Genomic DNA, 72,089 nt, shown 5'->3' on the forward strand with positions numbered 1-72,089 from the left:
AGTCATTGCATGATGCTTCTTATCCTCCTCTAAATGTGTTTCACGTTTGCCTGGTCAACTTACAAGCACTATGTGCATAGAACGACCAGAAGACTTTTGTGTAACAATTAGTGGGAATGAATTGTGATTTTATTTGATAAACTCTTCCCCGCCGAAAAATTCTTTTGTTCGGAACTGCTGGGGATGACTTCCTATTGCGTCAACGCTATTGATATGCAAATGGGCTGAGAAAATATTTTTCCAAATTATCGATTGCCTTAAGCTTTCGAAGTATTTTTAAGCAATGCAAGTGAATTTACTACGAATTCCTGACACCTGCAGTTTGTTAAAGAAAATCGTGTGATTTACGCAATAAATGGCCTTTCTAAAATCAAGAAAAAGTCACGAAGTAAATATTATTGTTCAATATGAATTCTTTAGTAGGTAATATATCTGTGTCAGTAGATTTACCAGGTCTGAAGCCAGCTTTCAGATTAGATATAATTTTTTACCACAAACCTCAGTGACAAATAAAAATGTAATCGTTTTCAGTTTTTCGAGAATACGGGGAGCACGGAATTACGTTTTAAATTTGGTGGTATTTTTCTGTCAGCTCCTTTAGTGCTTAGATACATCTGGCGTTTTCATTGTACTGGGGAAAACCCCACATTCAAATCCAAAATTTTACATAGCAGTAAGTATTGCCGAAATTAATCGTAAGTCGTACTTTGATACTTTTATCTCCATAGCGCTGATATGTAATGCTTTGTTGTTGTTTATCCCTATTTACACGTTATAAACTTCATTAGCAGTAGGCTAAAAAGTATACTCCCGCAGTCCACTGCCGGATAAAATAATCTACCACTGCTCTACCTGCCATACTGATGCCACTTACTTGTATAGTTTTCGTAACAAACGCAGTCCCGTGACATCTTAGGGTGTTGTTTACTGGATTGCGAGCAATATCAACCACACTTAACGTGCGCCGGTAAAGTTTTGCTGATAATATAATGTTATACGTCTCCGTCGGTCGCAGTTTCATCAGTCTCTTAACTTTTTTTAAAGGATGGAGCGCTTCTGTGGGTGTTGGAAGAGCTGGCGCTGTCGTTTTCTTCCTTTCACCAAGCAAGGTGATAAGATTCACACCTACCAGTAGGACGAGTTCTTGATAAGTAATTTTTTTTATTTTTAGTTTCTCTTCGTCTCGGGATACAAAGAAGACGGCTTTTATTGCCAAATCAGCTATGCATATCACTTATTAGTGACTCAGCACGAATGCTTTCCTGTGAGGAGAACTCACTGACAGGTGTTTTTTGCCGCTTATCGGTATTAGGGTCCGGCGACTATGTTGCTTCATGAGAATCTTGTCCTGACTAACTCTGCCCTCTTAATATACGGCATATAACTTGAGACTTGGAAAGAAGTAGGAGGGCGGGGGGGGGGGGGGAGGTGTAGCGATATCTTTGTTCCTCCTTCGGCGCAAAAGTAAACCGAAGGCATTCGACACGAGTTCAGCGTTATTGGTTTTTTTTCTCATGAGCACCGAGTCGCACCTTATATACTTATACACTGTGGTTGCAGTTTGTAAGGACAAACTGCAAAGCGTACATGTGCAAGCACGGCTGCGTGAACGAATTAATCGCACGTGAAAAAGGAACAGTGTGTAGTGCCCTTCCAAACCCTATTGCAGCCCCTGATGAAACAAAGGAATGTGAAGACAGAAATACTCAGAGTACTTGTTTATTACAGCCTCCCGAATTCTTGAGAGGTAAGCGATTAGTGCAGTAGAACAATGTTTAGGACCAAATTTGTGCTAGAATAACTCCGACCGCCGTTCAACTGCAGCAGGTAAACTCTTGGTCACAGAACTTCAGACCCAGGCCACAAGGTTTCCTTGTGAGCAGTTAGTGCACGCATTACGGCATATCTGCAGTTCACCAACCTCAGGAGCGGACGGAAAACTCACTTGCTCACTCATTAGACCATTTCCTGCGTAAAGGTTGTCTACTTTCTGGACTAGATGAGTCAGAATCAGACCCTCTCTCCTGTTAAGTTGCGACCGAGAAAGGAAAAGATTGGTAGGGGTTTAACGTAGTTAAACCTACTAGTGCGAAAGCAGGTGTTCATTATTCAATATGAGTGGACACTTAAGCTCCCCTATAAGGGTATGACGCGATATATTAAGTGGGTTAACGATCATGCATGCAGGATGTGCCATTCTGTAGTTAACATGCATAGATGGCGGCGAGTCTTCATGGCACGATGAGCGCAGTACCGGCACGCTTAAAAGATGCGCCGCTGCACCGGCTGGCGGCTGTTTCTGTCACAGCCATAGTAGGGATTGTGGGACACATTTTACTCTTCCCGAGCAACCTCTCGCGCATCCGGCACGACGCTGCTCTCAAACTTACCCGAACTTACCCAAGTAACTTCGGTAAGCTCGGGTAGCAACTCGCGTTGCTAAGCAACGCCACAAGATCGTACGTACGGTGAAAAGATTCTTGGTCGGTGCTGGTGACCGTTTTGACACTAATACCAGCGTTATCGCGATGCGTCACTTGGCACAAGAATAGACCCGAAGCTGGTGCCTCTAACTGTGGAAGGCAACTCACTCACATCGCTTTCCATCACATTGCATACTAGCCGGCAGTTTCGAGTGCATTGAGGGTGAGGAAATCTTGCATACGAGGAAGTAGGGATAGCCTGAAGTGAAGCGTCTATAATGCGATTACACTTGTCCACCTTCGGACCTGATATTGGCGTATGTACACCTCTCTTTCTCCTGCCACAGACAAAGAGATAGCATTGTAATATTCCCTTTGCTAAACTTCTCCGTGGGCGGGCACCATCTTTCTGATAAGGTCTTATGGTCGCAACCATTTTCACCGGAGTGTTCAAGTGCTATTGTCATTAAAACCATTGTTCATGCTCACCGGCAACGCCCCCGCCGTGTTTTTCCGAGAGACTTGACCAATCCAGTGGTTTCACCCTTTTAAAAGGGAAGGTGTTCTACAGTCGCTCTCATTCCTTCTTGAGTATCACTCAAAGAAGCGTCGCTGCCGCCGCCATGAGCATCACACTGTACAACCTCCACGGAAGCCCACCCTGCGGATTCATTCAGGCCCTTGCTCAGCTACTGGGCATCGTGCTGAACGTCAAGGATCTTAACTTTGCAGAGAGGGAGCACTTCAGCCCTGAATATCTCAAGGTACGTTCCTGAACTGTTGCATTCATGCCAAAAAACAGCATTTGTTTTCTTGTTTTGTGTGTGTTTGTGTGCGCGCGTGCGTTCGTGCGTGTGTGTGTGTGTGCGTGTTCGTGCGTGCGTGCGTGTTTCAGTGTTTCAGTTAGTTCTCCTGGTTACGCCAACATTTCTTTGCTTCAATGTTAACCCTTCAATTGCAAATAAAACGTACCTTCTGTTTTCCTCCCAATAGTCATCTTGATTACAAAATAAAAGTTAAAATTAAATATCGAGTTCCTAAAATTTAACTGGAAGTCTCTTTCTTAGAAACCCTGCTGCTCCGCGAATGAGGACGCCATTCCACTCCGACACGCCACAACGCTGCACACGTCGAGATTGCGACTGCTTTATGAATATCCATGTTTAAAAAATGCAACCGAGATGCCGCTTGTTAAAACTGCGTTCGACCAGTTGTTGGATTCTTATGCAAAGCCCCTTATTGAGCTTGGCCTCCATACTTTAGCCTTACATTCATTGAAAGTTGAAACCTCTCGTCCACACACCACGTTCGACATTACTTTCAATCGGCCTTGTGTTTAGTCGGTCGCTTGAAGGCAGATGCATATTAAAGCAACTCTATAGCATCTCTCTTTATAAATACTTTGACCGATTTCTTTTTTCAGGCTTTTAAGTTATAATAATTTCAGTTGGAAATGATAGTTGCTAGGTTTCCAAAAATCGGCTGTGTCCTGCAAAATGTCCAGTGTCGAGAAAATTATGCAGTTTCGCAAGCACCGAGCAAAATGAAAATGAAAGCTACTGATCACTCGAACGTACGCTCCATGTGTTGACTGTACTGTCACGGTTGCTGATAAGTGCATGAAGGTAGTTTAATGGCTGCTAAAAGGCAGACGAATACGTTATCGTTGCTTTGACCGCCATGGCAAAAAGTGCACGCTATGTCCCTCACATTGTTGCGAGCCCTCATTTTGTTGAGAAGAATGGGATACTATTTCATTGTGCTCGCACTAGATAGCAGAAGGTGGAATATGACTTGATGAGAGCAAACTTTATAAGGGACCAAGCTTTCTTCTTGCTGCAGTGCATGAACTTCCTTTGTCCAGCAACGTCATTATATTACAGCCAGCGTAAAGCGTGAATAGATTTACTCTATACAATTCCTAGTTACCTGTGCTTTATATAACACTTTTTCTTCACTTTCTGGTTTGTTTTCGTTTATGGGGTTTAACGTGTCAATGCAACTCAGGCTATGAGGGACGCCGTAGTGAAGGGCTCCGGAAATTTCGACCACCTGGGGTTCTTTAACGTGCACTGACATTGCACAGTACACGGGCCTCTAGAATTTCGCCTCCATCGAAATTCGACCGCCGCGACCGGAATCGATTATCACTTTCTGCGTTTGCCTTATAAAATGAATGTGGATGAAGCCCAGGATACACGTATACTCTGAGTCCGAACAATGGAAAATCAAATATTTCATTGTCCAGCCTCAGGGTATAAGTCTATGCTGGAGTTCATCGGCATTCATATCATAAAATAAAACGCATAAAGCGATGAGAAATTCTCTATAAAAGACATATTACTTTGATTTTTCATTCTGGCTTCAACACATTTCATCATGCTGGGCTTCATCCGCATCGATGTTATAAAGCAAAACGCATAAAGGGATGAGAAATTTTCTATAAAGGACATATAACTATGAATCGTATGCAGTAAATATATTAACTCTTTATGCTGGCTTGTATATAAGGACGTAAAGCGAATGCTTTTGCACAAATGCAATGAGAGTAAAGAATCCTATGCTTCTTTTTTAGAGCTGGCACTTAGTCTTTTTTGCTTTATTTCTCTAGGATGAAGGGCTTGGCGGAAAATGGCAAAGGGTTGTTTGGCGAAGATGACACTCTTGTTTTATTGCTGTTTGCTGCAGCAACAACTCCTTTTAATTGTGTACTGGAATGGTATTCAAAACTAGTACCGCCTATGCAAAAGTTGCTAAAGCAATCAGGATCGCAGCGGAAATGCGGTCGCTCGTACATATCTGTGAACAGCTTCACGAGTATGTCCACGCACGCTGTAACCGGTAGCAAAACATGTACTTACCTCATATTTTTGCGCCAACTGATTTCGAATTGCAGCCACCACTGCGTCGCTGTGTGGCCTCGTACACGCTGTATATACGGCACTCACAACGGAGGCTCTTGTCCCGCTGACTCTCCCAATGAAATATGCGGAACGCCTGTAACAGCGAGCGTTGGATTTTTGCTGTGGAATGGATAGCCTCATACACAAACAAACGCAAGAAAAAAACAAAAAATTGGCCTGTAATAAGCATGTCTTACCGCAGGAATTAAAAGAAACTAGTTTTTAGTAAGGAGCGGCCTGTGCTCGCTACTTTCAAACGGTGTCATGTCATGGTTGCAAGAGCAAGCACGACCGTCCACGCGCCTGTAGCGCTTTCTCTTGATTTGATGCGCACCTACTGCACAGAATTGGTCCCTCACGCCACCTCCCGCTCCATTCTCACCTCGTGGACGCTTTCTGACCGCAGATTAACCCCTTCCACAAGGTACCTGCCATCGACGACGATGGGTTCATCCTGTACGAGAGGTAAGCGTATTTGTTGTAATTTTGGCTCTTTGTGTCTTTACTTGCTCCCCACAGGCAGCGCACTATTTTTCGAATTCGCAAAGGCAGCAGCAATATTTGCTGGTAAAACTGAGGCATACATTGGCTGGGGCTATGACAAAAAAAAAAGATATTAAGACCAGCTCACACGCGACTACACTGGCTTTATTTGAGAGGCCTCTGAGATTTATTGGGCGTAGAGAATTTGTTTATACTAGGAAGTTCAAGCGCCCTTGAAGGGGGTTGAGCGAAATGGGGCGTAAGGGGATAAAGACTACGGGCGAAAATACAACGCCCCAGCTTATAATATGCGCTAATACGCGCACTAAGTGAAAATAAGTTAACATAACACAACAAAAGAGTCAATTCCTTTACAGAAATAAATTTATCTACCATTTTTGAAAATGGGGCATGGAAACAAAGAGAGGATTTGATTTGAAGGAGTTTTTGTTGCCAACGCTCGAAAAACACAAAAGCATTCATTCCGAAAACAGCATGAGAAGAAATGAATCCCGGGAGAAAAAGAGCGTTTGCAGTGTCCGCGGAAAAACCTGTATCGAGTCGCAACCAAAAGGTTTGCATATTTCACCACGTCTAGTTTTTAGCACCTGATTATGAATCCTTCTTTTTAAATAAATACGACCCTGGGCAGGTTTTGAGGGCTTTGAAAGGATTCGCGCATGTCCAATGCGCTTTGGGATACGTCATTCGTGTGTGAAAATTTTCGTGTACGCTCGTTCATCATGTAAACAAAACTCCATTCAGTGCGTAACAAATAGGCTTCACGTGAGCGCACACTGAGCCGCCGCGGAGGCTTATTGGTTACGGTGCTCGGCTGCTGACCCGAAAGATGCGGGTTCGATCCCGGCCGCGGTGGTCACCTTTAGGCGAAATGCTAGAGGCCCGTGTACTGCGCGATTGTAGTGCACACTAAAGAACCTCGGGTGGTCGACATTATCCTCAGCATTTCACTACGGCATCCCTCATAGCCTGAGTCGGTTCGGGACGTTAAGCCCTGTAAAACCCGGCCAAATAAGTGAACGCTTGGGCCTCAGTTGTTTCGAAGGAGGTGTGTACTTTGTCACCCAGCATAATAATTATTCTGTTTATTACACGTGCTGCCAGCCTCATGCATAAACTTGGGTGGAGATGACAGAGAAACAATATTTAGAGCTCAACTTCAACTAATCGTACTGGAAGAAAACGGGAGGGGTGATAAAATATTGAAGCGGGTAGACGACGATGACAATGAGCCATTTAACGAGTGGAAGGTGACGAAGATGACAACGAAGTTCTGGCTGTGTTCGCGGTGCCGCTCGTAGCTGTTCCCTTCGCTTGTGTAAAAAACTGTAAATATATTCTTTCCCGCAACATAGTTGGCAGAGGGGCGGCTTTCTCTTACGCCTGCCGGCGACGGACCTTCGCAGCGGCCACCAGATGCCTTCGCTAACCATGACCATGACGCCTCCCAGCAAACATCATTACCAGCCACGCCATCGCCCGTTTTGTTTTCACCTGGGACATTTTCTGGCACCAACAACGTTGACGTCGACGACTTGATCCACAGATACGAACGCGTGAGTACATATAACCGCCGGGATCCGACCCTTATGCTCACAAATGCCACCTTCTATCTAAAAGACACCACCTGAGCCTGGTACGAAACTCCCGAAAATGATTTAACCAGCTGGGACGTCTGCAAGCAGAAACTGCGAGAACTGTTTGGACGGCCGCTCGGCCGAACACTTGCACTAAGAGGGACCTTGCATCCCGAGTTCACACTTCTACGGAATCCTATATCTTTCGTACATTTAGGACGTGTTCGCCCTCTGCCAAAAAGTTGACAATGGCATGCCCGAATCTGACACAGTGGGTCACGTGCTGAAGCGGATCGCCGATGATACCTGCAACTTGCTCGTCTACAAAGTCTGCCCTACAGTCGACGGCATTATTAAGGAATCTCGCCGCTTCGAGGAAGCTAAAAGCAGGCCTATTAGCCGGCCGTACACACGCCTTCTCAACACGCATTTATGTGACGGCGACAACCACTTGCCCACCATCTCTCTGGTACAAGCCCTCGTCCGTCAAGAGCTTGCTAACCTTGGTCTCCAGCACGTCCGCGCCCTATGTCCTTCACCACCTCCCGAAATCACTGCGATTACTCCTGGACGACTTTTGTACTTCACTCCACGTCGACGTAAGCCTAACGACTGGCGGACAACCGATGACAGGCCCATTTGTTTCCTTTGCCACCGCACTGGCCACATCTCCCGTCGCTCTCGTAATTATTGGTCCCGTCGTATCTCATACAGTCCTCTAAGCTTTCACCGCAACGACGAACAGCCCAGCCACTTCACGCCCCCTCATGCCCAGCACAGTGCTACCGTCGACGGCCAGGTTCCCCGCTCCAGCCGCTCCCCGTCCCCCCTGCGTCGGCAGTCTCGTTCGCACCAACGCCGTCGTTCCTCTCCTGGCCCCTATGGACGCCCGCAGGCGGAAAACTAGACATTGCAGTGTCGGGAGGTGCTGCTGCAGTACAGCTCCAGTCCCAAAATCCTCGCTTAGCCCTTCGCGCACACCGTAATTTGCTCGCCGTTCATGTCGATGGAGTGCCTGTGAGAGCCCTGATGTATACGGACGCGCACGTGTCTGTCATGAGTTCAACCCTACGACGCCGCCTCAGAAAAATACTGTCCCGTGCACCCACAGCCGTTCTCCGCGTTGCCGACCGACGGCGAAACGCCTCCTGTTGTTGGACTATGCACAGCCCGTGTGACCATATCCGGCGGCCATACATCCGTTCAATTCTCTGTTCTGGACCAGTGCCCTAATGAAGTCATTCCTTGCCTCGACTTCCTGTCTGAGAATTCAGCCCTCATCAACTGCGCCACCAGTTTTGTTCAGCATGACCATCTCCTAAATGGTGAGTCGCCGTCGCCAGTTGTACCTCGTCTTTGGGCTGTCGACTTCGTCCGTCTACCGCCTCAAGCCGCAACTTATGATTCTTTCTGATCTGTTCCCTCTGTCCCTGATGGTGATTACGTAGTCGTTCCGGAACTTGACGTCGCCCTCACGCGAAGCATTGTGCTTTCGCACACTGGCTTTACAATGTCGGCGAACCGAGCGTGCCTTCCGGTCCTGAACTTTGGCTAGTCCATATAACCGCTCTCACAAGGCATCTCACTCGCCACGCTGTGCCCTGCTACCGAATGTGGCATATCCGTGGTGGGCAGCTGCTTACCTTCCACTCATCAATGAGTGCAGCCGGATCAACATAGAAACCAAATGAAGACTACGCCGACATGATCGCTTTTGACCTACCGCCGATGCACGCTCACTATCTTAGCTGCCTCTTATCATCTTTTCGCGATCTCTTCGACTTTGATGCCCGTGTTTTGGCCCGTACCTCTGTGGTCACTAATCGCATAAAGACAGGTGATGCCGTTCCTCTCCAGAGACGACCGTACCGAGTATCCCGCGCTAAACGCACAGTCATAAATCAAGAGGTGGACAATATGCTCGCAAAAGACATCATCGGGCCCTCGTAAAGCTCTTGCGCTTCACCAGTCGTCGTGGTAAAAAAAAAAAGGGCGGCAGCTGGCGCTTCTGCGTTAATTACCGGCACTTCAACCGCATTACAAAAAAGGACATATAAACTCTCCCAAGGATCAATGATCCATTAGATTGCCTCCACGTCGCCAAATATTTCTATTCAATTGATCTTCAATCGCGGTACTGGAAAACTGCCGTTTATGAAAAGGACCGCGAAAAGACCGCCTTTGTGACGCCTGATGGCTTATAGCTGTTTAAAGTAATGCTGTTCGAAATCTGTAATGCGCCGGCTACCTTTGAACGAATGACGGACTCCCTTCTTCGCGGCTTTAAGTGGTCCACCTGCCTCGGTTACCTAGACGATTTTGGGGTTTTCTCTCCTACGTTTGCCACGCACCTCGAACGCCTCTACAGTATTCTGAGAGTTCCGTAACCTCGGACTCCAGCTGAACTCATCGGAATGCAAATTTTGTCGTCGCCAACTCACTATTCTCGGAGAACTTGACGTTTCTCGTGTACCCCCAGATCCAGTCAAAATCCAGCCGTGAATGACTTTCCTCTTTCAAGGTCATCGAAAGATATGCGCAGCCTTGCCGGCTTGTGCTTGTATTTTCGCCCTTTTATCAACGATTTCTCCTGCATCGCTTGCCCCCTCACCGACCTTCTTAAGAACGACACTCGCTTTATCTGGGGCCCTGCTCGAGAGAACTCATTTTCCTCTCTCGTTCATTTGCTGACTGCTCCGCCCATCTTAGCCCATTATGACCCGTCGTCTCCAATAGAGGTTCGCACCGACGCCTCCGGAAATGGGATCAGCGCCGAGCTAGCCCAAAGCCAACAGGGTCCAGATCGGGTCATCGCTTATGCCAGCCGGCTGCTTTCCGCCGCAGAGCAAAATTACTCCATTACTGAGCGCGAATGTTTCGCTCTTGTCTGGTGAGTAACTAAATTCAGACCCTACCTGTTCGGCCGTTAATTCACTGTTGTCACTGATCATCACGCTCTCTGTTGGCTGTCTTCACTAAAAGATCCCACCGGTCGCCTTGGTCGCTGGGCTTTGCGCCTACAAGGATATTCATACTCCGTCGTACACAAGTCAGGGCTTCATCACCGGGACGCTGACAGTTTATCGCAATAACCTTGAGAGCCACCTGACCTAGAAGACGCTGAGACCCTGCCCTTCCTCTTAGCTATCTCTGATCTCACCGATATCGCGAACGAACAGCGCCACGACTCATCTTTACGACCCATATTTGATGGGCTCCGCTCTGCAAACCTATCTCCGCCTCTGAAAGTTTATGTGCTCCAGAGTGCAATTTTGTATCGCCGCACCTACGCTCCGATGGTCCTGCGCTGCTGCTCGTCATACCCTAACGTCTACGCTCTTCTGTCCTCGGAGAATTCCAGAATCTTCCAACAGCCGGCCACATTGGCGTGTCCCGCACGTACGCTCGGGTGCGGCACCGCTTCTTTCGGCGTGGTCTGTATCGTTCCGTCAAGCGTCATGTTGCCACTTGCGACCTGTGTCAACGTCGGAAAAGAACCTCTACTATGTCTGGCAGTCTTCTACAACCCATCGACGCGCCTGTGGAACCTTTTCACAGTGTTGGCCTGGACCTTCTTGACCCTGTTACGACGTCCCTCTCCGGCAACAAGTGGCTCGTTGTCACAACTGATTACACGATTCGGTACGCCATCACGCGTGCTTCGCCTACCAGCTGCGATACCGATGTCGCGCCGATTTCCTTCTACAAGACGTCATTTTTCACCATGGCGCCCCTCCTGAAGTGTTCACCGACCTCGGTCCTTATTTTTTGTTCAGAGTAGTTAATGACATTCTTCGTTCGTATGACATGCAGCACCAGCTCGCGACAGCTTATCATCCACAAGCCAACGGGCTTGCGGAAGTGTTAAATGTTAAACCGCACGCTCACCGTAATGTTAGCAATGTACGTCTCGCCATACCACCGAGATTGGGACGCAGCCTTGCCTTGTGTGAAGTTTGCTTATGCCTCTTCATGACATGGCACAACAGGCTAATCTCCTTTCCACATTTAGTTTGTTAGGCAGCCCACCTTACCTTTGGACACACTCATACCGCCTTCTTCAGTCCCCACCACTGCTTATGCTCGGGACGCCATCGCCCAGGCAACGCTGGCGCGCTAAATAGCCCGTAGTCGGCTCCAAGCCTCTCAAGCTTTACCGAAGTCCGCCTACGACCGCCGTCATCGGGCAGTCGAATATAATCCAGGATCACTCGTCCTCCTCTGACGCCGTCTCGAAGCGTCGGTCCCTCCGAGAAGCTTCTTTCTCACTTCTGTGGCCTTTACCGTGTGGTGCGTCGTGTCACCGGCGTAAACTATTAATTTGCTCCTCTTGCGTCCTCGCCATCGTTCTCTGCCCACACCACCGGCATCGTCCACGTATGCCTTTTAAACCTTAACACGATGCTCATACGTCGCCACCCCAACGTCGAGACGGCGTTTCATCAGCCGGGGGCACTGAAGCGGGTAGACAACGACGACAGAGAGCGATTGAACGTGTGGAAGGAGACGAAGATGACAACGAAGTTCTGGCTGTTTTCTCGGTGCCGCTCGCAGCTGTTCCCTTCGCTGGTGTAAATAACTTTAATTGCTTTCCTTCCCGCAACAATATACGCGCATAACAGCAGAGTGAAATAAAAGAGTGAATTAAGCCTGGCTGGGATAGCGACATACGTTGTAAAGAAGAAAAACTCGCTGCTGGGTCAGTTGGTTCATTTTTTTTTCAGGTAACGAGTTTAGCGCAACAAATTCGTACACATAGAAAACTGAGGGCAAAGCGCCGCTGACAACAGATCAGCTGCAGCTAACGTCGAACGTGGTGTAAAGGACACAAAAGCAATACATAAAAAGAATGCCTCTAGCGCACTAACGCCCGACGTTGCATGTATGATACACAGCGCAAATATTGACTCATTTTAATTTCTTCCTACGCACTTCAACTGCTAGCATACTTCAAGTAACGCTTTTCTCCAACATATTTATCAACGCAAGCCCAAATTATAAGCTGCCCGGAATGTAGGAGGTCCGCGAAAAGACAAACTCATGCAAAAGCTAGCCCTTACGCAAAACAGCCTAAAAGTTGTGCGGTTGCAAAGCTGCATTCACCGATAATAGTGCAGTTTTTAATTTTTCGCTTTAGTTCTTGCATGCGTCTGCGTGTTAGCGGATAGTTTTGTAGACCTTAGGCACTCAGACATTACAAAAATTAGCTCAAATCAACTAATATGGAATTAATTTTCTTTTAATGGGTCTCGAAGCTTTTTTTACATTTTTGCTATCATGGAGCCGTTAGGTTAACAGTAAAGAGTCGATCAGACTCGTCTAGAGGGCCTGAGTGGTGTGTAGTTGAGCAACTTAAATGTTATCGCAGCTGCTTTGCCGGGGATAAGGCACTGGTGCCTGCGCGGTTCACAAGTCTATTAGGCTGCTAACCAACGCAATTATTATCAGTGAAAGTCAATACCTACTTCAGAATTTCGCTTTATATCCACCGGGCGGCACCGCTGTAGCGCTCTAGACAAGTGTGATCTACTCTGTACGTTGTGTAGGGCAAGTTCAAAGTAATTCATATTGGGGACCAGCGCAAACGGACAACGGACCTAGAAACGAGAATACAGCGCCCATGTCGTCTTCTCTTTCCTAGATCCGTTGTCCGTTTTGCGCTGGTCCGCAATATGAGCCGTTAATGATGAAGTCCTGGAAATTCATAACTTTTACCTTTTATGCATAGGAATTAATAGGCTAACTAGGTCACAGCTTAAAAGCAAGAGAGGGGAAAAAATGATCCTTTCATGGTAATGAAGATTATATTACACACGTAGGAAAGTGGCGACAAAACATGTAGAGAAGAGTGTGAGCTTGAACCGAAGAAGCGAAATAAAACGCCATAAAAGGAGTTGTAAAGATATAAAACTTTATATAGCCATCAGATATGGCTACTTGCATTGAAGTGCTCCGGTCTGCCTAGGTACCAAGCCAAGAACATGAGTTGTTTACCTTATCACAATCCCTCTAAAGAACGGACGTCGCTCTAGCGCATACAGTCCGAACCGAAACTAACACATCCCAAGCACTTTTTTTTAGTAAAGCAAGGTTCCTTTAGATCAGGGTCAGGACGGTGACTGCTGCTGTCTAGAACAAAGGTTTCATTGATAAGAGGCGTGCAAGGGCGGCGCTCGCGATGCTTTCAACGAGGCGGTAGGTGTGATCCCCTGTCACTCGACTGAGCATTCATTTTATAATCTAAAATGCACGTGTCTTTCAGCTGAAAGAAATGAACAGTCAGTCAAGTGGAGCGCGAGATCACATGGACCTCTTCATTGAAAAGATTGCTAGGACTGCCCGGGCATTACTGTTTTCCAGGAATTGGTCGTCATAGATAGGAGGTGCATCGGTCCTTACGGTGAACAAAGAGAGCTGCTCTTTATCAAAAAAAGGGGGTGTAGTTTCTTTAAAATTTTGTGTTAAGATAAAGAACGCATGTTCTATTGGCGTCAAATGAAATGGGAACAGCGGAGCGCGTGACCACGGGCCAAGTTGCGCCGTCTGTCATTCCTGATATTGGATAGGCACGCTTATCCGGTGTGCAACAGCTTTGGCTCTGGTTTCTTTGACGTTCATTTTCATGCTTTGCCACTGGAGTTCCACATTCATACTATCCACCGATCTCAACTTGGGGAGGGTGGCTTAGCTGGCATCGGCTGTAGCCCTCGTGGGTGAAGCGTTTGATTTTGTTTCTATCATCGCCCTGCTGTCAGAGTCTGGTTGAGATGCGAACAGTGAAAAAAACCGATCGGGTGGCGGTTGGTGTCCAACACTGCTGTTACTGAATCGTTTGTTTTTAGCACGCAGAGAGGAGAGCTTGATCGGCGTACCCCCAACAGAAATCTGGCGCTCCAGTGGCAACGCAAGAAAACCAACATTACAAAACAGACGCGAAACTATCGCAAACTTGAAGAGCGCGCCTATCCCTGATGATGACAGCGAAGTGGCGTAAAATGGACCTTTCGCCACGCGCTCCACTGTTCGCATTTATGATCACTTTTCGCATTTTGTTACGCTACGTACAATCGCTGTCAAAAGTACACGGCCCAAGCGGTCTGCTTGCCAGGCCTGTTGTATGCATAGTTGTGCATCCTCAGCGACCGCAGTCTCTCTGAAAAGGAGTGGCTTCGCGCCCTCAATACCCTCAAGCTTTGGCCTGCTAGATATGCTAGGGAGCTGCGCTCAAAAGATTAGAACAGAACTCATTCGGCTGTATACTCGCGGACGGGGACTGTTCATATACGTAGGATTATTTCAGTGCACATGGCCATATCTGAAAATTTGACGTGGTTTTATACCTTATAATTGGTTTTTGGGCGGGAAAGGAAATGGCGCAGTATCTGTCTCATATATCGTTGGACACCTGAACCGCGCCGTAAGTGAAGGGATAAAGGAGGGAGTGAAAGAAGAAAGGAAGAGAGAGGTGCCGTAGTGAAGGGCTCCGGAATAATTTCGACCAACTAGAGATCTTTAACGTGCACTGACATCGCACAGCACACGGGCGCCTTAGCGTTTTTCCTCCATAAAAACGCAACCGCCGCGGTCGGGTTCGAACCCCGGAACTTTGTATCCCTTTTAGTGCATCTTCTTTATCTTCGTGTTCACGCTCTCATGCAATAAACATGGTTCTTTACTCGTTCGCCACACGTACATATTTTTTTTGGTGCCCTTCAATGCGTCACCTTTCGGTTTTGTCTCTTTTGGGCTCCTCCCTAAGTCAAACGTGTTCCTTTTTATAAACTCTTTAGCCGCCGTGGTGGCTCGGTGGTTATGGTGCTCGGCTGCTAGTAGGAAAGACGAGGGTTCGATTCGAGCCGCGGCGGTCATATTTTGATAGATGAGAAATACTGAAGACCCGCGTAGTGTGAAATGACAATGCAGCTTACAGAACCCCATGAAGGCGAAATTTTCTGCAGCCCTCCACAACAGTGTCACTTACAGCCTGAGTCGCTGCAGGACGTTGAACCCTATAAACCAAAACAACAATGTCAATGCTTTTATTGCCTTTAGAATGTGTGTGATATTTACTGCCGCAGAAAAGCATTGTTGCTGTCCGCCAGCTTATCATAAATGGATTTTAATAAAAAAATCAATTGTCAGCAGTTTCTTGTACTCTGCGTCTGATCGGAACGTCTTACGTCGAGCTAAGTTGTTCGTACCGGAAAATATTTCTGGTAAAAGTATGTTACAGCAAGGTAAGACTATGCTTTGCAAAAATTTTGTCTGAAACCACAGTTTTTTGCATATGGACACCGCTGCCACGTACCTGAAAGCGTGATTGAGGTGTCCACAGACCCAGGGAGCCAGTTATGCGCATCTTGATATTTTTCGCTGTCACTGCCAATCAACGCAATGCACGCAGGCGGCTTATGCTCCAGTGCAGCGTTTCTGCAGCAATGTTCCCAAAGCCAACGCTGTCGCTCTAGTGCCGGGCTTCTACCACAACAGTTCTCCACGCCAACGCATGCATGTGGTGCACATCTCACTGCCACAAGAACTACATAGTTCAAAGAGTGAACATTAGTTTTATAGTAGTATTAGTTGATGTAGAAGTCGATGTGCAATGCACAGGGCGAGACTGTGTTGCAGTTTACACAGGGCGTGTTCGGCTGCGGCGGTAGCCTATTGCTCTCGCAAAGTGGCCAGGGAAGCTATTCTGATCGATCTGCTGCGGTTTAGAATCCTAGTACCGGATATTTATTTATTTATTTCAATTCACCCCTTTAGCTTCGCACAAACACCGCAAGTGTAGAAACACTGCAAGATCTCCCTCAGGGTTTACACATCGGAAAAGTGCTTTTGCACAAATAAAAAAAATTGTTCTTGAGGCAACTTATTAATGGTGGGCGTCTAGAGATGGGTATAGGATAATTTCAACACAGGTGCAAAATTTTTGGCAGGAACGTCGCCAAAGTCAGACTGTTCTACGTCACATTCATAACGCTTCCTTTTATTTTCGCTGCACAGCTCTGCCATCGCCTATTACTTGCTGCGAAAGTATGCGCCCGAGTCTGAGCTGTATCCCGCCAACATCACCACCCGTGCCCGAATCGACCAGACTCTTGCCGTCCTATCCAGCAACCTGCATCCTCAGTCGGCTGTTTTCTACGTGAGTGTTCTCTCAGCAACTCTTGACACATCATTTGTTTGCAACTGCGCTGATTTTCTTATAAGATATTGAAAACATCTGAAACCCTGGTTCGCTTCTCAATGATATATGCGAACTGGAAAAGTAGAATATTTAAAAACTGGTCGTTTGAAGGGTTAGCACAATGAAGGGACCTTTTTGATATCATTAGTATTTTTTTTTACTTTTTTGCACGGATGCGCGGAGCACGCCGCCATCGAGAATATACCCGTACGCACATAAAGGGTGGCCAGGTGCTAGGCGCTGCAGCTGCGTAGGGTGAAAGTATGCTTTAGGTGTACAAGTGCTCTTTGCCTTTATGAACATCCTTGAAGTTGTACAAGTGAGCTACTCGAGGGTTCCATAAAGAACAGCTTCACGCTTAACACGTGCTGCTCCGACGGCGACTTACGCCACCAGATTTTGAAATTTATATGGTCGTAGGTGAGCTGTAAGATTCAGTGACATCAAATGGTGGTTTTCTCAATGGAGTACAATAGTATGGCGAATCTATGCGTGTTAAGGGTGCGTATATAGCGCCTGATCACAGTTTCCTTCTATGTTGAACGTTAATGCCGTAGTACCGTGGCTTGACTCATTCCAATGAATTTCCAGCCTGTTTGTGTTGCTCTGGCATGCTAGCATGGTCTTATTAGCACACTGTACCATTGTGGTGCTGTGCTCGGGCGTTTTCTAAAGCAAGGGTGCCTTAAAAGAAATTTTAACTTTAAATATATTCTGAAAAAAAATGAACGCGAGCATTTTCCGGGCAATAGAAATGCGTCACCACAAGGGGTGCAAGTGTACAAGTCACTTAGAAAAGAAGGAGCCCTTAAGGGTGAAACTTGCTTTGAAATGTACGCTACCAGGATGCTGAAAGGTTTTCTTTTGTCGTTACTTTTGGAGGTAAGTGGTACGATGTGAAAAACCGCAGGCCTTACTCAGCACGATTTCCTTGAGTTTGCATTTTTGCCTTGGTCCTCTCAGCTGTAGAGGTTCCAAGTACGATTTCAAACTTGTGGGCACTTAACTCAACTGAAGAGTAGATTGCGAGAGCATTTGAGGAACCCATTGCTGCTTGTTCCATGTTTATGTGCCATTCCTTTTGCGGTTCAAGGAATGTTCCGCAAGAGAATAAGAATATGGGTATTTTTAAGGCGGATACTTGGGCAAGCTGGTACATCTTAAAACGGAAAAGCAGCGGAGAAACAGAGGAAGAGGAAAGGAGACGTCGGCACAACCCTTTGTCGGCAAAACGCTTTTTCGGTACAATGCTTTGTGCCATCGTGTTCGGTCTTCGTCCTCTGTTTCTCCGCTGCTTTTCTGTCTTTATTATGGGTATTCGTCTCCAGGCGAAACTAAGCATCGGTTCTACCTGGTTTTTCCTGTTAATTTTTCGTGCTTCACTTTTATCTCTTATTTTCTTGCTCTTTCTGCCTTCTCTTTCTTTCTTCTCTCTCTTGTTTCTTCCGTGGGCAGGTTATGAGGACGTCACCAGGTAACGTAACCTCTCTCTACTAGTAATTCCCAGCTGCCGCGGTGGGCAGGTCCCTCACAGTACGATTGCCGGATTGCCACCTGCCGCGGTGGTCATGGTGTGATGACGTCACAAGGTGTCCTTACCTCTCAAGACGGTCGGACTGTGGCCACCTGTTACGGTGGGCAGGTCGTGTTAACGCCAAAGATTACGTGACCTTCTCGACCAATCTGATAATTTCGTGACACACGCTGCTATTTACTCATAATGTGGGCTCCAATGCTATCACATTAATAGATAGTCATGTGTTTAAAGAGCACAAAACACGAGCAGCTGCTCGTTGTGAATAGCTATTGAACAACTTCACGGGTGTTTTGTGCGACTGTGATAATATTGGAAAGACAAACCAAAAGCTAAAGTTATTCAGCCTCTAGTATACTTTGCTTGATAAAGGATATGTCCGGTCTTCACCAAAAGTGCTGCTGTTCCGCCGCGTTTAAGCCAATTTCTGCCTGTCCTTGCAGAATTATAGAGAACAAAAGAAATTTAAGCTCGTAGCTATTGACCCATGTTTGTATAGAAGCCGAATCAACTTATTTCAAAGAAGGAAAGTCTTTATCAGAGGTTTTATTCTCGCGATGTTTATGCTGTTCAAAAGATTGACGCACAAAAATGCCCAACCCGCATCTGAAAGAAACGTGACACGATTAAATTTTTAATCCTGGAATTATCGGTGCCAGGTTCGAATACTGGTCGTATGTTAATATACTCGTCTTCAGCTTTACAAAAAGGCGCTTTCATAAGTTCTGTGATTATTTCCGGCATCTCACAAGCGTATTCGCTAATGCTCCGACCAGTGTTCACAAAGCAGAAGGCGGTGAAAGCCATTGCCATTTTATCTTGCTTAGAGAATGAATTAATTTATACCTGAGCTAGCACTCTTTCTTTACGCTATAATTCTTGAAACTGTCCCAGAGAGAACGCATTCAGAGTGCGAAGAAACGAACCTTGGGCCTTAAGTTGTCCATTTTTCCTTGTCCATTTTGCGTCGATTCGGATTTCTATACCCGTAGCGTTCAGGCGGCTGTGGGAAGCGACGTGGTCATTGGGTGGTTGGTGACCGGACCTTACCACTGGCTGAAATTTAATCCAATATGCAGCCAAGGTGAGGGTAATTCCGGCGCTCTGTGAGCAGCATCCGAACAGACGTGACTACTTGCTGCCATCGGCTGCATTGGCTACGATATGCATCCAATTTCAGCCAATGATGAGGTCCGGTCGCTAACCACTCAATGGCCGTTTTGCTTGCCACAGAGGCTTCAGAGCCATGGGATTATCTGAGCAACCATTGACGGAGGACCGAATGGACGCGAAATGTACAATGAAAAATGCACAGCTTATAGAATACGGCCCCTGTTCCCCTTTACTTCTTTTCTTGTCCCAGCCAAACTTGCTTTTAAGGTGCAGTGACTACTCAAATTCACCTCACATGTCTGTGGAGGTGCATTTGCTAACATGATGGCGTATGTGGCAAAGGGTTCTTGCAAAAAACACAAGCGACAATTGAGGCGTACGAATCTCATTGACATTCCCGGATGACTCGCTTGACAGACAACAATAAGAAACAGGTAGTCGCATTACCCATATTAGCTACATCCATGGCTTTATCACGTTGATGTCGTCTTTTCATAATACCCCATTCGAGGAAAGCACCAGGATCGCTGGTTTCATGAAAAAATAAAGAGATATGCTGTAAAATTTTCAAACATGCACTGCTTGCTCTGGGGACTCGCAGCCTTCCATAGGCCGTTATTCGCAAAGTTCGATCCCTTGCTGCGCAATCAGGTAGCCCTTGTGGAAATATTGGCGCGCTACGGTCAACTCACCACTGCATTCTGTTTTCCATACAGCGTCCCCGCCACTACTTCAAGACGAAGCCAAGCGCCGAAGAGGTGGCCGCATTTGAACAGAACGTTATTAAGGGCTTCGAGCATCTCCTTGGCGACGGAAAGTTTGCGGTCGGTGACACGCTCACTATCGCCGACCTAAGCCTCGTCTCCCATCTGACTCTCGCTCTCGAGGTAGGCCTCGTGCGAGAGTTTCCCATGTTTCCTTTCCAGGGAAGAGTGCTTCCCGTTTGGATGAAAATTTATATTTACTGTGTCTTAACCATATCGCTGATTGCCTGAGTACGGTTTTCGCTGCAAATTGTACTCTTTTTTTCTGTGTGGTTTATTTTTTCAGGCGATGTTTTTTGGCAAAGAGAAGGCAACAGAAATGTTTTTGGTCACATAAACTTTCGACATTACCTTGTAATCTGTGCCAGAAATTTGACAGAAACGAGTGTTTGGTTTTGTTGCTACCTCTGAACGTCTATCCTTTGCAATTCAATTTCTGATGTTTCGTGTGATTATCTCGTTTCATTTTTTATTCGTGCGCTTGGTTTTATTTCATGCTTGGATTTGATTTTACATATTTTGTTCTTCGTATTTGTGTTTACTTTCCAGCTAGGACGTATGCCTCCCAATAGGTGAATTCGCCTCCACGTTCTTGTAGTTTGAAGTTTATTCATTCTTAAACCGGTAACAAACGCGCAATAAAGCGGGAGGTAAAGGCGTAGTCTGACAGGGGCTCCTGCCCTATCGAGTAGTGACGGCAGACACGGTACAATTTAAAACAAAACTTGCAAGCATTTACCATACATCTTGTACAGACAGCAAACGTTGAAAGTGAACAAAAATGAAACTGTAAAAAACACTAACAACATTTAAAATACACCAAATATACGTCGCACACGTTTAAACAGAAAGTCAAACCATTGTGTTCCAACAAAGCAACATAAGGAGAATTATAAAGTTAATTATTTATTATTTTACTCTTCAGCTGGAATCTTCTGAGTGACTTCTTCGAAATACGTGCCCTGAAATCGATCCCGTTTTCGAGGTTATTTGAAAATAGGGGGACTTGGTAGTTTAAGTGTTGAGTGCCATAGTATGTACGTATGCGAGGTGATCTAAGTGTTTCTTTTCGTAAGCAGTATCGACTTTCTGTCTTAGGCCCGACGTTATCCTATAGCTTATTTTTTATCTCTGGTGCAAGCTTGCAATAGTATATCTGACTAGCTTTAAGGATTTCATGTTTTAAGATGAGGGGTTTAGTTGTTAAATCTTGCGGTCTACCCCTGTAGCTTTCAAACATTCTTAAAATTTTTTTCTGTAGTATGGTTAACCGGGTATAATTTCCTTTACACATAGTACCCCATACTAGGCTGTAATATGATAGTCGGGAATAAAATAACTTGTAGTGCAATGTTTTCTTCAACCAGAGAGGTATCAAGTTAGTTAACCAACAAAGACACCCAATAACCATACTTAATTCTGCACTTAGCTTATCTACATGCGTGTTCCAAGTTAGATCGGTCACAAACCACACGTCCAAAAATTTCGGCGTCGCTATTTGTTCTATTTTAATATTATTAAATATTATAGTAGTGGTTGTTACAACAGGTTTATTAACTGGAGAAAAAATTATATATTTGGTTTCACTTATATTTACTTGTAGCATATTTGTATGCAACCATGCTGAAAGTGTATTCAAATATTCATTAACTGTACATTCTAGATTTAGAAGCGAAGTAGACGCAGAAAATACATTAGCTTCATCTGCGTACATAATCAGACGATGGGAATCAGGTATATAGAGAAGTCATTTATATAAAGATTAAATAAAATTGCACCGAGTATAGACCCTAGTGAGACAGCACTGATAACTTTAAGTTTGGGCGATACATCATTGTTGAATTTTACACACTGGTACCTATTAGCGAAATAATTCCGCATAAAATCTAGTGCACCACCCCGTATTGCAGAATTACTAAGTTTGGTTAATAATTTTTCATGGTTAACGAAACCAAAAGCTTTATGTAGGTCATGAAATACTTCAAGTGGAACAACTGATTTTCAATATTTTGCAGTATTTCACGTTTGGTATTTAGTAAATTTTCCTCGGTAGATTTGTTTTTGCGGAAACCATATTGATTAGCAGATATAACGTTATACTTCTCAATGAAACTTGTTAGACGCTTGCTTATTACAATCTCAAATACTTTGGACAAATCTGGCAGAACAGAAATCGGCCTGTAGTTATTTATAGCGGGCTCACCACATCCTTTGCTAACAGGGCACACACGGGCAATCTTAAGCTCGTCGAGAAATATACTAGTTTACAACATGCGGTTAATAATGTAGGTTAAGGGCAGGCTCAAAATGTCAGCTACATGTTCCAATGGATGTGCCTAATATCATCAAAGCCAGTCGCTGTTTCGTTCTTCAGATTTTTAATCATGTTTTCTATTTCTGTTTCTGTCACCAGAGACATGACTATTGAGTTTGAAGTGCTAGGTTTTTCCAGTCGTAGCACATTGTCAAGCACATGACATTGTGATGGGATATACGTTCCAGAACATAAGAGATTCCTATTCATTTCTGCTGCTGCAAAATATTGTGGTATACTTGTATTAGCAGGGGGACTATTGGTATTAGGATTGCGAATAGGTTTATGCCTAAGAGCTTGCCAAATTTTTTTAGGGTAATTGCGAATACGGGCAAACGATTTTTCATAGTATTCTATCTTTGCTTTCTTCAGTTCACCATTCAGTTGATTTCGGAATTTCTTGAATTCAAGAAGCTTTTCCTGGTCACGGCTGGACAGAAATGTGTGAAATATTTTGTTCCCCTTCTCAATTTTTTTTGTACAGGACTTTCGTAACCCAAGGTTTCATTTTCTTGCTTTGTTTCTTTCAAACTCTGAGCTGAAAGGATCTATCATATCAGTTTTTTAACTTGTTTGCAAATAAGATATAAGCGTTGTTGGCGTCTGCTTCATTAAAATTAAATTCCCAATTGATATCAATTAGGAGAGACCGAAAGAAATCTAAAGACATCATGTTAATTTTTCGGTAGGATATAGACTCAGGATTTTTTTAGCGGTTATGCCTAACAGAAGGAAGAAAACAAAACACAGGGAGATGATGAATCGGCTTTATCTGATTTGAAGTACTTTTAGCTTTTCGGCAATATTAATAAGGTAAGATGCCACCTTGATCGAGTCCTCTCTGGGACTGGAGTATATATATATATAAAAATCACTAAACTTGGCCCTAAGCGGATGTCGGAGAGAAGCGTTTACTTGGTGTATGTATGTATGCTGTACTCTTTTTACTTTTCTCTGACTGCGGCTCACAAAAAAGCCTGTGTTGTTTGGGAAATTCTCACCCAACAAAAGGCTGTAGCACATCCACTAAAAATCTTCGTGATTGTCTACACGTCCCGGACGTTAATCGAGAAATGACGACCAAGTAAGCCCGCGCCGTACTTTAAGCGCATTTCTCACTTCTCGATAGACGTGTTCCAAGCGAGTGAAAGTGAAAGTACACCTGACGATTCCAATGCCTTCGAGAACCTGAAGGCGATTTTATAACATCCTATCGCCGCCAAGCATTTCTGGGGTTGTCAAATTTTTGCCCCACTCGGCTATCAACCGCCAAGTGGCGCTTTTAATCCGTGGTCATAGGGTATAAGCGTTGTTGGCGTCTGCTTCATTAATAACAAATTCCCAATTGATATCAATTAGGAGAGACCGAAAGAAATCTAAAGACATCAATGTTAGAAATTAAACAACGTGGCGTAGGGAGGATAGCTTTGGGAGCACATGGCAATACACCAAATTAGAGGGTACAGGGAAATATGGGATGGGCGTCGTTCGAGAGCAGAGAAGCTAGCAGTAAGATAGCATTTGAGAAGCGATTGAGAAAAACGGGGGAAAATCAGTGGGCTAGGAAAGTTTTCAGATACCTGTATATAAGGAATGTTGATACGAAATGGAGAAAGCGAACCAGAAAATTGACAAGCAAATATCTGGACAGCAATATGGGGGAAAATCAGCAATTATCGGTTAAGAAAAAGGTTAAAGAAACAGAGAGAGCTTTGTGGAAAACAGGGATGCTGGCGAAATCAGCACTGGGAACAAACAGGGTTTTTAAGCAGGAAAATGCCAAAGAAAATATGTATGATAATCGTAGGGGAAGCTCTTTGTTGTTTGAGGCCAGGACGGGAGTTTTGCGGACTAAGACATATAGAGTCAGGTACCACGAGATAGACACGTTGTGCGTTGCGTGTGGAGAGGAGGAGGAAACGGCCGAAGACGATACTTTTCTGCAAAGGGCTTCACCCTACAGTGGAAAGCAGCGGGGCTTATTTATCCAGGGCATTGGGGTTTAAGAACAGTGAAGGGAAAGTAGATTTTTAGCGGGTAGAAATAACCAAACGAAGGTTATCTGATTGGTGGCTAAAATCAAGAGAAGAGTAAAATTTCATAAGTCGTGGCTAGGTGGCTTGAGTCACCGCCCGATTTAAAGGGTTCAGCCGTATCCATCCATCCATCCATCCATCCATCCGTCCGTCCGTCCGTCCGTCCGTCCGTCCGTCCGTCCGTCCGTCCGTCCGTCCGTCCGTCCGTCCGTCCGTCCGTCCGTCCATCCATCCATCCATCCATCCATCCATCCATCCATCCATCCATCCATCCATCCATCCATCCATCCATCCATCCATCCATCCATCCATCCATCCATCCATCCATCCATCCATCCATCCATCCCTCCATCCATCCATTCATCCGTTACCGCCTTTACTGGTAGGAACAGCTGATGTGTTGCCGCAGTACTACAATTTTTGTTTTTTCACAAAAAGAAAGATTCTTTCTTAGCACACGTTTCGGTCCTGTAGGAGTGATTTCCTCCATGCTTTGTGTGCGTCTATTGTTTTCCTTTGCGAACATTGCTTTTTTCAGAGATGGCATTACGATTTTTCTTTCCGGTTATAGGCTACCTCTCCAGAGAGCTATTCTGATGCGCAAAGCATTTTTAAACTTTCATTCAACCTTTCATTCTAAACATTTTAACCGTGCCAATTAACTCTCTTCATTGACAGCAGTTTCAGCTCTTGAAACATCCATTACGAGATTATGCTTAAGAGCGCGCCACAGATACTTCTTCGCATATGTGAGAAAACTAAACTAACTCGTCCATGGCTCGAACTAAATCCTGCAAATCCAGGTCCTCTGGCCCTGCTGACAAATCTCTGCTGCACACCAATTCAGAACACTACCTGTCGTGCATTCATCTTAAATCTTCCATGTTGCTCTCGATTCTGTTCATTTTCAGATTGACGTTGTCGACGAGGCCAAGTTTTCGAAGCTTTTCAGCTACTACGAGCGCGTCAAGTCCGACATTTCTTGCTTTGAGAAGGTCTTCAAGCCTGTGACCAGCCATATTAAGCAAATATGGGCTAGTCTCGGTTGAACACGGGTGCCAAGAGAACTCTCACCGCAGAAGCTAACCGTCATATACATTCCAACTGTAAACTCGCTGGTGGTATGAGTTCTTCTGTTTAAGTATTTTTAAGGAGCGCCAAGCAATAAATACCTCATCAATTCTCCCGGTTGTCTATTTTTTTGATGGCGTAGTGAACAATCTGACAAAATTTCATGTCGCGGGGTATAAAGTAGAAGCCATGATGTACAGCACTGCATAAGTCAAGAAAGAGCCGCCACGGTGGCTCAGTGGCTATGGCGCTCGGCTGCTAACCGGAAAGACGCGGGCTCGATCCCGGCTGCGGCGGTCGAATTTCGACGCGGGCGAAATTATAGAGGACCGTGTACTCTGCGATGTCAGCGCACGTTGAAGAACCCCAAGTGGTCGAAATTTCAGCAGTCCAACACCAAGGCGTTCCTCATAGCCTGAGTTGCTTTGGGACGTGAAACGCCCATAAGCCAAAACCAAAACAAGACAAGAAAGATAGAATTAACGTTTCCGTGCGTAATATTCCCTGTAATGAGTGTTTAAAGTATTGAACAGCGCGTGCAGCTCCGCGGCGTTTCCGTATTACATAATCGTGCTATTATGTTTCAATCAGCGGCTGTACTGTATTCTTGACGGTAGGCTTTTAAACGTTTACCAATAATAAATCAATTTCACAAGAAGTTGCGCTATGCCGCAGCCGCCGCAATGCCCCTGGGAGATGTGATGTTGAGGCCGGTGAGCGCGCCGGCGCATATCATTGGCTATGCGCGGTTAGCAGTGCCGTTTGCATCTTCACACGGTTCTCCACTGCTCGTATTTAGGCTTTATAGGACGGATGGCTTCATCTGATCACCGCCATAAGCTGCGACAGGTGCATCGAGCATCCAGCACCGCACTTCGAGTAGCTAGAAAACGAATGGTCCCTTCAAGAAGTGTGTAGAAGCCGGTCAGAGAGCCAGCAAGGCTTGGTTCAGCACGTTTTGCGTCTTGTCCCTGCAGATCAGTGTAAGTTGGCATAGCGTAAGTATTCACGGTCTAAACGTGGCGCTGCAGGCAGAAGCGCCTTTAAGTTGCCGTCAAGTTATTTTGAAGAAGCTTAAATTAGACCCAAGGTCACTGTCGATTTCACTCTAGCGCTACTTCGTGACGCTGTCCTGCCAGCATGCTGCCGGATGTAAGGCTACGGAGGAAAAAGTGAGTGAAGTTTTGGTGACATTTCCAGCCTTCCGCAGGGCGTGATCACTTCCTGGGGATTTTGCATGCTCTTTACTTGTGATACTACACTCGCGAAAATGTTTTTTTTATGGAATCAGAACAGCAGCCTGGCGACAAGGGTGTCATACTGGATATTATGTGAAATATTCATCACATTTTCTCGCAGATCTACATTTGACCATGCGTAAATATACTGGACTCTTTGCAGCGTGCAGTTCAGTCACAATATCCCCGACATCTTATAAAGTACTGCTCATTGAACAAAAAATATTTCTGCCTTGAGATTGCGCAATTCCGGCGCAGCCAAGCGCGTGGTCAGGACAACACTAATGCAGTAACTGGTTGCGCGGCAGCTGCTTTGAGAGTTAACATAAAATTATAAAATTAAAAACGAAGGCAACGCTGGAACTGCCAGCTCTGAAATAAACTTGAAAACTATATTACAAGCTTTCCCCTGGTCTAATGCTCGGCTTCATTAGGGTGGAATCCTTGGGAAATGCGTCTTTGACCCCACCTTGAGAAATGGAAATTACGTTGTGCCATGCCGCTCTTTGGCCATAGATGCCCTTGCGCCATAAAAATCTATAATCATCATCATCAACAATCGCTATACATTCAAGACGCAACGCACTCGAAATCTCCAGCCTTTTATGCTTTCTGATTGAACACAGAACAAACGCACTGGTCACAGATATCTTAAAAAAAAACGACATAACTTGCGTGTATCGCAAGTTATGTATCGCAAATAGAGAAGCTGACTTCTTAATATTTTCATATTTTTCTTAATGTACGACAGGCATATTCTAAAGGAACTCCTAAACCAGATACGCAGATCGGATGTTCTAAGTAGCATCAGCCTTTGGCGCCTAATTACAAAACGCAGCTTCAATGAATGCGGTAACGCTCTGCATACACTTTCTGTATCAAGAGACTGCACACCGATCGTTGCGGGATTTTGTGGCTAAAGCAGAGCAAAACAAAACGCTATCCAGTCTCATTTCGTGTTGTGACAAGTACAACTTACCGTAATCATGCATATATATACCCGCTGTTCTGCTTAAAATGGGGCTCGTTTTGTACGATATTACAGATAGTTCAGACAAATATGGCGTTAAAACTGTGCTTACTCGCTATATTTATGATTTTTTTCATAAGAAGCGCAGAAGAGCCAGCGCTTGCGATGAAGGACAACGAACGAAGAAATAAAAAAACTTATCAAACGACATGGCTGACTGCCAGGATTTGACTGTGAGATAATTACCATGGAAATAAAATGGTCAGCAATAGGCGAATCATCGGAACCCTTGAAAACGCTTGTATCAGCATGAGTAAGGATGCTTTTCAATTCACATGAAAGTGAAGGACAAGCGTGTTTTGATCTCCGCCTGCACCCTTTCAAGCCCAAAGGCTTGAGCGACAGGTCCGCAGCGATCACCACCTCCCCGCGTCACAGTAGCCGTTCCTCCTCTCACAGCGGCACTTGCTTATGGTTCCTCTAGAAAAATACGATAAACGCTGCAGATGAAAGCTACAGTGAGCGGATCTAATGCCATTGAAAGCGACAGGGAAAGCGGGTTGCCACGCAGGTGGTGTCGCGAAGGGCTGCAGCTAAGATGGCAGCTTGGTCGCGCAGTGCGCCTTGTTAGATCGGTCTATTAAGGCGTGGAAGATGTGTGGCTCGTACGATAATGATCCTCATCACTGGGTCATGTAAAATCACATAACAAATAAAGGCCGCCAGGCGAGCCGAGCTTTAGGCCATACCTCTGCTGTCCTCTGCCTGCGCCATTGAAGCTTCGTTGTAGCTTGTCCCAGCGTCAGGTATAGGTGCTCCAGCCACTGCTCAGTGGGCACTCCATATTATTGATGGGTCGTATCAAACAGATGCGAAACTGGCCGTAGACAACCGTACATAGGTTACGTGTTGCTTCAGTTAACCTGGCCAAGACTCGAAAAAGTCTTCGTGCTTTTAGCTGGAATAAAACTGCAGCAATATTGGCGCAAGTTCCCTGCGGGAGAGGCATGTGAGCTCTTTCCTACTTCTTGGACTAGCTGTGCGCAGTTGCGCACAGCTAGTCCGAGCTGTGCGCGCAAGCTGTGTGCACACGAGACAGCCTTGGTGGTCAAAACATTAGGCTTCGCATAGAGCAGTTTAGGTCAGCTGCGATAGTCAGAAGAAAGGCGCCGCAAAAAGGAGCGAGTGCAGTGAGAAAGCCTTGAGGACATTGTAATCGCAGCTTTGAGGCCAATTCTGTGCATTTAACTAACGGAGCAACTCGCGCGCAATACAAACAAAGCGCAACTACGTTTTCGAATATAAGGACTTTCTTTCTGATGGGTCCACCACGCACTACTTTGCCCTGCTTCCGATTTATCTGAGATCGACAAGCCAGGGTAGTTCATTGGTAGCACGATGATCTGTAGCGCGTGTATCTGCTGCGCCGAAAGACATCGAAGAATTAGAAGCGCTTATCGCTAATACCGTACTTTCTTCTCTCCTTTTCGTGAACGCAACATTCGACTTGGGCAGGATTCCTGCGGCATGAAAAAAATTCAGTGCCTTCGCAAACTACGCTATAAAGACACTGTGGATGAATGGCATGGGGTAACACCCATACATCTCAAGCATACTGAGGCACGATTAAGATATGCTTTCCCAGCGGCAATGGCACACAGCTCATTCCGGTTTCGTTCATTTTATTGCCTGTTTCCTGCTATTTTAACTGAAGCAACTGCTGTGCTGTAACAAATATTCAAATTTTTGCGATGATTTTTTCTACACCATACGATGGAAGTTCAATAAATATTTCCCGTGACCCACTTCATTTAGACTTAGAGCAAAGAAAGCTGGAACATTTATTAGTTTTTCTGCTCATAGGTTCCACCCATAGACGCACGCTTCTCTGATTTTTTTGTTCCACTGTAAACACCTTGCTTATAGGAGCCGACTGCTTTGCTCCAAAAGCCTTGTTGTGTACTCGGAAATTACAGTCTCATAATCTGGAGAATGCTGGGCATTCAAAAATGACGTCATTGCTTTAAAGTCATGGGTGTCTGATGTTGCGAGATCGGATGAATGAAAGGGATGCAGTAGAAATTCATACCCGCAGCAGGGTGCTTCCGTCTGGGCAACATGGATGTTCTGACCTGGGGCGCTGTTTTCCAGAAGGCGGACACTTTGGCTGAGCATGACACGTCTCTAGGTTTTGATGGCCGCTCGCAACTTCCGTAACAGTGAACATATTATGCGGCAGTAACAGCGGTACCCTTTGTTTGGAAATGCATAAATACTACTCCGTGCTGAACCAGAAACTGTGCCCATGACCTTGCCAGCGTACGGTTGGAAAAGTCCATCCTTTCGAAGAGGTCAGTCCGGATGCTTCCATTACATCGACTCTACTTCAGTCTGCGGATTGTAGCGATGGGTACACCTTTCATCCCGTGTGATCAGTCTTCAGAAAAAAAACCCCTAGTTTCCATGGCAAATCGGCAAAATGGTCTGGTATCATTTGGCTCATTTCTGCCTCTTGAATCATGTGCGCCGCTGAGCAACAAAGCGAGCTTACACCTTACGCATATGTAGATGGTCTAAAATTATTTTTTTGCACAGATCCCACGCAAGTCCTGACATATTGGTCAAGGTCTCGAATGGTCAACCGGCGAATTTCTAAAATGGCGTCCTCCACTTGCTGGAAGACGTGCTCATTGAGAGCATAGTCGGGTTGCTCTGCCATTGGAGTAGTTTACACACAAATACAATCATATATGAATTGACGACACCAGTTCTTGACTACATCATAAGATGGGGAACCCTCCTCATAAACCACTTTCCTTTCATCGAACGTCTGCTTCGGAATGCTGCCTTTCAACTAAAGGAACTTGATGACTGCGCTGTGTTCCCTTCTGTCAATTATTCGACATTGCCCTATTTCGGCACCTCTGAAAAAAGCTCTTTATTAATTCAAGCCTGAGAACTGGCCCGCAACCTATAGGGATGTATATCACTGCACCTCTGCAGTTTGAGCATCTTTCAATAAATAGAAGTTGGGCAGGAGAAATCATTAATGAACACCACGCATACCTTTGAGCTGTTTTCTTTTTGGATTTTGGATTGGAAAACGTTTATTATCGGCTTGAGTTATAAATGGGTTTGTTGATCTTGTTCCGTGGCCGTCAATAGAGACTAGTGGTGACTTCTACGGCTTTCGTCACAACCTGTACTTGGGTTTCCAGGTCGGATAAAACTCTGCTACATACGAAATAATTGGTTATTGATGTGCTTTTATTCCGCAGGTATTTATTTGCATCTACTTATAGTTCAACTAGAAAATAAAGAGCCCTACACTTTCCCACACATACGTGTTAATTTATCACATTCTATAAAAATAACATTTTGAGACATTTGTGCTGTAAAAAAAACATCTTTAGTTGAATTTTTCGAACTAAATAATCTTCTATGAAACACCGATTTATTAGCGCTCGGCCTTGTAATCAGTAGGCAAGTGTTCTGTTCCCTTTCAATAAATGCCTATTCAATGACCTGTTTTGTATTCCTTCTCGTCGAATTTGAAGGCTACGCTGCGTCTTAGGCAACGACATTTCAGAGCACTCCCTCACCGATATGTAATATAATCAGAATATTAACTGCGGCCACACTGCCACCCTTATAGCGGGATGGCAAGTAAAATGGCAGGTTATCGATAATGCCAATGTCATATTATCGCTCATAAAGAGAAAACAAGTTACAAGGCCGAGAGCCCCACTAGCGAGGGGGCCTAATAAATCCTAATTACCAAGGCTATCCGCATCGTGAGGGCCTGAAGGAAGCGCTCAGCAATATCTTAACGTGGGCCAAATACTTCTGGCGCGGGGGCCGCCACGTTTTGCCTTTGCTTGCCCACTTTCCCTATCAGGGAGTGAGAGCGCTTTCTACAATGGAACTTATCATTTGCCCGTTCTCAGAGAGGAGTTCTTTGGCGCGCGCTACAATACCACGGCGGTGAAAGAATAGAAGGCATCTTCGGAAGGCATTCAGACATTTCAAAAGGTTATCTGGCTGAGTTTTTTGCCAAAAAGCACACTTAAGGACGTGAGGAATAGATTCAGGCGAGTATTCTTTGTGCAATAAAGATCGATGCCACCTGGCTTTTCATGTAAGCGCACCAAGCGGCGTTGTATTTCAAACAACTCCGCGACAAAATTCACACTCTATGGCGAGCGTATAATAAAACGCAGCTGAAACCGCTTTGGAAACGCCTTCTTAGTGAAATGAAATAAACTTTCCTATTTCAGCTTCATTGTCGCTGGGGGCACAGTGAAAAAGCCAGTCAGTGGATTGATGCTGACTGTGTGACCTTTAAAACGCAATGGTAACGCACGCACAAAATACTTTTTGATTTACTCATTTGAAATTCAAAGTACAATAAATAGTTCACAAGCATCTGAAAATTGCGAGCAGGAGATGTAAAATAAATAGTTCACAAAGGAAACTTCGCAATAATTTTTTAGAAAAAGCAACAAAGCCATTTCTGCAGCCAAAAGCAGAGGCAAGCCCTGAAAATGTCCACCCAAGGATGAAGAAATGCGTGCTGCACGAGAGGCACGAATAACCGCGTAAAACATGGCATGCTTCAGCAAAAAAAGAATGGATTGTGCTTTTCTATGTCCCGATATTGTTGTGAAAGACTGAACTGCTCTTAGGGAAATTCCGAGCTTTGTTTTCACGTAATTTTTATAGCAAACATTCCAGCGAGTGCAAGCTCCGAAAAAGGCTACATGGACGCTATCAACTTGGTTTCAAGAATGGATTTTTCAGTGTTTACGTAATAACGCCTCCAAAATACCGGAGAATCATGTGAGTCACTGATTACTGTTCAGGAAGATGCCGGAATTCTAGCTTCGCACGACACCAAGAGTGAAATGAATGTGTCATTCATGAATACCGACGGGGTGATTCAGCTGCACAAATATCAGGTTCACAGCCCCGTAGCATTTTAATAGTCCTTGCTAAACTAACTAAAATGTCATTATCCACAATACACAGCACTTAACACTAGCCCCGACGGGTTTCAGGCTTTAAGATATGTATTGCTGTCAGGGCAGAACAGATGCACACTCACTAACCAATCCATTTGCACCGCTTAATATATCTTAAGGCACATGTTTCTACAAGATAGTGAATAAATTCTGAGGACACTGCCGCTCCGAATTTAAGGGTGTGATGCGATAACTTTAATAGGACTCTACAGCGGCCTGGTGTCTTTGCATATCACTAAGCAGACAGGACACCACTCTTCGATTTATTTTATTTTCATTGTTATTTTTCTTCTTTCTTTATTTACCACAAGACACACAACGCCATTGGAATATGACCCTGGCAAGATGAACCTGGCACAGATTAAAATAAAAATACACTTGTACCTCATTCATGGATATGTTACAGCACTCCTTTAGTGCACCGCTAACAATTCTCAAAGTATTAGTTATATCATAGCGTGTCCATGGAGAGCATGGAGTTCCTTTTACACGCACGAAAATAGGCCAAAGCCGCTCAATTCTTACTCATTGAGTAAAGACCGAAGTAAATAACAGAGCCATTTTTTTACCAAATTCAGGCGAGGAGTAAGCACGAATCAGGACATTTTGATCCTTGTGTCATAATTGCACTCTCTTTTATCCATTTTGGCGATCCTATGCAACTTGTCGACATTGTTTCTTTTCTGTCTTTTAACTCTCAAGCTTAAGCAATATTTCTAAAAATTCGATATTCTAATCATTCTAAAAGCTCGGAAAAGGTTCGCACTGGGCGCTGCATTAGGGGCGTTGTATATGACGTGTGTATATCTTTTGTAGTAGGTTAATCGTCGGCAGGGTTGAACTAGGTGCCATTCTCTAAACTTAGGGACAGTAGTTAAGATATGAGCAAAACACTGCGTTGTATAGTAACAGTTTCACCTGTAGAGGAAGTAGGATTCGTAAATCGCGAAATATAACTTCAGTAAACTGAGATAGCTTTTGTGATACGACTGCCATGACCATCCCACGACATGCGGAATGAAAATATCCCCCCCCAAGATATTTAGAACGGTCTACGGTATCAATGGTACGGTTATTAAGGGTAATATTTAGGTTTGGAGGAACATACTTATTTTTTCTTGGAATCCGAACCTGGCAACGTTTAACGCTGGAACTTTATCTAGTGAGGCTAGCCTACCAGTGCTATTCGAGGATGTAGCGGCAATTAAAAGTCTTAGTGAAGTCAGGAGGACAAGTGAGGCGTACAGAGTACTAAAGGACGGACACATACTGTGCTATCGTGGATAGACGAGAACTAGATGTGGGATTCCTCATTAATCAGAATATAGCTGGCAACGTAGAGTAGATCTATAGCATTGACAAGAGGGTAGCAGCTATTTTACTTGGGGTCAATAAGAGGTACAAGCTGAAAGTGGTGCAAGCCTACGCGCCTCCATCCAGCCATGATGACCAGGCCGTTGAAAGCTTCTATGAAGACGTGGAATCGGCAGTGAATAAAGTAAAATAACACTAGACTGTACTGATGGACGACTTCAATGCGAAGGTGGGCAAGAACCAGCCTGGCGACCGCGTGGTAGGCGACTATGGGATAGGCTCTAGGAATAGCAGGGGAGAGTTATTAGTCGAATTCGCGGATAGAAATAATTTAGGGATCATGAATACCTTCTTCCGCAAACAAGAGAACAGGAAGTGGACCTGGAAGTGCCTCAATGGTGAGATTAAAAATGAAATCGACTTCATACTATGCGCTAAACCTGGCATCATTCAGGATGTGGCCGTGTCTGTAAGGTGCGCTGTAGCGACTACAGAACGGTAAGGTCTCGAATTAGCTTAGACTTGAAGAGGGAACGGAAGAAGATAGTCAAGAGGAAGTCCATTAACGAGTTCGCGGTAAGAGGGAAAATAGAGGAATACAGGATATCGCTGCAGAACATATATTCAGCTTTAACGGAGGAAGACGATCGTGATGCTCATACAGTGAACTATAATCTGAAAGCTATCATTACGGAGTGCGCAGTTGAAGTAGGTGGTAGGACGGTTGGACAGGATACCGGCAAGCTATCTCATTTGATGATAGATCTGAAGAAGCGCCAAAGCATAAAGGCGTCTAACCATACCGAGAGAATAGAACTGGCAGAGATATCGAAGTTAATAAATAAGCGTAAGGTAGCCGAAATAAGGAACTTTAATATGTAGAGAATCGAGCATGCGCCAAAGAACGAAGGTAGCCAAAAAGCGGTGAAGATGAAACTAGGCATAAGTAAGAGCCAGATGTATGCGTTAAGAAATATGGATCAGGTAGTTAATGTAGCCGAAGAGATCTACACAAATCTATACAGTAGCAACTATAATCAGAACGTTAATGAGAGAGACAGCAACGCACAGCAATGCGCGTCATCCCGCCAGTAACGAAAGAGGAAGTAAAGAAAGCCTTAGGAGCAATGCAAAGGGAAAAGCAGCTGGGGACGATCCGGTAACAGCAGATCAGTTGAAGGACAGATCAGTTGAGATCGTGTGTGAAAAACTAGCACCCTGTATACGCAATGCCTTATTACCTCGACCGTACCAGAAGTTTGGAAGAATGCAAACATTATCTTAGTTCATAAGAAAGGAGACGCCAAGGACTTGAAATATTAAAGACCGATCAGCTTACTATCAGTTTCCCACAAGGTATTTACAAAGGTAATCGCTAACAGAGTCAGGGAAACCTTAGACATTAATCAACCAAATCATCAGGCAGGCTTTCGTTAAAGATCAGGCAGGCTTTCGTTTTCTCTACGAGAGAGAGAGAACGAAATAAAGAGAAAGGGAGAATGAAAGAAAGAAAGAAAGAAAGGAGGGAAGAAAGAAAGAAAGAAGCAAAGAAGGAAGGAAAGAAAGGAAGGAAGAAAGAAGGAAGCAAAAGAGGAAGGAAGGAAGGAAGAAAGAAGGAAAGAGGGAAAGAGAGGGAAAGGAAGGTTTATGGGTTTTTTATGGTTAATGGGGGATTTAACGTCCCAAAGCGACTCAGGCTATGAGGGACGCCGTAGTGAAGGGCTCCGGAAATTTCGACCACCTGTGGTTCTTTTACGTGCAATGACATCGCACAGCACACGGGCCTCTAGAATTTCGCCTCCATCGAAATTCGGCCGCCGCGGCCGGGATCGAACCCGTGTCTTTCGGGCCGGCAGCCGAGCGCCATAACCACTCAGCCACCGCGGCGGCTGGAAAGGAAGGAAAGAAAGAAATAAAGAAGGAAAGAAAGAAATAAAGAAAGAAAGAAAGGAAAAGAAACAAGGAAGGAAAGGAAGAAAGAAGGGAAGAAAGCAAGGAGGATAGAAAGAAGGAAAGAAAGATAAACGGAAAGATTTCAAGAAATAAGGAAAGGAAGGAACAAAGAAAGAAAGAAGGAAAGACAGAAAGAAGGAAGGAAAGAAAGAAAGGAAGAAGGGAAGAAAGGAGGACAGAAACAAAGAAGAAAAGAAAGAAGGGAAGAAAGAAAGGAAGGAAGGAAGGAAGGAAGGAAGGAAGAAAGAAAGAAGGATGGAAAGGAAGAAAGAAAGAAAGAAAAGAGGAAGAAAGAGAGGAAGAAAGAAGGAAAGAAAGAAAGAAAGAAAGGAAGAAAGAAAGAAAGAAGGAAAGAAACGATAAAAGGTTCCTAGCATCATCAAAAAAGAAACAGAAAGGGAGGCCATTCAAGCCTACTTTATTGCTAAGGCAGGGGACAGTTTCGTAAGCACGCCCTCAATTTCACTGCACGAGAAAGAAATGAGCTCCCTTGACCATGCCTAACGATTCCTGGTTTTGCGTGTACGCCTGCCACTTCCCGTTTGCTCATGAAGTTTTCTTATGTTAGCCGGTGCGAATTCTTCTCCTCAGGCTTTTGGTGCGGCTCATAAGTTGTAATCATTCATACTGTGTTTTACATGCGGGCTGTTTTTTGCCTCTTACCTTCTTCTCGTTAACAAGTTCTTTTGCTCTATTTTAGCTTGTATTCGTTTGTATTTAGCTTTTCATAGCATCCGCAGGGTTGTATTGCGTTTTATATGAGTTTAGATTTCTGACTCTGCTTTTGCTTCGCTTGCTTGGACCCTTTTAGGCTCGCTCGTTGTTGTTGTTAAAGTGTTCTTGACAGCCACGATGTTTTTAGTACGTGTGTTTTCCTTGTTTTTTTTTGGTGGTTAAAGTGCTCTTCGATATGTTCACTTAATGAAGTTTCACGCCCTTTTTCATTTTTCGTGTTTTTTTTCCTTCTGGTTCATACATGTGTTGGCCGCCCTTTGATGACGGTGGATTAGGTTGTAACCTTCGGCCCCGTGACTGTCACGCGGTTTTTTACATATATTGTGCTGGGTTTTCCTCGATAATAAAGAGTTCTTAGCGCCCGTCCTGTCGTCAGTGTTTTTTCTTCTCGTGTCCCCGTCTGTTTCCGCGCTGGTCATTTATAATCATGTCCCACCAACTCGCCCAATCGGCAATTTTGAAAGGAAAGAAATAAAAGAAGCAAGAAGGGAAGAAAGAAAGAAAGAAAGAAAGAAAGAAAGAAAGAAAGAAAGAAAGAAAGAAAGAAAGAAAGAAAGAAAGAAAGAAAGAAAGAAAGAAAGAAAGAAAGAAAGAAAGAAAGGCGTCAGGCCCCACCTTCGACAAATGCGAAAGGGCAAAGGGCAGAAAGTGAGGGATAATATTCATATTCCCTAGCGAGCAAGAAAGGCAAGAACGAACGAGCAAATGGGAAGTTAGATCCCCAGTTCTTGAGTGCCTTTATTTTTAATTTCACGCAGACTAGAGCACTTATGCAAAGCAGAGTTGTGCCCCGCAACAACTCAGGACATCTTGCGAACGTTCTATGGAACTACAATGTAAACGCCTACAAAACGATGAGGCCTTTGTCCGGACTACTAAGGCAGCATTGATGCCGTTTGCCGTTCACTGCCAGCCTGATCTGTCCCACAAACCTGCATCTCTTGCCGGGTCCCCCGCTAGCATTCTCAGGATACGGAAAAATCAAGACACAATGACTGATTCGAAAATGGGCAGGCGAGCCACCCGTGGCGGATAACGGTGAAACGAATGGCCGGTACTCAGTCAGGCCTACATCAGCTAATGCAGCGTACAGTTAGGCGAGCATCGCGTTCGCGTGTGCAAAACGCGGTGCCATGGAACGATTGCTGTTGGCATTTGGCAAACCTGGCGACCTGTCTTTTTCCACAGGCTTCTTTCCTTGGCTCCTGCAGTGCTCTGCACAGCAGGACCTTCCTGAGTACCAAATTAATTACGACAAACGAGCGAGTGAAAAGCGACTTGGTTTTCATTCTTTGCATGAGCGTCAAAGCTAATGCCTGAAAAAAGTTGAGTTCCTGCTGGAACCATGTGTAAACGAATCTCTTCATGGGGGGCACACAATTTTCACCATGTAGCCGCTGTAGTCAATCACATTTTTAGCGGCCGTGCAATATGAACCGTTAATCGCTGACCAACGTGGCTGTCTGAAAGGGCCGCCATTACACTGTAGAGGCGAAAAAAGAATGCGCTGACTGTAAAGAGTTGCACTGTTTGGTCGAGACACTTGGTGCGATGTTGTATTAACTGTTGGTTCGCTGCGTTGTTTGTAACTGTACTGGGGTGCCACAGGGCTGGTCATGATACATTGTCTCTTTTGCCGCGGCACCTAAGCCATGCTGCAATATTCTTTAAAATTAAGACTCTATTATGAACAGGCCACCTACTCTTTCAATCGCAATGCACGAACGTGCATGCTTCATATTTAGGGCTAAACGTGAAATCTGGAGAGGACCGCTCAGCGTGCTATTCTTCGCGCGTACGCGTACATTCAAGAGGCGTTCCCGCATCCCTCTTAAAAGCGCGAAAACCTGAGCGGACGGAATGTGACCGGTGATAACCCCTTCGCAGTAGACGGCTGCGCGTAACTCCGACCCGTACGTTGCGCGGCCTCGGCGCAACACACGCATCCGTTTTTTTCTTCCTTCTTGTCTTTAAGAACGCCGCCTCCGGCGTATGCGTGGTCCGCCTAGACAACAGTTGGCATTCCGGCGGGGGCACGGAGCGGGAGAGAGAAGAAGCCATCGGGAGAGGGGGGCGCCGTCTGCATTCCGCCGCGTCTGCGGAGAGTTGTGAGCAGCAGCCTGTGAAAAGCTTCCTGCGCTTGCGAAGCTGATCGCGCCTTTCTAACGAGTAAACGGGCCATTCACTGCTGTGCATAGCCTGTCTCTCCGCCACCGGCGTTGTTGATTTTCTTCTCTCACGAAAAAAAAAAAAGAGACCGCGATATAGTACGGCGAGCGTTGGGTATCAACGCTCACCGAAATCAACGCTGAACAAACTGCAGAGAATTAAACAAAAAGATCTCAAGACGAAAAGAAGCTACTAGCGCTGCGCCTTTCGCGTTTACAGCTTTCCTCCGCCGGACGTTCTGCTACTGCGATCCTGATGCAAAGAAATGAAATAGCGCCGCTGAAGCGACACGCAAGAAGCAGTAAACTCAGCCTATGTATACACTGGACGAATTTTCATGACGAAACTCTGGGCGGCAAGCGTTGGCGTGCTGCCCAGAGTTCGCACGGGGTGCACCATGTATGCGACATAAAAGGGGCGTTGCCAAAATGGCGACGGGCTCTGAAGCGGGGACCTCCCTTCTGATTGACTTTATTATTTTGCTGTGTTTTGCGGGGAAGCGACCAGCTCTAAATGGCTCGGCTTTCGCTTCGCTTTACACTGCTTATAACGAGATCGACTCGATAAATTTGACTATTCTTTACATTCACAATAGAGTAGTTTCTGGGCCTAACGAAAGATTTTTTTTTTTTACAGAAGTGGTGCACCTTATGTATAGAAAAGCAAGATGCCGCCACTGTGACTGGAGTTATCGTCTCATTTGCGTTTTCTTACGATTAGGAAAGGAGCGGAGGCGACTACAGCACGACCTGGAAAAATTGTTCTGCTTGGCGTACGTAAACGTGCATGCGCCGTTCTAAAGGTCGAAATTGTAATAGATGCGCGCTATTTTCATCGGCATATGCACTGTGGTTGGCTACGCCAGCGGAATGAAGCGGACGGTAGTCTGGTTGGTCCCCGCAGACGCTCGCATTGACCGCTTCCCACGAGCGACCGGCCGCCTGGCGGACATATGTGGCTGTGCAGGATTGACGACGAACAGCTTCATCTTGGCCGCGGGCCGGCCGACGGACTCTGCCGGACGGTGTGCATCGTGCTTCCGCCTGAAAATCGTTTCATGTGGGTCGGCCAGTAGAGTTTCATTACTGAGATTGTTAAGCAGGCGCGGATTGAAAGGCGGAGCTGGGAAAGAGAAAGGAGGCAGCCCCGAAGGAGTTTTCTATTGAAGGATAACACTTGCTCACTTTACTGCACGAAGAATACTCACAAAAAGGGCGGCAAATTTCAGACAGGCCCCTCAACACCTCCACAGCGCCCGACCTGTCCCCTTAATAAGCAGTTGCCCATCAATCGGTCCCTGATAGTACATCAGTGTCCAACGATATATGAGACAGATACTGCGCCATTTCCTTTCCCCAAAAACCAGTTATTATTATTATCATCATCATCATCACCATTATTATTATTATTATTATTATTATTATTATTATTATTATTATTATTATTATTATTATTATTATTATTATTATTATTACTATTGTCACGCGCTAGAATCGTTCAGCCATGGAGCGAAATATGGAGTGCGTATAGGTCTCAGAAGACTCCATTTCTAATACTCCTACGGTTTCCTATTCATATTTATGTTCGAGGGATTCCTGTCCGGTATTCCAACTTAATTCTGCTTCCAAGTGCCTTGGTAGTGTGAGTTGCTAACACGGTAGGCTTACACTCACTCATTATGGGCGCAGCCATATTGTTTTGAACCATAAATTGCTCTCTTTAGTGCCTGCTACTGAAGCGCGAAAACGTTGAAGCGCAAACAATAATTAAATTATTTGTTGATAAATTCATGTAGGTGCAGAGAGGAAGTGTAGTAGAGTAGAATAGAGTACAGATGCACCAATATTTATCACATTAGATCGACTGCCATATTGGCGCGCCCTTTATAATGCTATTCCGGATTTCCGTCTTTTAATTTGATCTGAAAATGTAAGAGCGTCAGCTCACACCACGTGTCTCGAGCCACCGCCCGCAGGCCTCGCACTCAGGTGTGCTAACAGGATTGAAATTTGTGTTTGAGCGAGTTGTTTCATACACGAGTCATGAGACGGCAGCAAAAAAAAGCGACATGGAACACAGAAGCAACACTGAAGACACGCAGCGACCGTCTTGCCCTCACGGTTACTTCTCCTATGACGGTATATTGTTTCGTTGCTCTGCACCTTATCTGACAGCCCAATTTCGTAACTATAACTAGGCCCTTATTCTTCAAGAACCGGCCTTCCCAATTCAGACCTGGAAAATAGTTAGACAAGCATCTGCACGCTTACTGCGCTAAAGCCACTAGTGAATTCATTGCCTCTAGTGGCTTTGCGGTGCATTCACTGTGTAGCTGAATAGCTGTTTTTGTCTGGTGTAAACGGCACCCGCACGGCAGACGATAACTCCGACCTTCGCCAGCTCAGCTGAGGTCTTATCTTGGAAGGCACATAAAAGGCGCTCTTCTAATACTGCGTCTGGGTGATCATCCAGATGAGTCCTCGGTTGCGCAACCTTAAATGGACGGGGGGAGTGGAGAAGACGTCTGTCTTTGAAGTAAATGTAACTTTGTTGCATCGGATGGCGAGCGATTGATGGCCAATCCTTTCCACTACCTCATGCACCTTTCTGGTGTTCGTGGCATAACTCGTGCGCAGGGGCACCGGCAACCTTTACCGGACGTGTCTTTCCCAGTGCTGCACTCAATCAGGTGGGCAGTGTCCGGCATCTTCTTGCCCCAAGCGTGCGGCCATTGCTCACGTCCGCCGGCTCTCAGCGTGAGACGGGGCGCCAAATGACAGGCCTCGTAAATGACCTTGCCCGCCGCGCCGGTTCGGCGGGAAGCTGCGAAGAAGGCGAGAGGAAGTGGTGGAGAGAGTGGTTGAGACAGCGCCAACGCCCCCAAGGCAGGACGTCTCTGCCCGCCGTGCGCGAGCCGAGGCAGGCAGAACAGGCGCCGCTACCGCACAGAGCGACCGAAACCCGTTTGCTCTGAACAGCCTAGTGCCCGGCGAACGCCGCGATCGCAAAATGCCGTACACTCTGTACAACCTCTACGGCAGCCCACCGTGCGCCACGGTTCGTATGCTGGCCAAGCACATTGGAGTCGACCTGGAGCTGAAGAACGTGGATACGTTCAAGAAAGAGCACCTGACGCCGGAGTACCTGAAGGTATAGTCCATCGCAGGACATATGGGCGTGGCCTAATTGATTTTTTTCGCAGATATCTGTGTCTTAAGATGCGGGTTTCAACTTCTTGGGCTTGTCTAGCTGTTCACCATCGCCGGTAAATCGTTCGGCGCTGCATTTGAATCCGCAGTAGTCCGCAAATGCGAAAACGAACTGGCATCACTGTCAACGCGGCAATAATACCTGTGAGATAAATGAAGGGCACGAATGTCTGCTCAAGAGGTAAAAAAGAAGATGCCAGTGCGCGAAGTGTTAGGATGCTGGTCCCTGGTCACTAGTGCTACCACAGCCGCTCTGGTGTTTGCGTAACTACATACGTTGACAGGTTGGCAGCAGTAGTCGCTATGCTCCCCTGCCACCTTGATTCATGTATAAAGAATGCAAACTGGTGATCACTTCGATCTTCCTAGGTCGCCGCAAATGCGCTTCCGACGATAATATTCAGTTCACACCTGCGCTAGCCGACGCGCTGGCTCAGTGGTTATGGCGCTCGGCTGTTGACCCGAAAGACGCGGGTTCAATCCCGGCAGCTGCGGCCGAATTTCGATGGAGGCGAAATTCTAGAGGCCCGTGTACTGTGCGATATCAGTGCACGTTAGAGAACCCCAGGCGGTCGAAATTTCCTGAGCCCTTCACTACGGCGTCCCGCATACCTGAGTCACTTTGGGACGTTTACCCCCTTTAAGCATAATCCACATTTGCGCTGTTTCACTTGAAAATTTGCACATAAAAAAGGTCATATGGTTCAAGATTAAGGTGCATTTATCAGAGCTGGTCCACATGTTTCTTTTTTCTGGCTGAGAAAGAAGAGAGCTTATTGAAACGGGCGTTCATAGTGATCAAGTCTCAATATACACGAGGTAAAATGCACCTTCATATTTTTAGATTATAAGTTCAAGGGATTGCGTCGAGCGCACCTATGAAGATTGATCGGAACATTTGCTGCTATTTTGAAAGATTGCCGAAATTCAGGAATGCTGATCATTATTCCTCGTATAAAAATATCGGGCTGCAAGCCAGCTTCATTAGGGAGGAAGCCACCGGTCCTTCATAGTGCGGAAAGCTTGCCAGTAATATTGGTTCAGGGTAACCGGATTTCTGAGCGCTGCCATATTGCTTTTGAAACACGTGGTCGTTTACATGTGCTTGTATTAAGATGAACTGAACTGTCTAGACACAAGTACTGAAACAGCGATGCAAAGAGCACATTCGAATGCTGAGACTCGTTTTTCGATGGCGACCGACCGCCTGCAATGTCATCAGTGCAACGGCTGTTTAATATGCATGTCGTTAGAGGAGCTTCAGTGACATAGAGGACGACCCGTTTAACTGGTGTTCGCTTTTATTCTTAACTATGTCTGCCCTGAACTGGCATTACATCGATTCGATTTTTTTTACTGCCCGCTAAAAGGTAATGGCATCACTCTGGTAGCTCTGTTAAAGGGACTATGCAAAGAATTCAAAGTCGCTTGTAAATGTTTTCAATGTTTAGAAATGATGCTAATGAGCATTCACACAGAGTATAAGTCTTCGACACTGAGCCGGCAATTTATTATATTTTTTTAAAACACGTGTTTGTTTTTAATTCGCGGGCCAGGAATTCGCGTCTGGTCAGGAATCATGGTGATGCAGATTGCTGGTCACTGGCCAAAGTCAAAAGATGAAAGGCGGTTCGGGAGGACTACGGATCCCTTGTTCACTATGAAGCAATCGGCGCACGGATCCGTTCTTTTGTAGCACCTAGTAGCGTTTTTAATGATTTAGCATAGATATGATGAAGAGTTCCGTCGTTCCTGTTTAATGTGTTAGGCGGTGTCTGTATGATAAGGGACTCAAGATTCTGCCGTGCTGATGTGTTCTTTTCTGTTGTCAATATCTTTACTTCATCGCAGTTAATCTCGTGGCCGGATTCTTGCACATGCTCGGCGATGGCGTTAGATGCTGCTTTCTGGTTTCGGACGTCGTTCTGCTGCTCTCTCAGGCGTCTCCTGAAGTCCTTTGTTTCACCGATATATATTGATGAGCAATGGGCGCAGTCCATCTCATACACAACACCTGGAAATCTTTCACGAGGGAGCTTGTCCTTCACGTTCACCAGTTCTGTTAGCATCTTGCCAGAGGGGACGTGCGCGATGTTGACGCCATGCTTGCGGAGAATACGTGCAAGCGCTTCGCTAATTCCCGCTACGTATGGGACAGCAGCTCGTTTTTCTTTTGGTTTTTCTGTGCTCTCGCGTTCTTCGGAGGCAGGCTGATTCGCTGGCATTCTTCTTTCGGTGTTCCTGATGAAGGAAAGAGGGTAGCCGTTTCTTCGAAGATCAGACTCTATTCTTTTCATTTCGCTCTTTAGATTTGCATCTTGACTGCAGACCTGTGTGGCACGGTTGATCAGGGAGACAACCACAGACCGTTTGTGAGCGACTGGGTGCACAGAACTGAAATGTAAATATCTTCCAAAATAGTTGCTTTATGGGGGTCTAACGTACCAAAGCGACTGAGTCTGTGAGGGACTGAAAATAATCAATTGGGCATAAGTGTGTATGTTCTTTGTTACAAATAAAGCTTAAATTTCTTAACCGTAGAAGTGTGCTATGTGCGTGAATTGCTGGAGTTTTTAAGCCATTCATGTTATTTTTGTGAAGTAGGGGGTGTTGAATATGCGCACACAAATCTCAAATTTTTTCTCGATGGTAGAAGACAATCCCGAGTTAATTAAAGGGACTATGCAATGCATTAAAAGTCGCTTGTAAATGTTTTAAATGCTAAGAAAAGGTGCTAAGGATCATTCACACTAATATGAGTCTTCGTAACTGAGCCGGCAATTTATTATGAATTTTTAAAAACCGTGTTTTTTAAAATTCGCGGGCTGATTGGGGTGCTCGTAGTGACTGATTTTCGAACTAAACTAGTGAAAAAAGACGTCAGTGTACCCATGACGTCAGCAGGCCACCCCACGCTGTCATTCGCTGGAGCCACGGCAGCCACGAGACGTCACGGGCACACTTCCGGTAGCCGTGAAAATCGTCGGCTCGTGCCGCCGCGCGACCCTCTCGGACAAGCACGAGCCATGGCATTGCCATGGCGCATATGGTTTCAATTTTCCTCTGACGCCTCCTTATGCCGGGAGTTCTGGAGCCACTCGCAGTGTCTTTTTCGTCCGCCACGAAATGAATACGCCTTGCTGTGTCGTCGGCTGCAAACCCTGTGACTGGCGAGGTGTTGAACTCAGGCATGTTATTCCTAGAGACGTGCGTGAGCGAGGTCCGGGTCCATTACTGCGAACTACAACAGACGACAAGCAAAGAAACCCGATGCGCGCCGCAATCACGCCGCCGACGCTGCTGCTGGGGCGCTGGGTGCGACAACCGGAAGTTGCAAAGGGAACGTCAGCGGATGACGTATTCATGGGCGGGGCCCAGTCCCTGAGCTGTTTCCTTTATTTTTGTCTGGTGCCCCGCATGTACCAGTTGAGGGGGGAAGGTGGAGCGGAATTTTTAATCCTCTGTATCTTCGTTGTTATTGATGCTAGCTTAAATATTCTTGTGTTGGGGTGACGAGTGATGAAATGCCTATCTCTCGTCTGTTTTACGTAATCTCAACTAATTTATTGCATAGTCCCTTTAAGAGCTCACAAAATCATGGGGTTGATTCTCTGTACGTATCGTTCTTCAACTACCGGCTGAGAAATTCTTGAAAGTGGGTAGATGAGGCCCCGAATTTAAAGCCCGCCTCGCCGCTGTGATTTAGTGTATTTGGCGTTCGGCTGCTGACGGCAAGGTCGCGGGCTTGACTCCGCCCCCGCCGGCGGTGATATTTCGAAAAAAAGAACGCCCCTGTGTTGTGCGGCGGCAGCGCATGTTGAAGAACCCCGGATGGTGTAACCTAATCCGGGGCACACCAAGACAGCGGTCCTCATAGCCCACCTGTCGCTTCGTGACGTTAAATCCTACAATTTACACAGTTTACAATTCAAAGCTTGGTGCATATCTCTTGATTTGTGAATAATTTCTTAACTTTGTCCCTAAATATGATCGAAGATGGTACCAATTAAGCCGTCTATTTTAATTTAAAGATTTTTCAACGGCAGACTCCGGAAAACAGTCATTGCTGGGGCGTCTTTCGCATGCGTGGTGCGTTAATAAAATGGGCTCTCCAGCAGATCGTTCCTTCACTGAAGGGTAGGAAAAACAATAAAGATAGAGGCAGTGTACAGGGCTCGAGATAAAGGGTGCAAATAATCGTCTGATAAAGTACCCAGCAGCAAACTGAGAATATTTTGCGGCATGAAGCCTCAGCTAGACGATCCCTTGATTACGCGTCAATGGTAGTAGACGCATGGGTTGCACCGACGTCATAAAGGCTTCTATGTTTGAGGCGAGAAGTACAGCGGAAATATGAGTGCTTTTCTAACTCGCTTATCGTCTCCTACTCAGACTTTCACCGTAGACGCACGCAGGTGCAGACAATGCATATGCAAATCACTCTTTGTTTCTAAGCTAGGTCGAGGACATTTCTAATGCTTGCCTTTATCGCTAGATATTTTCATCTACTTGTCCAAGCTTTACATAGGTGGCACATTGAAAGCAGAACACCGACAAGATCGGCCAGTGAGGCAGCCCGTCTGGATAAAATATGTGAGTAAATCCGTTTTAAACAAAAAAAAATGGTCGAACTAGTGTTTTGCTGCTTAACACTTCGATGCCCAAAACTTTACCTCACTATTCAAGCAGTAAAAAAAACTTAAGAAAGAAGTTACAGTGCAGAAATAAATTTATTATTTGACAGAAAAAATGTTACCTTCATTTGGAACATAATAATAGGGAGTTTTTAGCATGAATATTTCTGCTTTTAATCTGGCGTTTAAAGCCTTTTGCAGGCTATGTAGATGAAATATTCGGATTGTGCGCTCTCTTCTGAAATACAATCTCCGGCTGTCATGCTAAAAATCACTGGCGCTCACCATTGCCATGAACGCAACCAAGTCGAAGGTTATCTGATTGGTGGCTAAAATCAAGACAAGAGTAAAATTTCTTAAGTCATGGCTAGGTGGCTTGAGCCACCGCCCGGTTTAAAGGGTTAAGCCGTATCCATTCATCCAACGCTCGACGGGACATCTATACCGGCCTCATTCTGAGCGTCGTTTTAGTTATAAATACGAGCAGTTGTATATTTTTTTTCTTGTGAAGTTCGAAGGAACTTATCTCAAAATGGGAACAGGAAGATTGAAGCTGGCGTAGTAAAGCAGAAAAAATATATCAGCTACTGCTCCTGAGAGCGCTCGATCGACATTCAACAGTTAGTCTTGGAGACTGAGTAGTAACCCAAAATAAATCAAAACGTTGAGAGGAGTCACACTTAAACCAACGGTAATCGTAAACGCACTTTCTGTCCCCACCGAGAGGTATCACAAATCTGCGCCTATAGAGCCATTGGCCGCCCTTCCCTTTTAAAATCAAACGTGATGGTACCATTGAGTGGATGGAAATCACTGCTAACAATGGTATTAAAAAAATAGCTCTCTTTGCCACTTGTGACTCGGCCGATACGGCACAAGTCAGCTGTGAAGAGACAGGCCAGGCAGCAGGGACGAAGGTTATCATAATCAAAGCTGCCGGTACAGGCGGAAGCAGATAGTTTTCGCGATTGCTTAGTTGTTTTGAATTGTAAGCGGAAGAAAACTTGCAGATTTCAGAACAACGACAACGTACTATAGGGTACAAAAGTCCCTAGGACGCGGAAGAAGCGACCTAGGTCTGTAGGTGTCACGCCTGCCAACGAATGTCTGCTTCTACTGTAAAACATTGGAGCACGTGAGTCCCACTATCACTTCCGCAAGTTTAGCTTTAATCAACATCCTGATAGTGACGAAGCAATCGACCTTTGTTCCCGGGTATGCATCATGGAGAGTTTTGTCAGCTACATCCTCAGCATACCTACATGATATGATGATACTGTTTTTCATGATTAGCGAGGCGTATATCGTTATCACACACAATGGGCGAGCTTATTCCATGCTTAAGTACATAATGGCTGCCGCTGAGTGCATCCAATTCAGCAGCATTGCGAAATTGGACACGTCGCTAAAGTGAAAGCATTTGAAGTTCCGTGGCTAACATGCGTATTGCCACGAAGGCATTTTCCGGCCCTAAAAGTTAAGCTCGGGGATTATTTAACGATTGCATTCCAGTGATATGCACGACAGTATAGTTGACAGAGCGGACAAAAAATAAAAAGATCGTATCATACTGGCCCAGGTAGGTTGCGAGAACCACTTTTCGTCTGAAATCACCGGAACGTGTATGGAGTAAGGCGTGGCTGGTCACTGCAGCCATGAAGTGTAACGGCGTCGAGCAACCTAGGCGCGTTCGCCAAGTAAACACAGCTCGCAGCATAGTCAAGACCGGCTTCCAAAGCTCTAGTAATCAAGAACCCAGTGGCTTGAAGATTGTTCTCAACAGAGGACATTCGCTTAAAGAGGTACTGTGCAAAGGAGCTGCTTTTGTGCGCTTGATCCGCGGCGCATTTCGGCACTCGCGCCTCTCGCTGGGGAGCTCGTTCTTGAGAACGGGCATCTACGCTGCTCAAGGCACGGCGTCATTCGGTCTCGTCATTGGGCGGGATGGCCTAGCCCTGCTACTGACCGTGGCCAGTGCGCTTGAGCGCTCTTCTTTTTCCTTCCTTTCGCCGCGCATCACGCCACTACCGGTCTAGGCGAGACGGCGGCGTGCGCACTCGTCCAGTCCGGCTGTGATCAGGCTTGCTGCTTTATTTCTATCCCGTTGGCGTGCCGCTTCCCTTCTTTCCAATCTCCTTCTCACACTCCTCTGTTTGGACACTGTTACGATGGCGATGATGTCGCCAGTATCTGAAGGAATTCGCCGCTAACAGCTTTCCTTTGGGACTGCTTGGGTCATGGTTCAGCCAGGATGATGCCATGCACTCGTCAGCGCAACATATGAGAGAACAAGTGCGGTCTAAGGCACTCGTCCTGTTTACTTTCTGCTGCGCGCACCGCAGCTGTGGCCTTGTGACTTGAGCAACCGCCTCGCATGCGGGCGGCACGGGGTCCGATCCTCAGGGCCGCTGGGTAGCCAAAGGTGATACAATAGGTAGAAGCTGCCGCTGGCCTGGTTTTCTGCTTATTCAGGATGAAATGCTTGGTAAATGGGTTTTTGACCCCACCTTGTGCAAACGAAAACACCTTGTGCAATGGCGCTCTTTCGCCGCAGGTGTTCGTGAGCCATAAAATTTCATTAGCATCATATCATCATCATACTTTTTGTACACTGAGTCCTAGCTGCAACATCTCTATGGGTCAGTACTGATTCTAAGCCAGTCACGGTAACGTAGACCGTGGCGATGGCCGTTGAGTCAAGCAAGGCTTTCCAACTCGCCCAACACCAACTCGCCCAGTCTGCTACGCTTCTAAAGGCTTTCGTACCGGTGTCAGAAGATGGTCTGTGCGGACAGCCCGTCAAGGTATAGCGACCACGTTCTTTAAATGTTCCAATAATGTGTAAACCTTGACAGTGCCGTCGTAGTCAAACGCCACTTCTGGTCTCGTTGACCAAGCCTGGAACTGCTGCTGAGCAAAATGAGGAAACAAGCAGGAGTAATGTCAGGCACACACCACGCTCACTACGGCTGTTCAATGGCAGATAACGGGTACCAACGCAGGTAACAGGAGCAGACAGTAAAATGTTGTAAAGGTGAAGCGTCGGCATCAGATGTCGAGGCAAAAAGTCGCTTTGTTAGAATAAATGTTAAGTTGGCGCGTCAATTCTGTGCCCGCTTGTCTGCTCATTTCTGCCGCTGTCCAGCATGTATACGTGCTTGATTTGGTGATCTTCCGTCCAAAGATTGGTAGCCGGCGCTCGTGCGAGTCTTTTTAGTGTGAGCAATGCTCGTCTCCTCCTTTTACTTACGTTCACCATGTGCTGAAAGAATTTGAAGCTTCAGGCTACGCCACCAAGAGCGGCAAGAACTCGTTAATCAGTCGATGATGCAATCCTACCAAAGCATACTGACTCTCCTAGATTCGCCAACATGAGTGTGTAAAATAAGGTCGCTTATTTTGATTTGGTAAATATACGAAATTGCATTCTTCTCTGGAAGTTGCAACAACGGAACACGGACCTGTCGGTGACCAGGCATAATTCCGTCCACAACAAATTTACTAAGAACTTTTGCTCATGAATGCACGCCTTTTAGTCAGACACGCATACCCGCGCATTGTTTATCGGCTTTAATTTTCCCTCCCTAGATTGCTTGAAGTTTCATGCAGAAGAGCAGGAGAACCGAAGGGTATTCTAATTATTCTTTTTCATAATACTATGATGGAACATGCCTATCGGTTACTTTCCTGTCTTGGAGACTCGGTTCATTCATAGAATAACGAGTAATTTGGCAAGACTTTACAGTCCTTCCATACCTGACAGTTGCAGTTGACTGAAATAGTGTTTTATGTCTCATAAAATTCTTGCCTTCCCTCCTTCTTCCTTTCAACGCAGATAAACCCCTTCCACAAGATCCCGTCCTTCTCTGACGATGGCTTCATTATATACGAAAGGTAAGGCAAACATTACGAGGCTATCTATACGACCGAATCCAACTTGAAACACACAAAGTGGCTGCGGAATTGGAGGCAAGCTGTAGCGGATCATGTTCAACACATGCATCACGTAGGCCGCTTTCACCGCCACAATGATAGCAATGAATTGTGCGCATACGCTATTGGGTTACTAATGTCCTAATAACTTCCGGAATAAAATGCAGCGCATTTTCTTGTGAACATCCTATTTTTTAAAATTTTTGTAGGATATTACATTAACGACATATTTGAACTTATGTCGAACAGCCCGCTTCAAAACGTTGACAAGGTTCGATTTTGCGAGTTGCGCCTATAGTTACTCCATTTTGTCACATGGTTGTTCCGCCCTCTTCAATACCTAAAGGAGGAACAAGTTAATTCGAGCGTCCAGAAGCGGCTTTCTTCAATTACGTAAGGTTAATCTTGTTTAAAGACGATGGAACAAAAACAACAATAAACGAAACGTTCTATAACTTTGTGCTCATCCGGTGCGTCTCCTCGATCGGTCGTGACCGCCAGAGATTGAGGTGTGATGCTGAAGGTTGTACGGCATGTGCTCACGCCTGTCTTCTACAAACGCACTGCATTACACAATAAGGAGCAGGTATGACATCCTGAGTAGGAAGTTTGATACTGCGCCATTTCCTTTCCCCAAAAACCAATTATTATTATTATTATTATTATTATTATTATTATTATTATTATTATTATTAGCCTGGAGTAGAACAGGAAGTGTCTCAACATGTCTTCGTTGCGGTCGTTTCTTGTTGACGGCTGAAAGGAGAAACGATGCTCTGAAGCACGCACAAGTGCAATCCTATGGCTTCGACACTAGGTCGCCTTCGGATGCTTTGCTGGTTACGAGATGTTGCGGTGCTGGTTGTCACTGTAACTTTAGCGCTTAGGAGTAGCGGGTTCTTGTTGCTAAGTGACATGCCAACCTAGGGAATATTTAATATGGCAAGTACAAACACATTCAAGCACGATGCCAGACGGACTTATTATTTTACCACAGCATAATGGTTTTCTGCGGAGAGCAATGAGTGCAGGCAAACCACACTTGAAAGCGAGCCTTGTGGCAACATGCTAACGCCGAAAGACGTTCAGGTTACATGACTGCTCAAAATTTTTAAAAAGCTAGACCCGCCCCGGTGGCTCAGTGATTAGTGCGCTCGGCTACTGATCCGGAGTTCACGAGTTCGAACCCGACCTCGGCGGCTGCGTTTTAATGGAGGCAAAACGCTATAAGGCGCCCGTGTGCACTGCGATGTCAGTGCATGTTAAAGATCCCCAGGTGGTCGAAATTATTCCGAAGCCCTCCACAACGGCACCTCTTTCTTCCTTTCTTCTTTCACTCCCTCCTTTATCCCTTCCCTTACGGCGCGGTTCAGGTGTCCGCCGATATGTGAGACAGATAATGCGCCATTTCCTTTCCCAAAAACCAATTTACAAAAAACCAATGTACTAGAAGCGTATATCATTTTTTTCATGAAGTCTGAAGTCTTTCCTGGTTCTTTTTGCTCCTCGAGTTAATCTAACTTGTTTCTTTTTTTTTCGCGGAACACTGTCGTTTGCCAACATGCAGGTTGTACAGTGTCTGTTGCAACCGGGTAAGTTTGACTAACGAAAGGAAGGAGCTCGATTAATTATTAGGAAGAAATCGGGACTAGAGGAGCAGCATGAAGTCATTTTAGTATGATTGCTTCCTGTTTCAGAATAAATAAAGGTGACATTGCAACATGCAATAAAGAAAATTGCTCTGTTCACCTGCGGGTCATTGAAAAAAGGTTTTAATGCAGGACAATACTCAGCGCACTAGAAAATATCATTCCGTTGCAGTCATTCAATACAGGCGAGCTTGTACAGTGCAGTTTTTTGTTTTAAACGAGATTTATTGCCTTGGGGCATCAAGAATGGGCTAAGGTGTGATGAAGGATGTAGTAGTGATGAATGGAAAAAGGCTAGCTGATTTGATGAAGTCCAGTAGAGATCGATGGTACCGTCCCTGCGTTCAGGCAATATTTAAAGCAGGGTTGCTTAGTGAAAGTCCCGCTACCTTCAGGTGCAGGATCCTTGTAGGCTTGAGAGCTGGGCGGTCCCACAGTAAGCGGTTAATGTCAACTTCAATGTCCTCGTGTTTGCATATCGGACACCCAGGCCGAGGAAATAAATCTCGGTACTGAGGCCACTTCCGAGAGACGGCAGGTGTGAGGACAACCCCGACCCAGATCCTCCTAAGCGCAACCTCCTCTGCACGGGTAAGACCGCGGGGGAGGATTACCGGACACGGAGGGATGAGAGCACGGTACGGCTCCGGAGGAGTTGCTTTCTTGATGAAAGAAGGGAGAAGTTGTCGAAATGAAGGAGTCGAGGCAATGATGAGCCTGGAGTCGCGAGGCGGGTCACTAATTCTGCCTGGCTTTGAGAGATCTGCAGATCCCGTGGGACTCACTCAATACGGATTTGCAGCGGGATGCGTGCCGATAGACAATGGATGTCTTGGCAGATTTCTGGGGTGCGACTGACGCGTCGTAGTAGGCGTATGGTGTGAAGGGCGTCGGTGCGAATGACAATGCATGCCGTAGGTAGCATGGGAACGACGACCACAGAGCAAAGTGTCTTTTGAACTGCAAGCACCTCCGCACAGAAGGAGGAAGTAGGTTCCGAGAGGCGAAACCTGGACGTTTTGTTCAGCGCATGCTTGCAATGACAGCAAACTGCCGTTGTAGTTTCGCAGGTCTGGATGCTTGCGTCAACATATATAACGATGGAGCCATGCGGCAGATTGGGATCTTATTGTGTAATTCGGTCGCGAAACGACGATGCCGAGCGGATAGATGATGGTTGACGTAGATCAGTTGGTTTGTTGTCGCTTAGCTGCACAAAACGCAAGGGAACTGACGGGGGTGGCTGTAGAATGAAGTGCGATGAAGCATATGCCCTGCGTGCACAAGTTGTGTGTGTAAGGTTAGACTTAAGCCTGCGAGTATCGCGTCGTTGCTGCGCCAGCTCATCTAGCGTATTCAGCTGCGCATGTTCTTGGAGCGCCACGATCGGGGTGATGCGGGGAAGGCAAGTGATGACCCTGATTGCCTCTCGATCAACAGCTTCAAGGCAATCCCATTGAGCCTTTGGCGGCTGCTCACTGCAGCCTTTTAATAGGGCGCTGTAATGACACTGGAGGAGGAGGGGTTCCTCTTACCCTCGGGAGAGGGTAAAATGTGCATTATGGTACAGTGAGGTAAAATCTTGCAATATGACGCGTTCATACCACTGCTTATCTTACGCTGTCCCTTGTGCCTCTCATAACCACTCCGCGATCGCGTTTCGCAGTTCGGCCATCTGCTACTACCTGCTGAGGAAACACGCGCCGGACTCTGAGCTCTACCCAAACTGCAACCGGGGCCGCGCACGCATCGACCAGGCACTGGCCACAATCACCAGCACCATTCAGCCGCACTACTTCAAATTCATGGTGAGAATCCTTTCTCCGTTAAATCACAGGAACACGCTCGAAGCAACCGGCATAGCCGCCATTTGTAACTTATCGTACAGCCTTGCTATTGGTCCTTTTAGACCCCGTAACTCAACCAGCGCCAAAAGCGCACACCAGAGCAAAAAAGAAAAAGTGCCGATACTTCGTAGTTGATCCCCCTCTTTAGCTTGTCGCGCCGCAGAGTCTCGAAGGATTCATCAACCAATTAGCCCGTACGGCGATAATCCGGTGCAACTCAGAGGAAGCCTATTACTGGCCATCACTAGCGAACTTCGATTTTTGGTTTAAAATTTACGGTCTACCGTAGTGGTAAATTTTACCACCATCCGTTGCTTTGGGCTCCACCTGGTAGTGTTCATGCGTAGCGATGTTGCAATGAAGAACACAGCGTCTATTTCAAGCTGATCTTAAGCTTATCTTTCAATAATTTTCCTATTGAAGATGTGTGTATAGGTTTGAATGGATCAGCAAATTGTAATATTGCACATTTGGGTTGGCTTTATAGGATTACCGTCCCAAAGCGATCAGGCTATGAGGGAGGCCGTAGTTAAGGGCTGATACTAATTTCGACCACCAGGAGTTCTTAACGTGCATCGACATCGCACAGTAGACGGGCCTCTAGCATTCCGCCTCGATCGAAATGCGACCGTCTTTAAAGGAATCGAACCCGCGACTTTCTTGTACTGTGCAGCACGTAAAGAACATCAGGGTATCGAAATTATCTGGAGCAGACCACTGCGGCGTCCCTTATAGCCTGGATCTCTTTGGGACATTAATCCTGTATAGTCCAACCAAATGTGCCATAGTCCTATTTGCTGGCCCATTCAAACCTCTAAAGATTGTTCAATAGAAATAGCTGGCTTTGCAAAGGAAACAAGATTGTAAGTGCGGATGAAGCTAATATCCGAATGCTCAGCTTGAGTTAGGGCTACAACTGCGACAGCCGTTTAGAGTACAGGCATTCCTTCAGGGTGACAAATGACACGATATCACGGGACGTAATTGATCTGTCTCGTGGGTGCCTTTGGTCATCTTCTTGTAAGTTGGCTAGTGGGACGTCATGATAGCGATGCCAACACGTCGCTGTCGCCAACACAGCGCAGCGCTTTATAAATTCCTTCTGGCCACCAAATGATGCAGTAGCCTAAAGCACAACCTATGTATACTTGCAGAGCTATATCAGCATAGAGGCACATTCGTTTGCACAGAAAAGCCTTCAGCGTGCATTGTCTCGCTTCTGAGACCAAGCATTCATCTCCACAACGCCCTTATAAGCGCTCAACGCTCCTACTTTTGTACGACACTGAAAGCTGGTCGTTAAGTTTTTCTCTCAATGTGGCAAAACTGATGTATTGAGAGTTGAGTGAAACTTCATAGTCGCCGTTACTTCGCTATTTTATGATTTTCGATACTCTTGAGTGCTTCATTAACTGATCCCTTCTACCTGAACCCTCGTCGGATGAATGGCAACGCGTGTTACTTAGGCCGAAGACTGGGAAAATGATGATGCATGTTACCGACATATCTCAGCTGTGTTAGCGGTCGCCTGACGACTGGATAGGGATAGGCTTAAAAAATAATTCACGCTATCATGTATTATGAGGTACAGATCGACGAAACTTCTACAAGCTAAAGAATATCAGCCATAACGCAGGATGGTATAGTTTTCTAAAAGCATTCTTTCCAACACTGGTTAGTGCTCGCACTCTCAACGGGAATCTCTAATATCAAAATGATTCCAACATGAGCGGCAGCTTTAACAGATTCACTACTGACGACGATTTTTATTATCATAGCACAGCAAGCCTTCATCCTATAGATATGAATTCTATACGCGGCAGCCTTTTTTTAAGTTGTGTTTATTGCCTCTGGACATAAAGAAGAAATGGTTATGTGAATGATACAAAGCGCTGGCTATATAAATGAAAACCGGCTGGCGTATGTAATGAAGTATAGAAGAAATCGACGATTCGCTCTGTGCGTCCGCATTCTAGGAAGAACTATCCGGCGAAAGTTTCGCTGTGGTGATGTTTCGTATATTCTGTTTTCAAGGAGGTCAAACTCACAGTAGGTGACAAATATTGTCTTTCACCTTTTATGATTGCCATGCTGAACACCCGCAGCGGAGAAGCATGCCTTGAAAATGACGCCAGTCCAATTCTCCTAGAGCCCGTGAAACAATAACTTCTTTTCTCAGTAGTCAAGTGCCATCATTGCCAAACCACATGAATTGCCGAGAGGAAAATACTGTTGGTTCTTCTTGCTTAACATTAAAATGGCGCTAAGAGATTGTCTGTGACGACGTACTGGAGCGTCGATAATTGCGCACTAGTTTTAAGAGACCACTGTTTAATGCAGATACCACGCTTCTATGAGCTGAAGAAGCCTACTGCCGAAGAGGTGGAAGCGTTCGAAGAGCACGTGATCAAGGGTTTCGAGCAAGTTCTGGGAGATGGCAACTACGTGCTGGGAGACAAATTAAGCCTCGCTGACCTCAGCCTCGTGGCGCACCTCACACTTGTTCTGGAGGTGAGTATACCCTGACAAGGTGGTAGACAATAATGCAGCTTGTTGTGTGATGCTACAGTGTGCAGAGTAATAGAATAAATCGTAGAGTGCGTGGCTCCTCCTTAGTCCTGCTACTTCCTTAGCGATGCGTTTTGAGGTATCTGGCAATGCGCCCCCTCCCAGCTTCCACGCTAAAGAAAATTTGAGTTCTAGTCATTTGCGCTAAACATTGATGCTTTTCTTGCGTACATGATGCTCCTGCTCTCTTCTATGATGGGTAGCGCACGCATGAATGACCTACCGCAGTCTGTCATAGCTACCCATCCTCTAGCGCTATCTGGAGGTTACCGCGGTCGTTCCGCCCAAGCAAGATGAATAATTTTTCCCTGGCTTAAGGGTCATCTAGCCATCATAAACATGACGATATAGGATAGAGGAAACCTTCCGCTAGTTAACCTCATATAGTTCTGTCCGCCATCTTGCGCAAGTAAACCGGGTTAGAGTAGTTTATTCCTAGCACGTAAAGACTAAAGTGATCCGCTTCAAATCTCGTCATGCTCTTGATCATTCCTGACTGCTCTAAAAATGAAGAATAATTCAGCAGATTCCACAGGACAGCCAAGAAATCGTCTCTTGCAATCACTGCACTGAAGCAGTCGGATGCTGCCTACAATACGAATTGGAATCGTTTCCATAAAAGTAGTAGCGCGTTCGAGCCCGAATGTAATCGCGCTGCTAGATCGTTGTTCTAAGAAAGCCATGAACATATGGCAAGAGTAAGTTTGGGTGGAGGTCCAGACGAGTGCGATGAAAGAATAAATCGAAAACATCCAACTCATGTGTGGGTAGGTCACCTTGAATGCTTGCCACTTAGTTCCAGCGCCCTTCTTTACTTCACCTGAATGCCATAGCAATGCCTTATACAGTATAGCCGACTGTGTGACAGGTGTTCTTAATCGTCCTTAACTCACAAGCCTATTCGTACATTTATTTCAATCTATTCCTTAAATAAATGATAGTAACAGCAAACAGATGGACAGAGAGCATAATGTTGCTTTAGGTTTATAAGCAAGTATTTCAGCTGCGAGCTGTTACATAGCACGAAAATTAGCGGAAGCGTGAATAGCTGCTGCTGAGGGCAATCGCTGCTCCTTGGCAGGTTGGGCCTTGTGCCTATTGGAGAGGTTATACAACAGTCTCCCTGGCATATATATCCGTCTTGCTCCCCGTTGCAGCATAATTCATGGTCAGGATTACTTCAAAGAGTAAATGCAGTGGAGATACTGTCATTGGCAGCATTTCTCATAAGATAGGAGGCAAAAGCACGTTCATGAGCTCTTCTTCAAAAAAAGGTTCCTGGACCTTATTCCCCACCTTACCGCAACCGTAATGAGAGCCCCCAGCAAATTTCTTTGATTCATTTCCGCTATTGATTAAATGACCACATTCTACAGAACACCAACTACGCTGCCCTTCTTTAAAATAACCTCCTCGGGAAATACAGGCTAATGTGGCAGTTTTAAGCTGTGATATACTACACCAGCGCCAGCTGCAAACGAAGTAGCTCGGAGTGCGAGTTGGATTTTCGTGACTGGAATGCATCCACAGATAGAAATAGGGGTCACATGGGGCTTACGGAAATAATCCCTTGGAGAGTTGCTGCTTTAAAGAACAAATGTGAAAAGAGCTCATCAAGACATGATTGGTTCGATTCTAGTGCACACGCTTTCAGTGGTGCGCCTGGCCTTCTACATCTTTCGCACTACTCAAAATCCAATTAACTTCATAAAGACAAATTCCAGCGTAAACGAATGGTGCTTCAAGGCACCTGAAGGATTCCTTGACTGACAGTCCAACCGAAAATGTGTGGTAAGCAAGAACATCCTTCAAAGAAAAACAAATATGTTGTCTGGGCGTGCATCCTACCGGTTGAGAGCGCATCGACGTATCTTGAACCCAGTATCAGGTCTAACCAGAGCAGAGTGGTTGAGGATACAAACGCAGGCTATCGAACTATTGGTGAGATCAACAAGGAATGAGTATGGCCATGGCATGAATGGTGATGGAAAGATAACTGATGATCTCTTAGGTAACGCCGTGGACTCAAGAGAAGGCGCACAAAGCAGATCCTTGCTGAGTCAGATGGGTGGATAAGATTAGAAAGTTTAAGGGGATGAGATGGGCGCGTGTAGAGCAGGACAGGGTTAACTTAAGGTCACTGGCAAGGACCTTTTTCAAAACCTCCGGCGGACACACTCAGGCTGAACCTCTCGTTTTTTTCTTAAATACTACGTGAAGCACATGTATAAGCAAATGTCGGTGCAGTCTATGTATACGTTTAATGTACAGTTCCGGACATAATATAACTGAGCACGCTCTAGCGATCAATCACTTCTGATACATTAACTAGCGAAAATTTTGAAGTACATTACACGTATGTTAGCACAAGCCGCTGATGCGGTCGTGCATGAAACCACAATATTTTCTCTACGAAACGAGTCAGTAAGTTTGAAACACTGATGCGTGTTCTGCAATAGTTTGGCCTCAAGTGTACAAACAAGTCCAATATAGAAAGGAACCTATTAAGACGTGTAATATGCGTGGCCATCTGGAGGTTTAATAACCACAGTGCTTCTTAATTTTTTTGGATAAATAGCAACAGGATTCTATATTATGTCCAAGTGTACTGTTCCCTTTCATACTATATCTACAAATAAGAACTAGGGGTGCGAAAATTTTGCGTATTTACCTCTCAAAACTGAGCAACTTTTCTTGTGAGACATCACTTAGCCTTATGCCTTTTATTTGTGATCGCAGCTGCCCCTCCTGGAAGCTCAGAAGTATCCAAAGCTGAAGTCGTACTACGACCGCCTCAAGGCTGAACTGCCGTACTTTGAAGAGATCAACGAGCCTGGAATCTCTGCCTTGAAATCACTTGCCACCCAAATGAAGTAATGGTACAGATAAGAGTACTATGAATAAAAGACAACTGATATTTTTCTAGAGAAACGCCTATGAAAGAAAAGAAGCGAAATATGACTTAACTGCAGATTTTCTGATCTATCTGGACTCGAAGCATACAACTTTGTCATTTGGTTTTCTTTACTGTGAAAAATAATTGAGCAGTGCTGATTCGCCTCACGGTAGTATCGCCAGCTGGGTGCCTTTATCGCTATCATATTATCTTAAATTCGGTTATTTTCAGCAAACTCACAATAAAGAGCTCGCAACACACACCTGCGCTTGATCGTAGCTGTCAGTGAAATATGCAAATGAAATACACACTTGAAATATTTCGCAACACAGACACTCAGACACTGACAGCAGTGGCGTAAACTCTAGGCGCCATAAGTAGCAGCACATTTACTCCACTTGGATTTTTTTTTGTCAAGCTGACACATGTCTAGAGCCCCATATCACCAAATCCTGTTTGACTGATGCTTAGCTTCAGGGCCTGATTAGACATAAAAAAAAATCTCTGCACTGAAGGCACACTGGCAAGTATATTCGCAGTTTTCAGGGATGCATTATGACGCCCTTACCCAACGCGTTGCTATAGCATTGCAGCTCAATCCCAGCCAACGAACCGTTGTTGATATCAATACTTGAGTATAGCAGCTTACCTAATTCACAATGGGCTGCCAAGAGGGCTCATTGGCCAACGCGTTCGCATTTCTATGTAGGCGAAATGCTAGAGTATTTCATGTTCTGTAAATGACTGTGCACAGTGGCCGCTCGCGCGCACTTGCTTTAAGACAGAGCCCGAACATTAGCGCGCGAACTTGATTACTTTTTCTGTTGCATAAATAGTGCACAAAGCTCTCCCGTGTACTTTCTTGCTATCGCTCCACTCTATACTTCTCTTTGCTATCCTTTTCCTTTCACCTCTTCCGGCTGCAGCTCTGGTGCTTGTGATAGATGGGAATTGCCGCGGCCGGCAACATTCTTTTCCTTGACTCTTTTTTTAAGTTAAACCACTATGACCACCACCAAATGTTAGAGGCCGTGTACTGTATGGTGTAAGTGCACGCTGAAGAAGCCCAGGTGGTCTAAAATATCCGGAGCCCTCCACAGCAGCGTATCTCACAGCCGGAGCCGCAATAGAACCAAACCTAGTTCTTAGTGGGCACTGGCTATAGGGTAGTGTTGGTAGTTGTGGGGTGTGTGGGGGGGGGGGGGGTTGCTGTTGTTCTGGGGTAGTGTTAGCACTTGCATTTTGTTAAGACAGAGAGGTAGCAATTGCCAGCGTGCTCAGTGTGAAGCAATTCCTACTGTCTAAACATTAATACTACCACCAACGCTACTACCGGAAAGAAACTGCCTGGGGCTTATGATCCCCACTGCGCCGGAAATGAGGTGTTACTAACATATGCTCAACACGATGATGGAACCTCTAGCTGCGGGAGGCCATTTTCGGTGGCAGTCACTAGTAGCATTTCCAAACGTAGCTGTTAAATGGACTCATTTATTCGCAGTTCATTTATTTATCACAACACTCGCACACAGATGTGCAGTTGTGAAATAAACAAAAATGTATACATAACGATGAAATAAGCATGAATTGCACTTTATAAACAAAGAACACAGCAAAATTAAGTAGCAAATCCCTGATTGCGGATAAACTTCGTGGCACCTGTGTTCAATGACAACGCTTTTTTGATGCAGGTGATAAATGGAGGAGGATGGATCTGCCCTGTACTCATCTTCGATAGAAAAAAAATTAAGGGTCAGATGATTAGCGCCATAACACGCATGAACAACCAGTGATGGTACTCGGGATAGGCATAAAAAATATTTACGTTTAGACGTAGGATTGTGGAAAAAACTAAAGCGCGAAATGTTTCCTTCCCGATGCAATATATGATAAGTCCTGTGTTTTTAATTTATTTGAGAATCGGGGGCTGTCCTAGAACAACGTCATAAAAAGAAAAGAAGATAACAGGTTTCGTCCTTCTGCAGTCGTGAAGACTAATCTCCTTCCACCGTGGTGCCATGCGGATGATGCTTAATAAAGTTTAGGCTGAATGTTTTTTTTTTTAGCAGAGTTGTTTCAGATAGGCCAGAATGTTGGAAAAATTTTTCTACTGCAAGAAAGGATGCGATTTGCGTTGTTAGTGTTGTAATCTGTGTGCTAACGACAAAACATCTTATTGGTGTAAGCAGCGACGTAAGCGTACTATTCGGCACGCACTAATGAAACTCTAAAGCTCTTAATTGAAATCTCTACGCGGGCTTGATAAAAATTACGTTGACAATAATTTGAAATTGGATGAGTTTATAGCCGTAAGCCGTCGTAAATACCAATTAGAGAGGTTATTGAGATCGCACTGGAGGAGGGAACGACATTCCATATGTTTATAGCACAAAAAATAAACATATATATGCAAATAGTTAATTAGAAGAGCTACATTCAAATATAAATATGGCTAAATTAGAAAAAATAAAGGTCAAAAAGGACTACTTAATGAACCCTATGTTTACGCTAAGTATTAGCTAAGTTATTAGCTAAGTACAGCTAATAAAATAACTCAACAAATGCAACAAAGAAGAAAATTCAAACTGAACTCAACTCAAAGAAGAACTCAACAAAGAAGAAAATTGAACAGAGGCGCGTGCTCACTACCAACTGATATTAATGGAGGAGTCATAAATACACGCTTTTATCTCTCGACAGTGGATGAAGAATAAGCGAAAGAAGAATTCTTGGCCGCCAGATGCACGAGAAACGTGCAGAAATTGCCTTAGAAAAGATAAATAAAACTTGTATACTAGCACAGGAAATTGGTGGCCTCATCAACCTTTAGGCCGCTGCAAATGTGAAAGTGCAGAGGGAAAGGCGACCACGCTAGAATGAATGGGAAAAAACTAGAAGTCAGCAACCTAATGTTGCTGAGACGAAATAGTAAAACTGAACTGTTAATAACTACAGAAATCCGGAGAAAAAGTAAAGTTTAATCAAATAGCTCAAATTCATGAAAAACTAAACGAGACACTACCGGTAAAGCAGCGTGTCACCTTTCGCGCTGCTTTTCTTAAGTTTAATTTGGCGCAACCGCCATCTATAAGACAACATTCTGCTAGGAAGGAACCCTATATCCAGATTTAATTATGCTCTCTATTCATATGTATTGTTTCCCAGGTACTGCGATTGATGTGGAGCAGGGTATAAGTCTTTACAAAATTCGAGAAAGATGCAGTCAATTACAGATCGACTAAATTAAGGCACAAAGAAACTGTTTCCAAAACCCTCGTGTACAAAGCCTGAAGAACGAGTAATTCTACTGAAACCAGACGACACTTGAATGCGCAATGTGCGCTTGTCATTTGAAAAAGCGCTTCCTAGCGAAATTCACCTGTTTTTTTTTTTTCTTGGCCGCCGCTCAGTGGCTATGGTGCTCGGCTGCTGACCAGAAAGGCGCGAGTTTCATTCCGGCCGCGGCGGTCGAATTTCGATGCAGGCGAAATTCTAGAGGCCCGTGTTCTGTGCGATGTCAGTGCACGTTAAAGAACTCCAGGAGGTGGAAATTATCCGGAGCCCTTCAGTACGGCATCCCTCATAGCCTGAGTCACTTTCGGACGTTAAACCTCAATGATCCAACCAGTCAACCAAACTGTTCTTTTTTTGAGAATGCCGATTACGTAAGTGACATCCTCAGAAAGAGAGGCCCATATCGCTAAGAAGCATTATATCGAGCAGCCGATAAAAAAAAAAGTGCACACCTTCCGCTTCTTGCACTTTTGCGGCCAAATGTAATATTTTATGATCTATGTTAAAAGGCGCGCTGAATAAGCTTCAGGGCACTATGTTTTTCTTAAAAAAAAATCAGAATAATATATATCGTGAACACCGCGATTCGAGGAAACTTTCACACACTGAATGCGCTTTGAAATGCCAGCAGAATTAATAACAGCTGGGTCCATCAGGAAACAGTCACAGTTGAGTACTTCTTAAGCCAGAGCAAAGTAACAGTGACGAACAGATTTTAGGCACTTAGTTCTTGAAATTCAGAAAACAAATCTTGATTCGTTTATACAGTAGAAGTGTTTAGCTTGTTTTTTGGGGGGACAAGAATATTTTTTTTGTGAGATCAACGGTCGTTCAATAAGAAGGAACACGTTTCAATGCCAGGGATAAAATGATCAATCTTCTGGGCATAGTTCATAGTTTCTTTGTTACAGCCCAAGCTGGCATTACTGGCCGTATTTAAAAAGGCCAAACTTCAACTCAAGGTCAGCCCACATCTTACTAGAACTGTTAATTTTTGCAGGGAATAATAAGACGAAACAAAACAGCCTTCAGAAATCGAAATGTCTCAAGGGTTTGAGTGCATCAAGCTTCCCAGTTATGCTGGCAAGTTTCCTTGCATTATCTTTTAAAGTGGCCATGGTGTTGTCTAATAAAGTTGTGACGGTGGTGCTGGAGGAGATGGTGCTTCTAGGTCCTCTGAGGTGTGTAAGCTAGAAGGTAAATATTTCGAATCGCACAACTGCGCAGCTTATCCAACCGCACCATCGTCGCATCATGTCCGTGCCTTCCTGCTTACTCAATCTGACCGACTTTAACTCGCTTTCAAGAGCCAGATATCTATGCCTTGCATGCCAAGAATACTCACCTTTTTCGGTTAAGATCGAATTTCCAAAACTCATTTCGGCGTAGCTTTAAAAGTTTTTTTCTTCGGTTTCAACCGAAATGTCTAACCCCTACTTACAGCGTACGGTGCGTCGCTGCAGTGCGCCGGCGGAAGCAGCAAAAATCCGCTTGATTACGTACTACATGACGTCTTCACTCTCCCCCCTGCGTCCAGACTCAATGCGCCGTGCCTGGACGAATTTATTCCGGAGCCCTCCACTCCAGCACGACACTTCTTTATCTATTTCTTCTTTCCTACTTTCGTCCCTTCAATCACGGCGTGGTTGAGGTTCCTGACGAGAAGTGAGAAAATTACTGCGCCTTTCATTTCCTAAACCGACTTTTTATAATTTAAGCCAAAGGTAAAATGGGTTGTTAGAAATGGTTAGGTAACCGGTGGCTATCTCACCATTTAAAGTGGTAGCACTCACACAGGAGCGCACAGGCACGCCCAAACGCGAAGGAAAAAAGCTTGACATGCTATAACACACACACACACACACACACACACACACACACACACACACACACACACACACACACACACACACACACACACACACACACACACACACACACACACACACACACACACACACACACACACACACACACACACACACACACACACACACACACACACACACACACACACACACACACACACACGCACGCACGCACACGCACACACACACACACACACACACACACACACACACACACACACACACACACACACACACACACACACACACACACACACACACACACACACACACACACGCATGCACACGCACAAGCACACACACACACACGTTTAGAAACGCTTCATTTAGCCATAGATTTATTTTGAGTCAACGTTTCGGACAGCGCGTGCCCTTTCTCAAGACTGAAGTTACAGCGATCTTCGTGCTCTTCTTAAGGAGTTGGCATTGGCACACATGTACACACATGAACAAAACAACAAGCAAACGGATGCCGGAAAGAAGGTGGCACAAAAGAAAAATATTAGAAAAGGAAGAAAGAGAAAAAAACACGGAAAAAGGAAAACGCGCTTTCCCCCGCAGCCCAGCGAGGAGCCGTGAGGAGCCGGCCCGAAAAAAAAAAAAAAAACGAGGAGCGGGAGGGGATAATAGCCACACGTCAAGGCGACAACAGAGCGGGGCAAAGTAAGTTGCACAGAAAGAGACGGTAGCGGAATCGTCCAACAGATAAAAATTAGAGATGCGTGCACTCACGTGCCATGGCCATAAAGAGAAAACAAATAAAAAGAATAAAATGCAGACTGGGCAGGAGACTTCTGTCATCTGGAACTTCTTCGGCACCTAGAATCAAGGCGGGGCCCTTAGCTTATCAAGGCACACGTGCACTGTGCATGAAAACAACCCGACACACACAAAATAAATAGAAAAAAGGCGGCAAAACATCCGGGTTCTGAAAGTGTCGTGTGAGGGGTAAATGTGAATGGCGGGAGCATTTAAGCGAGGTTTCTTCAATTGCATCCCGCTCGGCAAGGTGGTTGAACTGGGAAGATATGGGTGGGATGGGGTGGGGGATGAAGAAATTTTTGTAAGCGTATGGGCGAAGCTTGAAAAAGATGCCACTGGCGAGAAACGACCGAGGTATGTCAAGCTGGCACTCGTAAGGTCAGCACTGGCTCTGCAAGGGGCGGATGGAGGACAATACACATGGACTTTCATTAATGCCGTCAGGAATTGTTCCAAATTTGTAAATAAAGTACGACTCGCGTTGCTCTCTTTCCCGGGTGTTGTGGAACCCACCCGGTAGGACGGTTAACTTAACTGCATCAAATGGGCGGTTTTCCTCATTAATGTGTTTTGACAAGGGAAGGTTGGGTAGGTATAAGATATGCGCGCGGTGGTTATTAAAGCGAAATCATATAGGGTTGACGGTCTGCTCAATGTGCTGCATACTGCACACACTGAATTCTAGGGGGTATATTACGTTGCAAGAATCACAATACAAGTTGCATTTAATTTTCCATTTAAAGCCTGAAGCTGTGCTTACTGCAGAGCTTGACGTTGGTATGTGTTTGCAGACCTGGCATTTAATTTCTTCACGAAGCCGGCAACCCAAAACCAGCCGGTTATTTGTTTTTGAGTGTATTAGAATGTTTTGAATGTTTTTCGGTCGTCTGTAGACTGCGTGAGGGGGAGCAGTGAAAACTTTGGCGAGGCGCTCGCTTTGTTCGAGAATGTTGAAATGTTTTCTGAAGATTTTGTTGACAACGGGGGGGGGTGTATCATTGCTTAACGAGGACTTTTCGCATGCGTCTGGCATTTTTTACGAAGTCTTCATCTTGGGAACACATTCCTCTAAATCGATGCGCCTGAGAGTATGGGATGCTTGTTTTAGAGTGATGAGGATGGCTTTTGAAGTTCAGGCACTGTTGACGGTCCGTCGGTTATCTATATATACCGGTGGTAAGTGAGCCTTCGTTTACCGAAATCTCAACCTCTAGGAAGTTAATTGTGGTGCTGGAGTACGTGTAAGGGAAAGATATGTTGGGGTGGACGAGGTTGAAGTTTTCATTAAAATGTATGACTTCTTGCTCTGTGTCAGTCCATATTAAAAAGATGTCATCCAAGTAGCGTTTGTATAGGGGGCATTAATGGGGCAATCTCTCAAAAATTTAGATTCAATACTATGCTTAAAGATGTTGGCGTAGGTGGGGGCCATCCTTGTACCCATGGCTGTGCCGTTAATTTGCAAATAGTGTTGATTGTTGAATTCGAAGTTGTTATAATCGAGTAGGTTTTTTGCCAGTATTTCTAAAACACGTGGAGCAGGGAATTCCTCCTATCTGTTTTGTTCATACCCTTCGACCAGAGATTTAATGCCATCATAATGAGGGATGTTTGTGTAGAGAGAGACTACATCTAATGTTGGCAGGAGGGCTCCTTCCGGGAGTTTGAGACCTGCTATTGTGCGAAAGAAATGGTTTGTGTCACGTATGTACGATGAGTGTGTTGTTTGAATGTATCTAATTAGTGTGTCAATGTAACTGGAAATTGGTTCCGTAATCGTGCCGATGCCGGATACTATAGGGCTGCCAGGATTATTACTTTTGTGGATTTTCGGTAACATGTAGAATCGGCCTGGCGACGGGTGTGGTACGGTGAGGGCATCTAAACTCAACCGAGACCAAATACTGGAGGGACGTCGATACAGCGAGCAAACAGATCACCGGGCAAATCCTGTACATACCTTCACCAGTAACCCGCCTAACGTAAACAAAATCCTCAGAAAACATTTCAACATTCTCGAACAAAACTAGCTCCTCGCCAAAGTTTTTATTGCACCCCTCACGCAGTCTACAGGCGACCAAAAACATTAAAAACAATCTAATACACTCAAAAACAAACAACCAGCAGGTTTTGGGCTGCCGGCTTTGTGGAAAAAGTAGATTCCAGGTCTGCAAACACATACAAACATCAAGCTTAGCAGTAAGCGCAGCTTCAGGCTTCAAATGGAAAATTAATGGCAACTTTGATTGTGATTCCTGCAACGTAATATACCTCCTAGAATGCAGTGTGTGCAGTGTGCAGTACATTGGGCAGACCGTCAACCCTCTACAAATTCGCATTAATAACCAGCGCGCGCATATCTTATCCCTACCCAACCTCCCTTTGTCAAAACACATTAATGAGAAAAACCACCCATTTGATGCAATTAAGCTAACAGTCCTACAGGGTGGGCTCCACAACACCCAGGAAAGAGAGCAACGCGAGTCGTACTATTATTTACAAATTTGGAACAATTCCTCACGGCATTAATGAAAGTCCATGTGTATTGTCCTCCATCCGCCCCTTGCAGAGCCAGTGCTGACCTTACGAGTGCCAGCTTGACATACCTCGGTCGTTTCTCGCCAGTGGCATCTATTTCAAGCTTCCCCCATGCGCTTAAAAAAATTACTTCATCCCCAACCCCATCCCAACCCTCTCTTCCCAGTTCAACCACCTTTCCGAGCGTTGTGCAATTGAAGAAACCTCGCTTAAAGCTCCCGCCATTCACAACCACCCCCCACACGACACTTTCCCAAACTCGGATGTTTTCCGCCTTTTTCTTTTTCTTTTGTGTGTCTGGGTGGTTTCATGCACAGTGTCCGTGTGCCTAGTTAAGCTAAGGGCCCCGCCTTGACTCTGGGTGCCGAAGAGGTTCCAGATTACGGAAGTCTCCTGCCCAGTCTGCATTTTATTCTTTTTATTTGTTTGCTCTTTATGGCCATGGCACGTGAGTGCACGAATCTCTCATTTTTATCTGTTGGACGATTCCGCTACCGTCTCTTTCTGTGCAACTTACTTTGCCCCGCTCTGTTGTCGCCTTGACGTGTGGCTATTATCCCCTCCCGCTCCTCGTTTTTTTTTTTTTTTCTCGGGCCGGCTCCCCACGGCTCTTCGCTGGGCTGCGGGGGAAAGCGCGTTTTCCTTTTTCCCTGTTTTTTCCTCTTTCTTCCTTTTCTAATATTTTTCTTTTGTGCCACCTTCTTTCCGGCATCCGTTTGCTTGTTGTTTTGTTCATGTGTCGTACATGTGTGCCAATGCCAACTCCAGCACGAAGAGCACGAAGATCGCTGTAACTTCACTCTTCAGAAAGGGCACGCGCTGTCCGAAACGCCGACTCAAAATAAAACCATGGCTAAATGAAGCGTTTCTCAACTTTTCATTGTACCTCTAGCAACCAAAGGCGTTTATCTTTCTAAACAATATATATATATATATATATATATATATATATATATATATATATATATATATATATATATATATATATATATATATATATATATATATATATATATATATATATATATATATATATATATATATATTTGTGTGTGTGTGTGTGTGTGTGTGTGTGTGTGTGTGTTAGCAGCCAAGATAAAGGAAATGAGGGACTGGTTTGACAAACTTATGAAGGGAGCTAACAGTCACCGAAACCAAGGTGCAGAGTTCCAGGGAATGTTTAATTTCTTTTTAATGGGCAGTGCTCATCAGTTGGATAATAACACTTAGATTAATCTCTCGCTTAAAGAAAATTGCTTATAAAGCAGCAGAAAAAACCACCATGCCGCAGGTGGGATCCGAACCCACGACCTCCGAATATCGCGTCCGGTGCTCTACCAACTGAGCTATGGCGACGGCTGTCCAATCTGCTGTTTTTGTGGGTATTTATGTTTTACGTGTAAGCGAACCTTGAGAGTTTTCACCAGCGCCACCCTCGTTCATAGCGGCGGACGTATCACGTCCTGTATTACCGCGAATGTGACGTGGAACGTCATCTAACGGCGAGGGCGGAAACTGTGCGAGAACATTCTTATGCTACCTATGGCAACAAGACTGCCAGAACCGAGACCCTCGTTAAGCTATTAGCAGACAAGGTAAAGTAAATGAGGGGCTTGTTTGACAAACATATGAAGGGAGCTAACAGTCACCGAAACCAAGGTGCATAAGGGAATGTTTAATTTTTTCTAATGTGTAGTGTTGATCAGTGGGATAATAACTCTTAGATTAATGTATCGCTTAAAGATAATTGCTTATAAAGAAGCAGGAAAAAAACAACCATGCCTCCGGTGGGATCCCAACACACAACCTCCGAATATCGTGTCCGGTGGTCTACCAACTATCCCATTGAGCAGCACTACACATTAAAACATAAATAAAAAATAAGCTTTCCCCTATGCACTTTGTTTTCGGTGACTGTTAGCTCCCTTCATATGTTTGTCAAACGAGCCCCTCATTTCCTTTACCTTGTCTGCTAATAGCTTAACGAGGGTGTCGGTTATGGCAGTCTTGATGCCATAGGTAGCATATATATATATATATATATATATATATATATATAATACAACAATTGTTCAGACGTGGCAAGAGACAGTTTACTTGGCGTTTCGTCCGTGGGACCCTGCCCTTCGTCATAACAAAGCTAGCAGTGCCATATATATAGCTACTGATATCTGAATTACAGTGGAAAGAGGGTGCAGTCTTGCAAGAGCGTGAACTCACAGCTTGGTGGTAATCGCTCGGAGACTAATCCCAAGATGCGGAGTATGTTAAAAAAGGTAAAAAAAATCTGTAAGGCCCATGATGGCACGTGGCGAAATAGCCAAATAAAATGCAAAGGCGCTCAGAAGCACTGAGTATATGTAGCGAAAGTAGGTGAGAGAATTTCGCTCTGAGTTGTTTACTATGAGGAGCCTTAAAGAAGCAAGAAAGCCATGCCACGAGGCGAAATACAAACATAGCACAATGGGATATGGAGCATGCAGTGGTTATACAAAGAAAAAATTGCACTTTAAATGAGAATGAGATGCAGAGGTGCGAAATGCGTAAATATTACTATCAAACAAACAAATACAACGAATTTCGCGTTACAGAAACATATCAAGGAGTTGTACGAAGGCACCGTCTTTACGCGGTTCAATAAAAAGACGCTATTCACGCCCCCAGGGATATTTCCAAACGCGTAAAGAAGGATGGTATGATAGGCAGGTTAATTTTCCAACACTTTCGTTGGAAAATTGACATTTGAAAGTGTAAATTGTGTTAGTTGGAGGCAGCGTTGAATTTATGAATTAGAAACAATTCGCTAACTTCTCGGCCGTGGTAAGATTGAAATACAGATTCCAACACTGTATTTTTCAGTTTATGGAATGAGTGACCAGAATTGCTATGTGGCTGGATAATGAAAAATCAGGAAGGCTGGTGAAATGAGATATGTGGCTATTAAAACGCAACCGAAAATGTATCGCAGTTTGTCCAATATATTAAAGGCTGTACACGGAACAGTCAAGCAGATAGACTTCTTTCGCGCTGTGTGCACAACTGGTAGCCTCTCGCGCTATACTAAGGAAACAATGTTTCGCGGAAAGCAAAAGGTCAGTCGACCGCAATCTGTAGCGTGTGTTGATGCCGCCTGCGGTTCTCGCAGTGCGTGAGGGGGTGAGGGGGTCATGTAAGTCGCAAAAAGGAAAAGAGCTGGTCTTGAGGAAAGAAAAGGGTCCATTACTCTCTCAGTTCCTGATGGATACCCAACTGTGGCGTGAGGGAAGGGATTAAAGACGTTGTGAGAGGGTAAAAAGAGCCGGCGCTGTGGAAAGCCCGGGGAAATTCCGTCCACTGACATAGCACAGTACACGTTCAGTTTTTGAAGCGAAATCTTTCACTACCCTATGTTTTCAGGAGGGAAGCGTCGGTGCAGTCACATGACAGGTGTCGCGTGGCAGGTCATGTGACCTATTGCCATCATCACAGTCTGCCCACCGTGGCAGGTGGAGATTTAATTGATGATTGGCGGAGATCGAGGCCACCTGACCTTTTCACTCCATCTGCTGATTCAGCCATGTGATCACGAAGCATCCCGTCTAACCAGCGACGCTGAGTGAGTGGTTTCTTCTACTTCGGCTCTGGACGCGGAGCTGGTTTCAAGCGGGACGGAGCGTCGGAAAACTGACTTTGTGGTCAGATTCAGCGCGTCTGATTCGGCTACAAGCGCATTTCATTGACGCTTTACAGACAACCCGCTCGGCAGTGTACCATGCAAAAGAAGCGTTCGCCTCTCCCCATGGTTAACCATAGTTTAAACCACAGCTAATTTTTTTTTTGCGTTTCACCTGTATCTAAGGAGCTCGGCCCACTAGCAACCATGGCGAAAAGCAGTAAAGGTAGCGCGGCGCACTATCGCCCACAATGAAAAGCTAAGAAAAGCGGCTGATGACGCAGGCTCCAACATTCTACCGAAATTTGAAAATTGGTTTTTGGGGAAAGGAAATGGCGCAGTATCTGTCTCACATATCGGCGGACACCTGAACTGCGCCGCGGTTGGGATCATTTATGAGCCGTGCT

General features: G+C 45.3%; 2 protein-coding genes across 2 annotated transcripts; both read left to right on the forward strand.

Annotated features, from left to right (window-relative positions):
* Window positions 1–2,992: 2,992 nt before the first annotated feature.
* Window positions 2,993–25,543, forward strand: LOC144121860 (glutathione S-transferase 1-like). Its single transcript, XM_077655277.1, has 5 exons — window positions 2,993–3,187; window positions 5,733–5,791; window positions 16,417–16,558; window positions 19,964–20,134; window positions 25,273–25,543. Exons 1-5 carry the CDS (start codon window positions 3,047–3,049, stop codon window positions 25,408–25,410), a joined length of 651 nt encoding a protein of 216 aa, XP_077511403.1. The 5' UTR covers window positions 2,993–3,046; the 3' UTR covers window positions 25,411–25,543.
* A 16,170-nt stretch (window positions 25,544–41,713) lies between these two features.
* Window positions 41,714–59,589, forward strand: LOC144121861 (glutathione S-transferase 1-like). Its single transcript, XM_077655278.1, has 5 exons — window positions 41,714–41,982; window positions 50,511–50,569; window positions 53,924–54,065; window positions 56,445–56,615; window positions 59,412–59,589. Exons 1-5 carry the CDS (start codon window positions 41,842–41,844, stop codon window positions 59,547–59,549), a joined length of 651 nt encoding a protein of 216 aa, XP_077511404.1. The 5' UTR covers window positions 41,714–41,841; the 3' UTR covers window positions 59,550–59,589.
* Window positions 59,590–72,089: the final 12,500 nt, after the last annotated feature.

The sequence above is a fragment of the Amblyomma americanum genome, chromosome 2 (assembly GCF_052857255.1).
Source record: "Amblyomma americanum isolate KBUSLIRL-KWMA chromosome 2, ASM5285725v1, whole genome shotgun sequence".
Classification (NCBI taxonomy): domain Eukaryota; kingdom Metazoa; phylum Arthropoda; class Arachnida; order Ixodida; family Ixodidae; genus Amblyomma; species Amblyomma americanum.

Excerpts from the sequence above, each read along its gene's own strand:
- LOC144121860 (XM_077655277.1), top strand. The coding sequence starts at position 3,047 with ATGAGCATCACACTGTACAACCTCCACGGAAGCCCACCCTGCGGATTC. Across the intron at positions 5,792-16,416 it reads GGGTTCATCCTGTACGAGAG|CTCTGCCATCGCCTATTACT; the intron begins GTAAGCGTATTT and ends TTCGCTGCACAG. Across the intron at positions 20,135-25,272 it reads ATCTGACTCTCGCTCTCGAG|ATTGACGTTGTCGACGAGGC; the intron begins GTAGGCCTCGTG and ends GTTCATTTTCAG.
- LOC144121861 (XM_077655278.1), top strand. The coding sequence starts at position 41,842 with ATGCCGTACACTCTGTACAACCTCTACGGCAGCCCACCGTGCGCCACG. Across the intron at positions 41,983-50,510 it reads TGACGCCGGAGTACCTGAAG|ATAAACCCCTTCCACAAGAT; the intron begins GTATAGTCCATC and ends CTTTCAACGCAG. Across the intron at positions 56,616-59,411 it reads ACCTCACACTTGTTCTGGAG|CTGCCCCTCCTGGAAGCTCA; the intron begins GTGAGTATACCC and ends TTGTGATCGCAG.